This window comes from Papaver somniferum, unplaced genomic scaffold (genome assembly GCF_003573695.1).
Source record: "Papaver somniferum cultivar HN1 unplaced genomic scaffold, ASM357369v1 unplaced-scaffold_81, whole genome shotgun sequence".
Taxonomy (NCBI): Eukaryota; Viridiplantae; Streptophyta; class Magnoliopsida; order Ranunculales; family Papaveraceae; genus Papaver; species Papaver somniferum.
The window spans coordinates 4,227,321-4,299,409 of NW_020651082.1; the positions used below are offsets into that span (position 1 = coordinate 4,227,321).

Below are 72,089 nucleotides of genomic sequence, written 5' to 3' on the forward strand. Positions count from 1 at the left end.
GAAGCTCTGGCTGGTATCAACAAATGAGAGGCAATAATTCTTGGTAGCAGATGTAATCAGAAGAGACTACATTGTCGTGGTAATAAAGTAGGTTGGCTGGAATTGTATGGGCATCCGTGGAAGTAAAAGGATTGGCTGGAGTGGTACGGGCATCCGTGGAAGTAAAAGGATTAGCTGGATGCGTAAGCGAGCAAACTATCCATGACTACGAAGATTGGTTGGCTATGATCATGATCCTTGACATGGGGAGCGTGGTGGTACGACCCTTTGAAGGAAGAAGCGTCGTTGAAGCAGCTTCGGCTCTTGGAGAAGATGTTGAAACTTAAGAAGCCGAACGCTGAAGCCTTGTCTTCTGATCCTGGAGAAGCTTATGGAGAGAAAGCTGACACGGAGCGGCTTCTGGAGCGAGCGTTGAAGCGGAGCGGCTGTCGGAGTGATCGTTGAAGTGGAGTCGCTGCTGTAGGATGTTGAAGCAGAGCGGCTGCGTTAATCAATGTGTTGTCAAACTGGACACCCTTTAAGCGAACAATGGTTAGGAGTCCCCAGTTCCATCTATTAATCGTGCTTTCCAGGAGAGGTTGGGGTTTGGGAACGCTTCTCTGGTTGGAAACAGATGCTTCCCTGATGCAGTGCGGTTGAGGGCTGCAAATATGTCTTGACGTTGCGCCTTGGGGAAATATAGAATCTCACATAAATGTTTCATTGTAGACTGCACGATTTTGCGGGCGAAGTCCCCAGAAATCATGCATCTCCTGACAGGGAAAAGAGTCTTTGTGAACTCAGAGGGGTTGCTGATTTTTCTTTACTTCGATTTTAGAGAAGTCGTTCATGATCATTTCGTGTAATGAAATTAGATTTTTGATTCCCTTCTACTGGTAGTTCAAGAGCAACTCTAGAAGGATGCAAGCTGCTGGCGCAGGGAAGATACAAGCTGCTGTAAAGATGCAAGCTGTTAGCGCTGCCTGGAAAGGATGCAAGCTGCTGGCGCTGGAAAGATGCAAGCTGCTGTAAAGATGCAAGCTGTTAGCGTTGGAAGGATGCAAGCTGCTGGCGATGGAAAGATGCAAGTTGTTAGCGCTGGATTGGCTTGGAATGGGCGCTGGCTTGGCGTGGACGCTGGATTGGCATGGACGCTGGCTTGGATTTGGTATGGCGCGGACTGTCGGTTGGGCATGGTGCGGACTGTTGGCTTGGATCGACGCTGGCTTGGCTTGGCGCGGACTTGTTCTTGCGGGCCCAGTTGCCTCTTTCCATACGTAGCTCAAATAGGAAATCATTTCCTTATTCAAATTCCAAAAGTGTTATGCGTATGAAATGGGTTGGCTCTCCTTTTTATCTCGTATCTTTGTTCTCACGTCCTGGTGTTAGCGGTAGCGCGGTAGCAATAAAGTGGGAAAGAATATTCCAGCTATGTACTCCAGCGTTTCTCTTTCAATTTGTTTTCTTGTTTTCTTGTGTTGGTGCAAACCCTAGCCATAGGTATGCCTTCCATAAATCTGTAGAAATAATGTTCTTCTGAATTGGTGTAAACCCTAGCCGTGGGCATGCCTTTCATAAACTTGTAGAAACACTTCGTCATAAACAATTCTTCTTAGAATATCATCGTGGTAACGTCGGCTACCTCATGAATAGTGACGGGTAATCATTATTATGCAAAGTAGGCACGTACGGGTAGGTGACTGTTTTTTTTTTTTTTGAAAGGCAAACAAAGCGCTTGGTTTATGGTTTTGATTTTCTGGATTTTTGGGTTGATAGACAAGTATTAACCCTGAGGGTTTTGGATTATTATTTGGAATGAACTGTTTTAGGATATTGATGTTTTTGGTTATAAATATCAGTGGCATGAGTACCCCAGGGAAGTCACGGAATTGTGAATATTGTGCGATAGTAGAAAGCATGAAACACGGGAAAAATATGGCTATCGGCTTTTTATCTCCCCTGTGAAGATTTGAAGTAGTAGACCATGTATTTTTTTCTAGCAAGACTTACTCGGTTTTTCGGATCTCTTGATCAAAAGGAATCTCCCGGGTGTAAGACCGAGTTTTGTGGGAATCACCGCCGTGACTGTGGAAAGTCCCCAGTCATCCCTTGTCGTGTCATGACTGGTAACCAGACCGTCTGGTAACTGAGCCGTCGATCCCTGGGAGGGTCATTTGGATTCTACCGTCCTGACGTCTGGGTTGAAATATGAGATCGAGGATTGAAAGTTGACATTGTAGCCGAAAGATCAATCTCCCACTGTGGTCGCCAATTGTTTGAGGGTGAAAACGATTTCTGCTGATTTTGGTAATTTCGGGTGTGTGGGTGAGAAACGAGTTTAAACCCTAAACAATGTACTGCAAGGGAGTACTTTAGATTCGAGAGATCAATCTATACAAATCCGTCATAAACCAAGAAATGGTCGTTCCAGACTTGCTTCGGTCACAAAGTGAAGGAGAAGGGTTAGTTTTGGGAAGGGAAGCGAAGAGAGTGTTGAGACCAGAATAGTTGATTCTGGAAGGGTAGTTGTTTCACGACTTGTATCAGAAAGTGGGAAGCTAACATATGGAAAGCTAGAAAATATTTTCTGAGTGTTGTATCCTCCTGACCTGAACTTGTTGTTCAGTGGAAATAGGTAAGACCTATTTATACAAGTCGAAGTGAAACGTACTCTGGTCTCGTAATAAATGGAAAACGGATGAGTAAATGGGAGGAGGTGGTAACCGGTAAAGCCTGGAATTGATGTTCCATAAAATAAAGCGTTTCACCATTACTCCCTGTATTTACTAACCGCCTCATCCTTATGACACTGTCTTATAACGGGCGTAGTGCCCGCCTCATGTGGTAAACCGCCAAACCAATACCCAATGAGCATCCCCCAGTTTGTGACATGTGTTGATGTCTCGAGTGTTTTCGTGGAAAACATGTAGCATGTTGTTGTTCGACAAGTTGAGCTTGGGAGACTTGCCGGCTCGGTGGTGACCTTCGACGGTCAAGATTTTGCATCTTGAGAGGAAGGGTAGCCGTTGATTATTGCAACCCTTCGTTTGGTAACCAGTAGCATGAAAGCAGGGACGGTACGGCTTTAATATGGCCTAGTTTAGGCGCGACCAAAAGTTATGGTTTTGGCTTTGTTTGGGCGCGACCAAACTAGGGCTTGGCGTAGGGCCAAAGGTTTTCATGCGTTAGTTGGTAACCTTGGATGGCTAAGATATTCATCATAGATGGAAAAGTGGTCGTTGATCTTCTTAAACCTTTGTTTTTGTAGCCACATAGGTAAGGCCGACATGGTATGGCACGGCAAGGTGGTTGGCATGCCATTGGCACATGTGGCATGGCTGGCACGCCTTGGCGTGGCCAAAACAAAGGTTTTGGCGTTGGGCCAAAGGTTACCATGCGTTGGTTGGCGACCTTGGACGGCTAAGATTTGCATCTTAGATGGAAGGATGGCCATTGATCGTCGCCAACCTTTGTTTTGGTAACCACATAGGGAAGGCCGGCATGGTATAGTGTGGCAAGGTGGTTGGCATGCCATTGGAACATGTGGCATGGCCGGCATGCCTTTGCGCGGTTTGGGAGTGACCAAAACTAGGGTTTTAGGCCAAAGGTTACCATGCGTTGGTTGGCGACCTTGGACGGCTAAGATTTGCATCTTAAATAGAAGGATGGCCATTGATCGTCGCAAGCATTTGTTTTGGTAACCGCATAGGGAAGGCCGGCATGGTATGGCGCGGAAAGGTGGCTGGCATGCTATTGGCACATGTGGCATAGACAACATGCCTTGGCGCGGTTTGGGCATGACCAAAACTAGGGTTTTGGCGTTGGGCCAAAGGTTACCATGTGTTGGTTGGTGACCTTGGACGTCTAAGATTTGCATCTAAGATGGAAGGGTGGTCGTTGATTATCGCACGCCTTCGTTTTGGCAGCCGTTATGGGAAGGCCGGCATGGTATGGTTTAGGCGCGGAAAGGTGGCTGGCATGGCATGCCATTGGCACATGTGGCATGGTCGGCATGCCTTGGCACGGTTTAGGCGTGGCCAAAACTAGGGTTTTAGCGTTGGGCCAAAGGTTACTATGCGTTGGTTGGTGACCTTGGACGGTTAAGATTTGCATCTAATATGGAAGGGTGGTCGTTGATTGTCGCACGCCTTCGTTTTGACATCCGTGAGGGGAAGGCCGACATGGTATAGTTTAGGCGCAGCAACGTGGGTGGTACGACATTCCACTGGCACATGTCGCATGGTCGGCATGCCTTGACGCGGTTTAGGCGTGGCCAAAACTAGGGTTTTGCCGTTGGGCCAAAGGTTACCATGTATTGTCTGGAGACCTTGGACGGCTAAGATTTGCATCTAAGATGGAAGGGTGGTCGTTGATTGTCGCACGCCTTCGTTTTGGCATCCGTAAAGGGAAGGCCGGAATGGTATGGTTTAGGCACGGCAAGGTGGCTTGCACAGCATGTCATTGGCACATGTGGCATGGTCGCATGCCTTGGCGCGGTTTAGGCGTGGCCAAAACTAGGGTTTTGGCGTTGGGCCAAAGGTTTCCATGCGTTGGCTGGCGATCTTGGACGGCTAAGATATGCATCTCAAATGGAAGGGTGGCCGTTGATTGTTGGAACCCTTCGTTTTGGCAGCCAGTGGCATGTAGCGGGGCCGGCATGGCTTTGGCGTGGAATCGTGGTTGGTATGGTTTTCCATTGGCACGGTGGCGCGGCTGGCATGTTTGGCATGCCTTGGCGCGGAGGTGTGGCTGGCACGACATGCCATTGGAACATGTGGTACGGCTGGCATGGTTGGAATACCTTGGCGCGGAGACGTGGCTGGCATGGTTTTCCATTAGCACGGTGGCGCGGCTGGCATGGTTGGCATGCTTTGGCGTGGAGACGTGGCTGGCATGGTTTTCCATTGGCATGGTGGTGCGGCTGGCATGGTTGGCATGCCTTGGTGCGGAGACGTGGCTGGAATGTTTTGCCATTGGCACGGTGGTGCGGCTGGCATGGTTGACATGCCTTGGCGGGGAGATGTGGCTGGCACGGCTTGCCATTGGCACAGTGGCGCGGCTGGCATGGTTGGCATGCTTTGGCGCGGAGACGTGGATGGCATGGTTTGCCATTGGCACGGTGGTGCGGCTGGCATGCCTTGGCACGGTGGTGCGGCTGGCATGCCTTGGCGCGGAGACGTGGCTGGCATGGTTTCGCATGCCATTGGCACATGCGGCTGGCATGCCTTGGCCCGGAGACGTGGCTGGCATGGTTTGTCATTGGAACGGTGGTGCGGATGGCATGGTTGGCATGCCTTGGCGCGGAGACGTGGCTGGCATGGTTTTCCATTGGCACGGTGGTGTAAGAATTTAAGGTTTGGTGTACGAAAGTGATGTCGGTCAATAATAAGGGTTCTACCGTGGAACATGACATATATATATGTAAAAAAAGAGGTACCCTGGTAATTCTTACGTATGCGTGTTGAATGATTCAATAAATGCGCTAGTGGTCTTAGTGACGTCATGTCAGATGTAAGGTTTTACGATTTTAACCCTAAGCTAAAAACCATCATCAACACCCGCTTTTTCAATTGGTATCCGCGCAGGCAAACACGTTTAAGACCTTACAAGTATGTGTTTATAGCGATCTGACTCTATGGACAAGAGTATTATCTCTGATAAACACGTAACAATAAATAAAAAGTCTATCTCGTCTAATTCTATTAAAGAGAAATATTCTTCAATCTCGAATATAGACGAACCTTGCGTTCTGACGAGACAGGATAACACTGACATGTGTGATCCTGATTACCTTTCAAAAGAGAGTGAATTGATTATGAATCTTGTAAGAATCCAAGCTGACAGATTCAATCGGTTGAAGCACCATGTCAATGTTCTACTTGGTGTAATTAGAGACTGCAAACCCAAAGGTAATACTGAAGTTCATTCTTCGTGTACATCTCTTGAAGCCAGTCTCAAAAGAGATGCCTTGGAAATTGAACATCACTTGAGTAAGCTCTCTATTCAAGAATGCTCAAATCAATCTAATATACCAAGTACTTCTGACACAATGAAAGATGGTTCATGGTCAGAAGAAAAAACGGAAGCCCCTTCTACTAAAAAGGATGTGCCTGAAGTCACCATCACTCAAGGATGTTGCACATCAAATGAAGGGAAGAAATCTTCTAACAATGATATTAATAATGTACTATCTAATCATTCTAATGATCAGAAAGTATGTCTTGTCTCTGAGACAAAGAGTTCTGTTAAGCGAAAGGGAACCTCTAGGTTAAAGAAAAACTCCTTGGTTTATCTTCAACACACCTTAGATTTAATTCTTAAAGGTGTAACTGACATTCGTATGACTAAACCAATTGGTTTCCGTACCTACCCTGTGTATACTACCAGGAAAGTCAGTTCAATGAGTTCCTCGAACACTCAAGAACAAAACAGACGTCTTAAAAAACATCGTCTAAAGGAAGATCAAGTCATGGTCTCTGGAAATAACGCTTCCCCTGATGAGAAAGGAAGTTCAGAAGAAAGAAGAAAAAAATGATAAAATGAGAGATAATCTGAAAGAGATAATTGAAGGGTATAAAGAATTCGTCAACAGGTTGTCTTCCTCCTCAAACCAAAATTGTTCTGGTAAGAACTCAAACTATGTCTCGTATTTTGATGACAGTAAGTTTTATGATAATTTCTCACAAAAAAAGGAATCCCTCTCTAGATTCAGGAGGAAAAAGAGACTTGACCATAGACACAAATCTCTTGATGAGCATGTAGCTCATACTTGTGCCAATTAATCACAAGGTTTGAAGAGCTTACTCATAAAAACCATGTTGAGTAAGATGTGTTAATAATCAGGTATACTTTTGGAATTTGCGTCCGTGGTGTTGAGATATCTTCATATCGTCCATATCTAAGCTTCTTGATTGCAGACCTGCTTAAAGTATTCTTTGTGTCTAAGGTGTCTTCTCATTATTTTTAGTAAGTCTTCTTTTGAATCTTGTTTCTTGCTACTACTATGCACAAAAGTGCTTTTCTGTGCTACAGAGTTTTTTTTTTATTTTAAAACCTTGTTTTTTAGTAAAAGTTTTGTTTATGGGCCTTTCTTTTCTGGGTAATGTTGCACTCGAATGGGTATCCTTGTTCTGGCACGAGTCAACTGTTTAAACCCTAAAATCCCTTCCTCAGGAAACCCTTATATACTTACCTATTGAGTTGCAAAAGTCACGTACGCATACTCTAGGTTGTTTTCTGGGTTGTCAAGAATGTCTTCTTCTTCATCTTGATATAGTGGTTTTGCAAGAGGATTTCTTGACAAAGGCGTTGTTGAGTCCAAGAAGAAAAGAACCCTTGTAGATGAAGATCATCCTAATGCTTAATGTTATTTTGTCTATATTCATGAGGATGCTGAAAAGGATGATATGATTTTTGCTGAAGTTGTTCATGACTTTCTTAAGTACTTTGGGGAAGCAAAACAAGAGCTCATTGTCACTCTGAAAAATCTTGATGCATTGAAAATTGAGTTGGAAAATGTTACTGCTGACCTTGGTCTCATAAAGTCTTACATCAATGATCTTCGCAAAGAGAATCACCTATCTAATGCTGCAATGAATGTTGTTTTTCACAAGCTCAAAGACTCGTTGTCTCATGAGGATTCTGAACCGTTCATATGATCTTAGTTCGTGTTCAGAATAGCACTGGAGTCTGTTTTCCTTAATCTTGTGTTATTTGTTGCCTAGTATGTCTTCTTTTTGGTTTAGTTGGAAGAATAACTAGTTCTTGAATAGCAATGATTGTGACTACACATAGCTATTATGTTTCATCTTCTTGTTCTTTTAGGTTTATTTAATTTAAATTCAAAAAATATTTGGAGGATGATGTTTTTGCAGTATTAATCTTTATGATTTGATATATTGCAATTTGTTATGAGATATTGGTGTTTACGTACGTGAACTATGTTTGTCCCATATTCTGTCAAAAGTAAAGTCGTTTATGATCGGTATTCACATACTGGTAAAAGAATGAATAGACTTTTGACAGATACAAAAGTTAATCCTATATTGTCAAACATTTGATGGAAGATAGGTTAAAATCTTTTGTTTTCAAGGATTATGTCTATTAATTTCCATTATGCAAATAGTGATTGAAAATAGAATGAATCCTTGTGTTTTCCGTAGTATTGATCATCCCTGATCAATGTTTTTATGTATTACTATGAGGCTCCGTAATGCATCTTATGTTGAGCACTATACAACCAAGTTGATTTATTATCTTAGTTGGTGTTCCGTGAGAATGTTATGTCGAGCATATATAACTAAATTAATCATCTTGTTTGGTTATTTAGTTATTGCTCCGTAAGTTTTCTTATGTCAATAAAAAAAATGACAATTAAATTGATTACTTTTGTGATTAGTTTGGTTGTGTATTCCAATTAGATTAATTATGGGTTCTTGTAATTAATCTAGTTGAATATTTTCGTGTCTCCATAAGTTCTGTTATGTTCAGCATAATCAATTGAATTGATCATCTCTTGTGTTTAATTTGATTGCATATTCAGATTAAATTAATCATGGGTTTACTTGTGATTAATTTGATTGATTTTTTTTGATATAGAAAATCATTCTCATGGTTTTTGGTGTCCAATAAAATCCTTATTTTCTTTTGAAATTAAGGTTGCTCTTGTTGTTCTTTCGGGAATGACATCAAATGGGGGAGAGTTCTTTTAAACTTGTGCTTAATGGTCATATCTTGAGGGGTGTGCGTCTGTGGAATTTTAGAGAGGTTATCTTGTATCTTTAAACTCCTTGATGAATGCATTTAGCTTCGGCTATGATTGCATCTAACTTAAGTTGGTATGTATTCTACTTTTGGTAATGAAATGTCTCTTACGGAAATTTCATTATGATCCCGTTCTTGTACCTTTGATAATTTTATTGACAAAAAGGGGGAGAATTAATATGTAGTTCATACTATAAATACACATGATTTTCGAATCATTATGTAAGGGGGAGTGGTTTCCATGTGAGATGGATTATTGACTAAGGGAGAGTGATACATATCACCATAGTATTATTGTTGAAGTTGTGATACAATTGAACTTTGACGATGTGTAAAATACTATGACATTGTAGAACAATAATCGAGAACTATGTTTTCTAATTGTTATAGCTACGGATCTTCAACAACGGTGATGCTAAACTTACAACCTTTGGGATCATTGGAGTACTTGAAAGTGACGAAGATTTCAAGGAATGTTGAAGATTAGACATGTGGAATAAGAGCTACTAAAGTTTCTTTATCATTTTTGTATTCCATATGTATTGATAGGTTTGTCACTAAAATTGACAAAGGGGGAGATTATTAGAGCATTGCTCGGTCGAACTCGCATGCGTTGTTATATCAAGAATGTTTGTCAATGTTAGTGATCAAAACTATAAGTCTTGATTTCTAGTCTATTATAGCTAAGTCTCGGACTAGGATAAAAAGTGTAGTTGAGCTCAAGGACTTCATGGAGATTCATCATACAAGTAGAAGAACTACTCAAGGAACCGGAGGAACTTCTCGACAAAAAGGTATGTGAAGACTTGAACTTATCTATCACTCAAAGGTATATCTACTCTATCTCCTACTCTTTGAGACAAGAAGTCGTATGCTATATATATAGACTTGGATTATACACATTTGGTATTTTCATCCGAGTATACCTCGCCTATCTATATCTCAAAATATGTATTGGTAATATTTTTGCTTCGATCAAGTTTATCTTTACCATGTGACGAAAGTCATGATATGTTTCAATCATCTTCAAAATTGCTTTGACGAGAAATGGTGTAACAACTATATAGCGTCCTCTAAGAATATTTCAATGATTGAAATCAGAGTTTAGATTACATAACCAATGGAGAACATAAGCATTATTGTGGAAACACATTTATGTATAAGTCCTATTCTTTGAACCAAAGTTTGTGAACTTTGTTGATCAAGAGAACCGGAAGAATGGCGTGAGCCAAGTCCGCGAAATCAGTCCGCGAACTGCCGAAGTTCTCAAACCCGAGAATTTCTGCTGGAGTTAACAAACTACTTGCGCGAAGCTAAGTCCGCAAACCCAGTCCACGAACCGGCGAAGTTCTCATACCCGAGAATTTCTGCTGGAGTTTGTAAACTCTACCCAGCAACTTAAGTGCACGAACCTAGTCTGCGAACTTGAGAAGGTTATATATCTGAAGATGATTTCTGAACTTAAACTTAAAAAAAACTAAGGAATGCAGTTTGCAAACCGTGACTATAAAAGTTCATGAACAGATTCAAGTGAATCAAATCATCTTTACTTCAATTGTGTCTTGTGTAGTACATAAGATTTCCTTGCAATTGAACAAATATCTAACTAGTTCATTTGAATTCATTTGAACTAGTTATGGTGAAGAAGAACACATTTGATATGCAATGCTCATATGGCTAACCTTTTGGTTAACTATTGTTGAACCAACAAGAGCATACGTTTGGGTACGGTTAACAAACCTACAAGCGTGCATTGTCAAGTGTGTGTAACAATCTAAGTTTTCGATCTAACGGTTGTGAAATATTAGCTTGAATCTAAATCAGGTTTTCATCTAACGGTGAAAATTGAATGTTTTTTTACTAAGATAACATTGATTGCAAATCCTGATTTGAAAGACTATATATTGGAGACGTCTAGTATTGTGCAAAACTAATCCCCACACCTTACGTGTGATACTAGTTTGCGTGATAGAGTCGATTCTCCTTTAACCTTTAGTTTTCTTCTTCTAAAACAAGATTAACGACTTAAAGACTTCATTGGTATTGTGAAGCCAGACCGATACTACTTTTATCATAGTTGTGTGATCTGATCTTGCATCTTATATCGTACGAGTACAATCAGATTGATTACCTTGAGATTGATATCTTTGATAGGTAAGATATAAAAAGTAATCACAAGACGGAACATCTCATTGTTTGTGATTCCGCAACATCTTGTTTCTCTACCATACGATTAAGATTGTTGTGAGGTGATTGATAACTCTAGGCTATTCTTCGGGAATATAAGACCGCATTATCAATTGGTTCCTGTTCACCTTGATTATTATCAAAAGACGGAAAAAAACCTTTAGGGTTTATCTGTGGGAGACAGATTGATCCTTTGATAGACTTGTCTGTGTGGGACAAATTTGTTTATTGTCAAAGCCTGCGATTTTGGGTCGTAGCAACTCTTAGTTGTGGGTGAGATCGGCTAAGGGAATCAAGTGCGCAGTATCCTGCTGGGATCAGAGGCGTAGGAGCATCACTGTACCTTGGATCAGTGGGAGATTGATTGGGGTTCAACTACAGTCCAGTCCGAAGTTAGCTTGGAGTAGGCTAGTGTCTGTAGCGGCTTAATACAGTGTGTATTCAATCTGGACTAGGTCCCGGGGCTTTTCTGCATTTGCGGTTTCCTCGTTAACAAAATTTCTGGTGTATGTGTTATTTCAATTTCCGCATTATATTGTTTTATCTTTATAATTGAAATAATACAGGTTGTGCGTTTGAATCAATAAATTGGAAATCCGACATTTGGTTGTTGATTGATATTGATTGATCCTTGGATATTGGTCTTTGGTACCATCCAAGTTATTCCTTGGATTTGATTATAACTCGCAGTTCCTACTTGAGTAAATAAAATCAAGAGAGAGATATAAACTCATCGATATACTTTTAATTGATTGAGTCTTGTTGATTCTCTTAAAAGTACATTCGAGTTTGTCCATACAGATTGCTAAGTGAAATATTGGGTGGTGTTGCTAGACCCCCGCTTTTTCAACAATTACCAAATTACTGATTCAAGCATATATATTGTACCGGAAACAAGCCCATTTTTACAAGTCAAACAAACCGAAATAAAACCCCATAGACAAACACAACCACCTACAAACCGCAATCAAAAGAAACAAAAAAACTTTTCAACTGACGCGTTACACTATCATACTCAAAATTGACGACACTTCCAGGATTGTACGGTTCTATGTCATCTTTATACCAAACAAAGTATGAATAGGACTTGACGTCGACATCCCAAAGAAATTGCTTAGTGAATTGTAAACCATGGTATGCCTGACTATATGTGAGGTCAACTCCATATTCCATTTGGAGTAAATCTATAACATCAAAAGCAGTCGTCTTCTTCTTCGATGCTCGTAAATCATCTAACAAGATATTCTTCATAAACGATTTCCTCATTCTAACTTTTGATGGATCTGAACAAGCTAAGTCACATGAATACTCAGCAATATATCTCTTGTATTTTTTCACCATTTGATTTGGCAAGGAGAGAGGCATGAAACCTCCAGCGACAATTTTGCTCAACCTTGAACTTGCATTCCATAGTTTATCGTTCTAGGTCACTCTTAACTAGTTTATATTTGTAACCACTACATATTTCATACTTTGTAAAAGCATCACGAACTTGTTTAATACCTCTTTCAAACAACTTCCATACTCTCGTTAAGACATTGACCCAAGCATCAGACTTCTTCGGGACCATTTTGATCAAACACGCATCATCAATGACTTCTTCTACAACAACTACCTCATCATTTGAAATACAAATTGATGATGACGAATAAGAAGAAGAAGAAGCATAAGAATAAGAAGAAGAAGAAATAGAACCAACACAAGTCCTTAACTGGATGTTAAACTTCAACAAGTCAATCCCTTCTGAGCTGCAGTAGTGAATGAAAAACCTCAAATCCAAATCGTGATTGATGACATTTGAAATCCCATCTATAGTGCAACCAAAAAGTATGAGGACTTCAGAAACATAAGGCCAATTTTGTTTCACCACACTTATCATCTCCCTAACAGTAGTTGATCCCGAAACATGATGCGAGACGGTCTGATTACAAAATCTGAACTCTGCAAAAACCATAACATATAGTGGTGTTCATAAATTTGGATCAACAACCAAAGTTGACATAGATGTTCTGAAAAATAATCACAATTTTTTGAGTCAACAATCACAGTTGATCCAATAAATTTGTGTAAACAATCACAGTTGATCCAATAAGAGATAGTTAAAGCATGAATTTCACTGCAAACCAAAAAGAAAGCAATATAAACTACCCTAAGCAACATATAGTATTACATCGCAGGTGTTCATAAATTTGGATCAACAACCAAAGTTGACACAAATGTTCTGAAAATAATCACATTTTTTGAGTCATCAATCACAGTTAATCCAATAAATATGTGTAAACAATCACAGTTGATCCAATAAGAGATAGTTAAAGCATGAATTTCACTGCAAACCAAAAAGAAAGCATCCTAAAACTACCTTAAGCCACATATAGTATTATGTCGCACCTCAAATTCAATGTAGAATGTGAGAAACCTAAAACAAAAGCTACATCATCAAAAAAAAATGAATGCATAATGATTACCTGCAATCTACCATATAATAAAGAAATAAAAACATATTGTGTTCAGAAATTTGGATCAACAATAACAGTTGACACAAATAATTTACAAATCAGTCCAATTTTTTTGTATCAATAATCAAAGTTGATCCAAAAGAATATCTACATTTCATCACAAACAAAAACATAATTCATATCAGTAGTTCGTCAAATTTAACATTCACCATTATCATATGTTCTATATTCATCAAAAGAAAAACATAAACCTGTTTTTTGATTGATGAGCAGATCTAAAAAAACATAAATAACAAATCAAAAAATTAAAACGTACCTGTTTAATTAATGAATCACAATCTCAAGATCAAATTATATCAAGATCAACCAATCAATGTAAGAGAATAATCACGACATCAAGCTTCCCACAAAAATCACGATCTCCGCAACAACAAAAAATAAAAAAACAAAAACTGAAAACAAATGTTGAACATAAAATAAAATAGATGAATCGAACATGCAATCATCAAAAACAACTCTATGAATCTTCAAAGAAGCATCAACACTACCAACTTGTTTTAGCAAAACATATCTAGCAGATTTTGTTGATTAATAATAATTGAAAAACACTGCTAACATCGACGATTCTGTTGATTAAGATGAAGAAGAAGAAGGGGGTGAAGAAGAATTCACGATCAGAAACCGTAGATTAACAGAAAAAAGATTCAATTTTTTTCTTCACGATCTCATCTCTCTGCAGCTGGAATCTCTCTCTCTCTTTCAGTTTTAAAATCCTTTTAATAACTGTAATTTGATTTAGATACTTGAATATATATACTGGGTATATTTTGAAGTCCCTAATTTGTTAATGGACCCCTGATGAGCTTATAGATAGAGAGGGATATATTTATTGTGTGATAACGATATTTGTAAAGCCTATCAAAAGTAGGATATGTATTCAAATTGAGGTTGGGTTTGGTAATGCTTTTATTTTTCGAAAAGCACTTTCAAAACCTATATATGTCAATAATTTTTGATATTGGTGTTTGGTAAAAAAAAAAATCAAAGTGCTTTTTACCCAAAGCACTTCCCAAATTCCTCAATTTTCAAAAGCTGGGGAGGAGGAGCTTTTAAAAGCTAGAAAAGCAGAAGCTTTGGTCCCACCAAAATTTAATGCTTGATTTATCTTTTTTGGCCCTATTTTTTTTGTAAATGACAAAAATTACCCTTTAATATATGTATAATCAATTTTTTATTTAATATATTTTATTCTTTAAATATTATTTTTTATTTTATTTTTAAACCCAATAAAACTGAATAGAACTATTTTCAGAAATATGTGTTTTTGTCATTTGACACAAAAACAATGGTTGAATCTCATATTTTACCAAACATACTTTGATTACTTTTTTAATCAGCTTTAACTTTAATTAATATTTTACCAAACGTCTAACTTTTTTTCCCCACAGCACAGCACAACAACGCACCTCAGAAAACTGCTTTTATAAAAGCCACAACAATACCAAACTAAGCCTCAACTCCCACTCGACACTCGTTATAAACATGCTGGCAAGGCATACTAGAAAATTACCAAATCACCCATTCAAGCATATACTGTACCGGAAACAAGCCCATTTGTACGAGTCAAACGAACCGAAACAAAAGAACCATCATTTGGGGCATACATGATAATTTTGGGGCATATATAATAATACAAAAAACAGGGTGGGAAATAGTGTTTCAAGGGTACCCCTTATCCCACCTTTTTCAAAAATGCGAAAATACCCTTGACTGATTAGTGTTAAATTAGTGTTAATTAGATTGATTAGTTGTTAATGATTGTAGTTAGTTTAGCGTTAATTTAGGATAATAGTTTTGTTTTTAAAGAGAGTTAGTGAGTTATTTTAGAAGAAGAAGAAGAAGAAGAAGAAGAGGGAAAAAAAATCTTTGACATCTTTGTGATTATTGAGAGATTTGTGATCCAAATTCGAGTGAGGAAGGTGAATCTTCATCACGTAAATCTAAGAAAATACATATCAATTACGATGGAGATCCGAAATGGCTTATTTGTTGGATTATGAAAATGATTTTACCCAAACTCAACTTTTTTCTCAAGCTCAAGATGATGACTTTATGGAGCCAAATCCCGAAGATGAGTACATGGATGAGGAACCCAATGCTAATAATACACAAGTATGGTTGTAGACGTTGTTTAATGTCCGTTTTGTAGATTGCTTTCACCAAAAGTTATGATTTTTGCATATAGTTCGGCTCAACAGAGTTAGGTTCGGAAGATATAATGTATGCCGAACCTTGATAAATAAGAACAGTTCGGTTTGTGTGATTGAAATATTTATACGCCGAAATTTCATTCAATTATTTTCGCGCCAAATAAATTTCATGGTTCGGCTTCAATAGGATGTGCTAATATCAGCCGAACCTTGTATAAAAACCCTAGATTGAGTTACAGTGTAATGTTCGGGTCACACGTGATTCAGTCGAACATTTTTTTTTCATAATTTTCAAGTCTTGTTGTTCGGCTTACAGTATTAGTGCCCAACAAGCCGAATCCATGTATGACAAGTAGTTCGTCTTTATAAGTCAAACACGAATGAGCCAAACTTCTGAGTTCGGCTTTCAAATAGTACTGCGAGTGAGTCGAACCTAACCCAAAACCTGTGTGATATTGTTGTAGATTGTTCCTGAAATGGAAACTATGGAGGATCAACCACCGTCTGTTGATGTCATTCATGAAGATACTAAAGATCACTTCCAAACTGACTTGGTAGGTAACATAATTTATGTTTTTATTAATTTTCAAGTATGTTGTATTCAAAATCATTAATAAGACTTAATTTTTGTACTTGTGGATATGTAGACGTGGAAAACTAAAGAAGAAGCTGTTAAATGAGCTGAGGAACATGGTTGGAAAATCAATTGCGTCCTAGTTAAAGGTAGACAAAGCCGAAAGGAGCGGGTTGAGATGGTTTTTGAGAGAGGCGGGAAGAAAGTAAGCAAGAAGAAAAAAGGTGCGGTGTATATTGGGAAGACCGGGAAAAAATATAAGACTAAAACAAGGAAGATAAATTGTCCCTTCAAGATCGTCTTCAATTGGAACATAAATGAAAAAAATTTCACAATGAATAAAGATATGGATTTCCGTCATAACCACCCACGTCCAAAGGATATTCATGGACATTATAGAGCCGGAAGACTCAAAGTTCATGAATATGCGGAGGTAGATAAAATGACACGAGCACGTATGCCACCCTCTAAAATTATTAGCAAGTTGAAGGCGGATGATAAGAATAACAAGACTACGTTGCGACAAATCTATAACGCGAGAAGTACTTTGAGAAGAAAGGATTTGCAAGGTAGTTTGGTGATGCAACAATTATTGTGGTTGGCGCAAAAGAAGAACTATGCTTTCCAAAAGAAATTGGATGAATTCGGGCATGTGACACACATTTTTATTTCCCATCCGGAATGCGTAAAGTTGGCGTTATGCTTCCCACAAGTTCTCATATTGGATTGCACTTACAAGACCAATAAGTATGAGATTCCCTTGATGAACGTTGTTGGTCATACGTCAACCAAGTCACCTTTCAACGTTGCTTTTTGTTTTTTGCATGATGAGTTGAAAGAAAGCTATGTTTGGGCATTGGAACAAATGAAGTTAATCTTCCGGGAGGATGCTCTGCCAAAGGTCATGGTAACCGACCAAGAGGAGGAATTGATGTTTGCTGTAAGGAAGGTATTTCCGAAAGCACAAAACTTTCTTTTTACCTTTCATGTATGGAATAATGTTAGGAAGAAATGCCAAGGTATAATTCAGCAACTCAAGTTGAAAGAGCTAGAGAATATTGCTAAATTACCGGATGAAGAACGAAAAGTGAAGAAGAAATAATTTAAGAAAGCATGTAAGGCTAATGAAAGGACGTGGGCATGTTTATCCAATGAATGGGATGCTTTGACTTGGTCAATCACCGAAGAAGTGTATGAAGAAAATGTTGCAAAACTCATTGCGAATTGGGGCGTCAAATGACTGGAAATCATTATATATTTACTCAAGCAATTCTTGGATACCAATAAACATAGATTTTTTAGTGCATTTAAAAACCACCACAAGCACTTCGACAACCAAGCTACAAGTATGGTAGAGTCGGCTCACTATCGTTTGAAGAGGAATCTATTTGGGTGCATGGACACGTTCGTCACGGTGTTTGACGCAATGAAATACTATTTCATGAGTGATGTTATAAGAATTAAAAAGTTATTTGAGAAAAGTCTAATGATGAAGCATGATGATTTCCCGGATGAAAAGTAGCTCCGGGGACTAACCCATAGGGTATCTCATTTGTTCATTGAACTTATAATGAAGGAAGTGGATTTGATGGAAAAAATGGATACTAACTCCCAAGAAGAATGTGTTTGTAAAATGAGGGAAAGTATGGGACTTCCGTGTAGGCATGATCTACTTCGGTACAAGGATTGTCTTATACCTTTCGAGGATATTGATCCTCATTGGAAACAATTGAGTTGTGATCCTATGCCCGACGAGGACGATGACGTAGAGATTTGGGACACACCTTATGGGAAAAGGTTGGCCGAAATGTATCGTGTGATGTTACGACCTGAAAAACAAATCTTATGAGACAACATGATGCCAATCATCTATCCTCACACCCAACAAGGTATACTAGAACCGGAAAAGGGGCCATAAAAAGGTAGGACACCGTCGAAAGAAACCCGAAAAGTGCAAAGAGCAAAAGCCTATGCTCTTTCGAAAACAAGGGGTCCTACCACAAGGCATCCATCCGGGGTTTAGTACCATGATGCAAAGTATGAAGATGAGAAGAAGGCAATAGACAAGTTAGACAAGATGGATGAAGTGAAACTCTCAAAGAAACGTGGTCGACCGAGCAAGGATAAAGGTGAAACAAGTAACAAAGAAGTTAAGAATAGTGGGTCTCTATGTCCCCCCCCTCCCCATTGGAAGGAGACGTCAAGCTTAAGGGTAAGATGTTTCCATCTCAACAAAAAGAAACAACAAAGACAACTCCGACGCCAAGCAAAAGGAGAAAAAAACCATATATACGGAAGGGAAAATGAAGGGTCCTAAAAGAGATAGTTTGAGAAAGTATTTGAGACCTTCTAATATGATTTACAAGAATTACTTGGAGAACTTACCCGAAGCTATTCATGAGTATATTATATCCATGGACGATATCGAAAGGGATGGCAATTGTGGCTTCCATGTCACCGTGGAACAACTAGGACCTTTTAAAGATGGGAACAATCCGGTTGTCCCAGGGGACGAAGTAAATTATATTCGGCAAAGATTGTTACAAACACTACGCCGAAACAAGGACTTCTACAAGTCAATGATGAGAGGTGGCGGAGACCATGGGCTCGCACAAGAGTTCATTAGTTTTGAACGGCGTTTACATGGGAATATTGTCGTCACAAGTGACCATTGGATGCAAATGACGATATGTGGGTTTTTAATCGCGAAGACCTTCAATTGTGTTGTTCATTCTTTTGCGAGGGATGGAAGTTGTTACACCTACGCGCCGCCAACAAAACCTTTCCATGAGAATGTGAAAGATAAAAGACTTATTTTCGTATTCGTTCAAGGCTGCAATTATATCGGTCTTAAGCTAAGACCCGGTTACCCAATACCTCCATTGTTTCCTTTAGCATTTTGGACTATTTTTCATGAAAATTACTCGATGGATTGGTGTGCAAATTAAGCTACGGAGATGGAGGTTTGGATAATTTTGCATCCACCGGTTCAATGCAGACTAATTAGTCTAACGGGTGATGAGGATGAAGATGATGAAGAAGATGTTGTAAGGTTAGGATCACCCTAATACTTAATATAATACATTGGTGAATATATATTATTTTTTTGCATTTTGTTTTCGTTAGATGCCTAGTAGGATGCTATGAGATTATGAATGCTATATAATGTATCCTCAAGCGCATCTTATGAATTGAATATATTTTTTGTGGTTTGTCAAATTGTGAATTGGTGCAAAGTTTAAACAAAATATTTATCAAGTGTCATGGTTCGGCTTAATGATGAAGATATTTGTGCGTCGAACCAGAATGATTCAAAGTTCCGCAACATACAGTGTAATGTTCGGATGATAATGGAATATAACTAATAAGTCGATCCTGTGTTGGTTTCCCAAGTGTCATGGTTCGGCTTAAAGATGATGATTGTTGTGAGCCGAACTATCATGATGCACATTCTCGCAGCATACAGAGTAATGTTCGGCTAATTCGTAATATTCTATAATAAGCCGATCCTGAGAAGATTTCAGAAGTTTTATAGTTCGGCTTAAAATTAAATTATTTATACATCTGAACCATATTAGCGGAGCTTAAAACTTTCATAGTAATCAGCTTCGGATGATTTAGTGTATTTCTTATAATAGCCGAACCACAAACTGAGATTAAATTATCTAATTTGTTTGAAATCATAAAATCACCATTACAAATTAGCCATTAAAAATCACTAACCATTACAAGATTCTAATAACCAAAACGAGTTATGAGAAACTTCCTAAAGATGGTGTAGTGAGCTTGGTATTTGAAATTTTTTCCTTTCCATTTTCGCCATTCCTCTAGAGCTCGAACAACAATATCATCATTTGTTTCACCTTTAAGACGATATCGATTGACAATCCGAAACATAGCTATGAAGTCCCTAACTTTATTTTTAATTATTTCGATTCGACAAAACAATGATGCCCCATCCCGGTTGTTAGGATTACTCATTTCGTTGGTGAAGGCTTCATGAATTCTGACCAAGTAGTACATACTCATTAGACCATTTACCCTTCGCTCGGCACCCTTCTCCGGATAGTACGTTACGTAATGTTTGCAAATAGACAAATCTTCTTTTAGAGTATACTTAGGAATAGAGGCTGCCATTTTGTTCTTTGTTAATGAGATACCATGTGTGGATATATATATGTTTCAAGGATTTTACTATTTGTAACGGATATATTTTCAAATGATGTTTAAATCTATCTGGTTCGGCTAATACGTCATTTATATTACAAGCCGATCTATACTTAACATACCAACCCCAACGGCTAGTTTTTTAGATTTGAAAAACATTACAAGGTTCGGCAGACATACATTTTCATTTAAAAGCCGAACCTGTAAATTTTTCGTCCATCTAGTGTATCTCGGCGCAAAGGTCTCTAATAAATATCGGAATTCTTCTCTTCAGCCATCTGTAACATATTCCGAGCTCGTATCTTCTTCCTCCATGGCGTATAGCCCAAAGGATTTGAATTCTAGCTTCCTAAATAAAAAGGAATAAAGAGTTAGTTTTATAAAAAGAAAACTAAACACCTCTATAATGCAACATTAAGCTTTTGGATTACTCACCTTTTCTTCATCAGTTTCGCTGGGATGATATTGATTAACCCATCCTAATATTATGATGTAATCTTTCATCGTATAACGGATTTATCGGAATCTTTCGGCTAATTCTGAACGCGTACGATGTTTAGGATTACCATCTAACCGAAAATTGAATTTTTTTACTTTTTTCCAAAACATCGAATAATGCACATCAGGATGTTCACCATAAATACAATAAGTCCGAATGAAAGCTCTAACAAGCAACTTATCATCTTCTACGGTGAATGGTTCCATGAATTAGTATAGAATGAATCAATGAGTTAAGCAGACCCAATGCTATGAATAAAATACTATATATAGAAAAAACCACAACGGATCTATTTTTTGGAAAAAGAAAAAAATAGCCGTTGTATTTTACAGAAATTAGTGTAATGTTCGGCTCATATTAACGATTTCCTTATGAACCGAACTTGTTGAATTAAGGGTTCGGCTGATTCGAGTATAGCATAATCAGCCGAATCAGATGCGCAGAAACCTAAATATTGTTAAAGGCAACAGGTTTGACAACTACGAAAATAGTAATTTGAGCCGAACTAATATCCTTTATGTTGTTTCAAAGACCAGCAAACATTCGAATCAAACATATAAAAGCATTGAAAAATACATTAAAATATATTATTCAAGGTACTCAACGAAATATAACAAACTAAGTGTATTTAACAAAACATAACAAACTAAGTGTGCTTCACGACTCATAACAAAGAAATTGTACTTAAGAAAGAAAATCCAGAAATTCAAGGCAGTTAACACATCCAAACTTATAGTTCACTTACCACGACCTCTTTTCCCTTTAGGACGTACATTCTCGTCCTCTTCACCAGTTGACCCGCTCCTAGCAACTCAACTTGAGCCTTCACCTTCTTGTCGTGGCCTCTTGCTCGTCGGCCTTTTTTCTGGTTTATTCGGTCCTTTTCCTTTGTTTATGACTGCATCCCACTGGTTGTACCAATCCTCTTGCTCCTTCATTGTCATCTTAGTTTTTCAAGAAATTCTTTTCTTCAAATTTCTTAACAACTCCTTACCCGCCACAACCTGGTTCCATTTAAAGGTCGAAGAACTTTAATATTTAAGAAGTAACAATTAAACAAGTAAAAATTGAAGACATCACTTACCATTGTGTTATATTCCTTTTGAATGTCAATGGCCTTGGACTTCTTTTTGGCAACCTTTGCCTTCCCCCTGTCAGCTATAACTTGACTTTCTCAATTGATAATAAGCGGATGTGAAATTTCATTATACCAATCCATATAGCCGGGATCAACTTGTGGAGGACCGTCACCCAAAATATGCAAGTGGTTCTGTTAGAGCATTGCTCGGTCGACCTTGCCTGCGTTGCTATCTCAAGCATGTTTGTCAATGTTAGTGATCAAAACTATAAGTCTTGATTTCTAGTCTATTATAGCTAAGTCTCGGACTAGGATAGAAAAGTGTAGTTGAGATCAAGGACTTCATGGCGATTCATCATACAAGAAGAAGAACTACTCAAGGAACCGGTGGAACTTCTCGACAAAAAGGTATGTGAAGACTTGAACTTATCTGTCACTCAAAAGTCTATCTACTCTATCTCCTACTCTTTGAGACAAGAAGTCGTATGCTATATATATAGACTTGGATTATAAACATTTGGTATTTCGATCCGAGTATACCTCGCCTATCTATATCTCGAAATATGTGTTGGTAAGCGTTTCGCTTCGATCAAGTTTATCTTTACCTAGTGATGAAAGTCATGATATGTTTCAATCACTTTGAAAATTGCTTTGACAAGAAATGGTGTAACAACTATATAACGTCTTCTAAGAATGTTTCAATGATTGAAATGGGAGTTTAGATTACATAACCAATGGTGGACATAAACATTGTTCTGGAAACACATTTATGTATGAGTCCTATTCCTTGAACCAAAGTTTGCGAACTTTGTTGATCAAGAGAAACCGGAGAATGGCGTGATCCAAGTCCGCGAACTGTCGAAATTCTCATCCCGAGAAATTCTGTTGGAGTTGACGAACTAGCTGCGTCCGCGAACCCAGTCCGCGAACCGACGGAAAGTCTTTCACGAGATTTTCTGCTGGAGTTTGTAAACTCTACCGCTTGCTTAAGTCCGCGAACCTAGTCTGCGAACTTGAGAAAGGTTATATATCTGAAGATGATTTTTGAACTTAAATTTATAAATACTAAGGAATGCAGTTTGCAAACCGTGGCTATAAAAGTTCATGAACTGATTCGGGTGAACCAAATCATCTTCGCTTCAATTGTGTCTTGTGTATTACATTAGATTTCCTTGTAATTGAACAACTCTCTTAACTAGTTCATATGAGTCATTTGAACTAGTAATGGTGAATAAGAACATGGATGGTATAAAATGCTCATATGGCTAACCTTTTAGTTGACTATTTTTGAACCAACAATACACACGTTTGTGTACGGTTAACAAACCTAAAGGCGTGTAGTTCAAGTGTGTATGACAAGCTAATTTTTCTACCTAACGGTTGAGAAATATTAGCTTGAATCTAAATCAGGTTTTCATCTAACGGTGGATATTGTTTGCTTTGTAACCAAGGCAAAACCCTGATTTGAAAGACTATATATATGAGACATCTAGTATTGTGCAAAACTAATCCCCACACCTTACGTGTGATACTAGTTTGCATACTAGAGTCGATTCTCCTTAAACCCTCTGGTTTTCTTTTCTCAAACCGGGTTAAACGACTTAAAGACTTCATTGGGATTGTGAAGCCAGACCGATACTACTTTTACCGTAGTTGTGTGATCTGATCTTGCATCTTCTATCGTACGAGTACAATCATATTGATTGGATTGAGATTTGATATCTCCGATACGCAAGATATAAAAAGTAATCACAAACACCTTCGTCTCATCGTTTGTGATTCCACAACATCTTGTTTTGCTACCATATGATTAGGATTATTGTGAGGTGATTGATTAATCTAGGCTGTTCTTCGGGAATATAAGACCGGATTATCAATTGGTTCCTGTTCACCTTGATTATTATCAAAAGACGGAACAAAAACTTTAGGGTTTATCCGTGGGAGACATATTGAACCTTCGATAGACTTGTTTATGGGAGACAGATTTGTTTATTGTCAAAGCCTGCGATTTTGGGTCGTAGAAACTCTTAGTTGTGGGTGAGATCAGATAAGGGAATCAAGTGCGCAGTATCCTGCTGGGATCAGAGGCGTAGGATCATAACTGTACCTTGGATCAGTGGGAGATTGATTGTGGTTCAACTACAGTCCAGTCCGAAGTTAGCTTGGAGTAGGCTAGTGTCTGTAACGGCTTAATACATTATGTGTTAAATCTGGACTAGGTCCCGGGGTTTTTCTGCATATGCGGTTTCCTCGTTAACAAAATTTCTGGTGTCTGTGTTATTTAAATTTCCGCATTATATTGTTTTATCTTTATAATTGAAATAATACAGGTTGTTCATTAGATCAATCAATTGGAGAGTCCGACCTGACGGTTGTTGATTGATCCTTGGATATTGGTCTTTGGTACCATCCAAGTTATCTCTCTTTAATTAAGACTCGCAGTTTGCTTGAGTAAGATTAAATCGAGAGATTGAGATATTAAATCCTTGATATAATTTTACCTAGATTGAGTCTGACTGTCTAGTTGATTCTCTAGAAAGTGTTTCGGAGTTTGTCCATATAGATTGCTAAGTGAAATATTGGGTGGTGTTGTTATACCCCACTTTTTCATTGGTATCAGAGCAGGAAAACACGTTCAAGACCTTACAAGTATGTGTTTGTAGAGATCTGACTCTATGGAAAAGAGTAATATCTCTGATAAACGCGTCACTAGAAATAAAAGCTTTGTCTCGTCTAAGTCTAATAAAGAGAAAGATACTTCAATCTCGAATATAGACGAACCTTGTGTTCTGACGAGACAGACAAACACTGACATATGTGATTCCGATTACCCTTCAAAAGAGACCATCTCTATTAATGAACGGGAAACAACTGAAGAGAGTGAATTGAATCTAAATATTGCTAGAATCCAAGCTGATAGATTTAATCGGTTGAAACGCCATGTCAATGTTCTTCTTGGTGTAATACGAGACTGCAAATTCAAGGAAAATATTGAAGATCATTCTTCATGTATGACTCTTGTGGCTAGCCTGAAAAAGGATGCCTTGGAAATTGAACATCACTTGAGTAAACTCTCTATTCAAGGATGCTCTAAGCAGTATAATAAACCAAGTACTTCTGCTACCACTGAAAACGTTCCTAAACCGGAAGTAATATCATAATCCCTTCCTGTAAGAAATGATGTGATTGTGTCTTCCTCTAATCAAGGAATCTTTACACCACAAGAAAGGAAGAAGTCTCCTAACAATGGTTGTAAAACTGTTTCTCCTGATCACCTCCTTGATCAGAAAGTATGCCTCTTTTGTAATTCAAAAGGACATGATGAACGAGAGAGAAAATCCAGGTTGAATGACAAATATTTTGATCGTCTTTAACACACCTTAGATTTGATTCTTGAAGGTGTAAATGACATTCACATGTTTAAACCAATTGGGTTTAGTACTCACCCTGTGTTCTATACCAAGAAGGTCAGTTCAAGATGTTCCTCAAATGTTCAAAGGAGAGACAATCTTCCTAAATTAGTTCATCAAAGAAGAGTTCATAAATCTTCTTATGATAGAAAGGGAAATGATGTTGTTTTCGATGTGAAAAAGGAACCAGAAGAAAAAAGCAAAGATGGCGAAGACAATCTAAAAATTATAATTGAAGGTTATAAAGAGATCATCAACAGGTTGTCAAATTGCCCTGGTCGAGCTACTTCATTTAAAAATAAAAACTATGCATCTTATTTTGATGACAGCAAATTTTATGATAACTTTTCACATCATAATCGTTTTTCCTCAAGACTTTTGAAAAAGAGAGTCAATCGTAATCTACGGTCGTTTGATGAGCTCAAGGCTCATACTTATGCTAATTAATCACAAGGTGGAATCTCATTCACAAAAATCCTGGTTGAGTGAGATATAGTCAGGTATACTTGATGGCAAAATGTTTTTTGATTCTCTAAGCTATTTTCTTATCGTCTTTAGCTGGAGTATCAATCACAAACATTTTTGCATAATTATTTTTTGTGCTTCGTTTTATTCTTTTGGCTAATGTTATACTCGAACGGATACCTGTTCTGGCCCGAGTCAACGGTTCTAAGAAACCCTAAAAACCCTTCCTCAAGAATAAATATCCGACCTCTTCGTTACAAGTCACGTACGTGTACTCCGGGTTGGATTTTGGGTTTTCAAGAATGTCTTCTTCCTCATCTTGCTACGATGGTTTTGAAAAAGGATTCCTTGACAAAGAGATTGTTGTTGAATCTAAGAGGAAGAGAACAATTGTAGATGAAGGTCATCCTAATGTTTCATGTTTCTTTGTCTATGATCATGAAGATGCTGAAAAGTATGATATGATTTCTGCTGAAGTTGTTCATGACTTTCTTAATTACTTTGGGGAGGCAAAACAACAACTCGTTGATACTCTAAAAGTTCTTGATAAGTTTAAAACTGAGTTGGAAAAGGTTGTCTCTGACCTTGGTCTCATAAAACATCAAATCAATGATCTTCGCAAAGAGAGTCATCTCTCCGATGATACAATGGTAGTTGTTGATCACAAGCTCAAAGACCCTATCACTCGTGGGGATCCTGAACCGTCCATATGATCTTAGTTCGTGTTCGGGCATAGCAATGAAGTTTTTTTTTCTTTAGCTTGTTGCCTAGTATGTCTTCTTTTTGGTTTAGTTGGAAGAATAACTAGTGCTTGAATAGCAATGATTGTGACTACACATAGCTATTATTTTTTTCATCTTTTTGTTATTTTTTAGGGTTTTTTGGTTTAAAATTCTAAAAATATTTTGAGGATGATATTTTTGCAGTATTAATCTTTGTGATTTGTTATATTGAAATTTTTTATGGGATATGTATGGTTGCGTCCGTGAACTTGAAGGTCCCATATATTGTCAAAAGTAAAGTCGTTCAGGAATTGGTGTTCACTATTGATTAAAGGATGAATAGACTTTTGACAAATACAAAATTTAAGCCTATATTGTCAATTCTTTGATGGAATATAGGTTAAAATCTTTTGTTTTCAAGGATTATGTCTATTAATGTTGTTATGAATATAATGATGGAAGATAGAATGAATCCTTGTGTATTTCACAGTAAAGATCTTTATTGATCCATATCCTATGTATTATTGTGAGGATCCGTAATATGTCTTATGTTGAGCACGATACAACGAAGTTGATTATTTTATGATTGACTTTGTTGGTTGTTCCGTGAGGTATGTTATGTCGAGCATTTTGAACTAAATTAATCATCTCGTTTGGTTAGTCATTGCTCCGTAAGTTCTCTTATATCGAGCAAAGCAATTTACAATTAAATTGATTACTTTTATGATTAGTTTGATTGTGTATTCCAATTATATTAATTACGAGTTCTCTTGTGATTAGTCTAGTTGAGTATTCATACATTCCATAATCCTTTGTGTTGAGTATATGAACGACTATCCTAATCATTGTCTAATGGTTAAGTTAGTCATATGTTCCGTAAGTTTTCTTATGTTGAGCATAATCAATTAAGTTGATCACCTTGTGTGTTTAATTTGTTTGCGTATTCCGATTAAATTAATCATGGATTTACTTGTGATTAATTTAATTGAGTTTTTGGATATAGGAAATCATTCTCATGGTTTTTGGCGTCCAATAAAATCATTCTTTTCTTTTGAAATTAAGGTCGCTCTAGTTGTTCTTTCGGGAATGACATCAAATGAGGGAGAGTTCATTTGAACTTGTGCTTAATTTCCATATCTTTGTGGGGAGTGCGGCTGTGGAATATTAGAGGGGTTATCTTGTATCTTTAAACTCCTTGATGAATGCTATTAGCTTCGGCTATATGATTGCATCAAAATTAAGTTGGTATGTATTCTACTTTTGGTCATGAAATGTGTCTTACAAAAATTTCATTATGATCCCCTTCTGGTACCTTTGCCAATTTTATTGACAAAAAGGGGGAGAATTAATATGTAGTTCAGACTACAAATACATATGGTTTTCGGATCATTGTATAAGGGGGAGTGGTTTCCATGTGAGATGGAGTATTGACTAAGGGGGAGTGATACATATCACCATAGTATTATTGTTGAAGCTGTGATACAATTGGACTTTGACATTGTGTAATAATACTATGACATTGTATAACAATGATCGATACCGATGCTTTCTCATTGTTATAGCTACGGATCTTCAACAACGGTGATACTAAACTTACAACCTTTGGGATCATTGGAGTACTTGGAAGTGACGAAGATTTCGAGGAATGTTGAAGATTAGACTATGGAATAGGAGCCACTAAAGTTTCTTTATCTTTTTTGTATTCCATATGTATTGATAGTTTTGTCACTAAAATTGCAAAAGGGGGAGATTGTTAGAGCATTGCTTGGTCGACCTCGCATGCGTTGCTATCTCAAGCATGTTTGTCAATGTTAGTGATCAAAACTATAAGTCTTGATTTCTAGTCTATTATAGCTAAGTCTCGGACTGGGATATAAAAGTGTAGTTGAGCTCAAGGGATTCATGGCGATTCATCATAAAGAAGAAGAACTACTCAAGGAACCGGTGGAACTTCTCGACAAAAAGGTATGTGAAGACTTGAACTTATCTGTCACTCAAAAGTCTATCTACTCTATCTCCTACTATTTGAGACAAGAAGTCGTATGCTATATATATATAGACTTGGATTATACACATTTGGTATTTCGAGCCGAGTATACCTCGCCTATCTATATCTCGAAATATGTGTTGGTAAGCGTTTCACTTAAATCAAGTTTATCTTTACCTAGTGACGAAATTCATGATATGTTTCAATCACTTTGAAAATTTCTTTGATGAGAAATTGTGTAACAACTACATAACGTCCTCTAAGAATGTTTCAATGATTGAAATGAGAGTTTAGATTACATAACCAATGGTGGACATAAACATTGTTGTGGAAACACATTTATGTATGAGTCTTATTCCCTGAACCAAAGTTTGCGAACTTTGTTGATCAAGAGAAACCAGAGAATGGCGTGAGCCAAGTCCGCGAACTCAGTCCGCGAACTGCCGAACTTCTCATCCCGAGAAATTCTGCTGGAGTTGATGAACTAGCTGCGTCCACGAACCCAGTCCACGAACCGACGGAAAGTCTTTGCCGAGATTGTCTGCTGGAGTTTGTAAACTCTACCGGTTGCTTAAGTCCGCGAGCCTAGTCTGCGAACTTGAGAAAGGTTATATATCTGAAGATGATTTTTGAACTTAAATTTATAAATACTAAGGAATGCAGTTTGCAAACCGTGGCTATAAAAGTTCATGAACCGATTCGGGTGAATCAAATCATCTTTGCTTCAATTGTGTCTTGCGTATTACATGAGATTTCCTTGCAATTGAACAACTCTCTTAACTGGTTCATCTGAGTCATTTGAACTAGTTATGGTGAAGAAGAACATGGTTGGTATTAAATGCTCATATGGATATCCTTTTGGTTGACTATTATTGAACCAACAATACACACGTTTGGGTACGGTTAACAAACCTTAAGGCGTAAAGTTCAAGTGTGTATAACAAGCTAAGTTTTCGATCTTACGGTTGAGAAATATTATCTTGAATCTAAATCAGGTTTTCATCTAACGGTGGATATTGTTTGCTTTGTAACCAAGGCAAAACCCTGATTTGAAAGACTATATATAGGAGACATCTAGTATTGCGCAAAATTAATCCCCACATCTTACGTGTGATACTAGTTTGCATACTAGAGGCGATTCTCCTTTAACCCTATGGTTTTCTTTTCTCAAACCAGGTTAAACGACTTAAAGACTTCATTGGAATTGTGAAGCCAGACCGATACTACTTTTATCGTAGTTGTGTGATCTGATCTTGCATCTTCTATTGTACGAGTACAATCATATTGATTGGCTTGAGATTTGATATCTCCGATAGGCAAGATATAAGAAGTAATCACAAACACCTTCGTCTCATCGTTTGTGATTCCACGACATCTTGTTCCGCTACCATACGATTAAGATTGTTGTGAGGTGATTGATTAATATAGGATGTTCTTCGGGAATATAAGACCGGATTATCAATTGGTTCCTGTTCACCTTGATTATTATCAAAAGAAGGAACAAAACCTTTAGGGTTTATCTGTGGGAGACAGATTGATTCTTTGATAGACTTGTCTGTGGGAGATAGATTTGTTTATTGTCAAAGCCTGCGATTTTGGGTCGTAGCAACTCTTAGTTGTGGGTGAGATCAACTAAGCGAATCAAGTACGCAGTATCCTGCTGGGATCAGAGGCACAGGAGCATAACTGTACCTCGGACCAGTGGGAGATTGATTGGGGTTCAACTACAGTCCAGTCAGAAGTTAGCTTGGAGTAGGCTAGTCTATGTAGCGGCTTAATACAGTGTGTGTTCAATCTGGACTAGGTCCCGAGGTTTTTTCTGCATTTGCGGTTTCCTCGTTAACAAAATTTCTGGTGTCTGTGTTATTTCAATTTCCGCATTATATTGTTTGATCTTTATAATTGAAATAATATAGGTTGTGCATTAGATCAATCAATTGGAGAGTCCGACCTAACATTTGTTGATTAATCCTTGGATATTGGTCTTTGGTACCATCCAAGTTATCTCTCTTTAATTAAGACTCGCAGTTTGCTTGAGTAAGATTAAATCTAGAGATTGAGATATTAACTCCTAGAGATACTTTTACCTAGATTGAGTCTGACTGTCTAGTTGATTCTCTAGAAAGTGTTTCGGAGTTTGTCCATACAGATTTCTAAGCGAAATATTTGGTGGTGTTGTTAGACCCCCGCTTTTTCAGGTTCATATTTAACTTGTTGGCTTCCAACCTTCTCTAGTACTCTAAGGTTGGCTTTGGATCATATTTGGGGGACCACGAAGAGGTGGTTCTCTTGAAAAGTAGGTTCGGCATAAACAAAAACGATAATTTTAAGCCGAATTTTGTCTTGATAATGGAACTACAATGTGTAAACTTACCTGAAGCATTGTGAAATAACCTCCAATGTTTCTACTTGTTAACCTAGAGGCAGTTCCAAGTTGCTCGAATAGGAAAGAAATGGCCGGGGTTCCCCAAGAGTACTTGTGGCAGCTTTTCAAATCCCTTAACAATTGAAGATATTGAGCATTAAACTTGTTTCCACTGTTATCGGAAAATATAGCACTTCCTAAAGTATACAACAAATAGGCAGTAACAGTGCGCCTAGATGTGACCTCGTCCATAACCAAGTCTCCGTTTGAAATCTTCTCTTTTGTGTCTCCAAAATATTTTTTCAAAGCGGTGAAATTGATTTTCTTCAACTTCTTTGTGCTATAATCCACAAGCTTCACCTCTTTAGCGGCGCACGCAAACTCCAATTCTGTCTTGTCTATTGGACAACCAAGAGTTTCCTCAGCCAGTATATACAACTCATCCCAAGTCATTTCATAAACCGCTGAGTTCACATTTTTCCCCTTCATTCTAAGACCACTGATCTTCTGTGCACCATCAGGAGTAATTGACATCTCGCCAAAGGGGAGATGAAATGTGTAAGTCTCCGGAAAAAATCTCTCACAAAATGCTGAGTTTGTAACTGCATCAAATTCCTGTTGTGCATAGAAAATAGCAGGCCATAAACCAGATCCTTGTACTAAAGCCACCACCTCATGAGCCTCTTTGAAAATATCCCAATGTGCGGCTCTTTGGTGTCTAAGTACGCGGACTGCATCCCTGTGATCCGGAGTCTCGTAAATTATCTTCGCCCATGACTCCTTGTAGCCAATCAACACTCTTACACCATCTTCCGGGAAACCATGGGGTAAACCATCCCTGCGAGGACGTAGCACATTATCCGGATGAGGAATGTGCTTACCTGTCTCCCTTGATGTAACAACTTTCTCTTGTTCTTGTTCTAGTTCTTCTTCTTCTTGACCTTCCTCACCAACATCTTCATCATTGTCATCCTCTTGTTCTACATGCATAGAGCAAGTCGTGTAAATTCCCCTTTTCCCTGCATGTAAGTTCTTTGTGCCACCACCTCGAGTTTTGAGAGTTTTTGAGTTAGAAGGAGTCACTTCCATTGTTCTCCTTTTAAGCTTGGCTTTGAATTTTCCCTGTTGGGTGCTAAAACAAATAACAAATCTTAATTAGTTTTCCAAATTAAATAAATATGATTCTACTACACAATGTGATAAGTCACCTATAAGTGGACAAGTTTACAGGAAGCTATTGGTCATACACAGTGTAAAGTTCAGCACATTCGATATATATCAATATGAGCCGAACCATGTGCCCAACAGAGTAAGATGGATTATTAGCCATACACAGAGTGAAGTTTGACACATTATATATTTATCAAAATGAGCAGAACAATGTGCTCAACAGTGTTAGCCATGGTTAGAGCAAAGTTCTGCACATTAGACATTTATCACAATGAGCCGAACAATGTACCCAACAATATTAGGTCGGTTATTGAATAATGGTATTCAAGTTCGGCTGATTAGAATAAAAATCGTATAAGCCGAACATAATGGTTCAGCTCATTCGATATTCAAAATATAACAAGTTTTCAGCCGAACTTTTCTTCGTTTGTGGAAGAAAAAAAAGTTCGGCTGCTAAATGTCAGCCGAACACTACTCTGAAACTACCAAAAACAAGCAATGGGAGACATGGTCTATTTCTCGCTCTCCAACACCAATCGATCCACTATCCTCTTCATCTCCATCTTTTCCAAAAATCCTAGATTGAGATGCTACTGAAGCAACATCAGGATTCAGCACCGTATTTCTAGGACATCGCTTAACACGAGGTGCCATGTATGTGTTTAATCGAGAACTTAATCGAACAAAGAAATTTTAAGAATTTTCAGAAATTTTGGAGAAGAAGAGGGAGAGAGAAGCGTTTTTGGTTTTTAAAACTTTTTTTTTCTTTAAAGTAACTATTTTAGGATTAATGAGTGAGTTAATTAGTGGGTAACGGTTAATTGGTGGGAGGGAAGTTAATTAGGAGATGGATTAATTAATGGGAAAATTTTAGGATTAGAATTTAATTAAGTGGAAGGGTAGTAATGTAATTTATGTAAGGGTATTACAATAACTTTAGCACCACTAGGACACCCCTTAGCATTTTGCATTGGATGGCATATCAAGTCTGTATGCCCCAAAATTATCCCGTATGCCCCAAATGATGGTTCAAACAAAACCCCGTAGCCAAACACGGCCACCTACAAACCACAATCAAACAAACCAAACACGGCCACCCACCTACAGACCACAATCAAACAAATCCAAGTCTTCTATATCCCCCCTTTTAAGGTTTTAGGGTTTAAACCCCGATTCCAGTTCTCATTTGGGGAGTTGCAGGAGTTTTTCTGTTTCTGAAGAAGAAACCCTAAAAACTATCAAGAGGATGAAGCCAGTAATAGGTGTAGTGGTATCGAATAAGATGCAGAAATCAGTAGTAGTTGCTGTAGATCGTCTCTTTCATCATAAACTCTACAATCGGTATATCAAAAGAACCAGTAAATTTATGGCTCATGATGAAAAAGACGAATGCAACATTGGTGATAGGGTAATCCCACTTTTCTCATCTCTTCATTTCTGTATTTTCAATTTCATTTTTCTGGTTAGATTTTGAGAAATAATTAGGGTTCATTGGAAATGCAGTGATTTCTTATTTTCTTTTGGGGCGTATGAACTAGGGTTTGATTTGTGGATTTTGAATTCCATTTGCAGGTGAGGTTGGATCCATCAAGACCAATTAGCAAAAGAAAGTGTTGGACTGTTGCTGAAATTTTGAAGAAAGCACAAATCTATGTTGCACCACCAGTGGACCCTAGCACTAAGAATGTTAAACCTACTGCTGATTCTGTAGTTTCTAAAGGTATGAGGATTAACACTCTCTCGAGTTATATTTGTTTCTTCATAGGCTAGGTTTCACAAGTTGTCAATTTAAGAGTAACTAGAAATAATCTAGAGTAAATTTGAATGAAAACAACCACACGACTTAAGGCGATAAAAAATGCGAAACCTAACTTATGTATCAAACTAAGAAGACTGGTAGCAAACCTAGCTGTGCGAATGCGGAGCTCCCTTAGATCAATGTCATGGAGTGAAGAGATGACCTTCTAGCAATTACTCCATTGGTGTATTTTCTATTTCCTGCATGCATACATACTCCATCTATATTGTAATGGCTGCAATGCAAGTGGATCCTGCCGATTTTTATTGTTTGTTTGGCATGTTTAACATATGATTAGATGCCTAAAAACACTCAAAATTAAAAATCCCTGAGCCTCCTTTTACATGTGTAAATACTCCATTTTTTTTTGTAACAGTAGCCATGCTAGTAGACCCTGATTTTTTCCATTATTTCAGAAGCCTAAAAGAAAATCTTACTATTGGAAGTCCTTGATATCCTCTTACACGTGCACTTACTCCATGAAAATAATACAAGTAGATTGTGACTTTTGTTTGTTTGTTTGCCATGTTAACTTACAGTTAGAAGCCTTAAAACAACTCACAACTAGAAATCCTTGAATATCCTCTTACATTTGCCTTCATGTTGTTTTTCAGGTTAGCAGGTCTGATATCCTTAAAATTTCTTGAATGGTTTGACACCAGGAAACAGTTTAAATACTTCCAGAGCCTACTATCAGAAAATTGTTTCTCATCCAGGTTAGCATAAATTAGAAAAAGGATATATACTTTAGTATTTTGGGGTTTGCTGAAATTGTGACATGTTCTTTAGAGGCAAGGAGTTAAAAACTCGGTTCTTTTTGCTTTTCTCGAAAAAGACAAATGTTTTGACTGTTATGTGATTAGCATTTTCCTAGAATAAAGTTTCTCTTTTTATTTCCATTCTTCGTTTATTGCTGAGTATAAACTTGCAATCACATGATGATTTAAACTTCGTCCAAAACCTCTTTGTTTTCATAGTTTCTCAAAGAAAATAAGAAAAAACAGAAAAACAGAAAAATCCTTCATAATTCAAGGTTCTGTATTTCTGTTAAAAATGCAGTCAGCATTGTGGTAACTGCAGATATGACGCGTGAGAAATTTAATGTGGGCCATTCCCATTTGAGAGTTTAATCTTTTCTAAGGTAAACTGAACATTGGCCAGACTCTTATATGGGGAATATCCCATTAAAAATGAGTTTCTTAAGCCTTTCACACAGTCCCTATTCTTGACTTTGGTCTACAAGCTTCCCCCATCCTCAAGATATTCTTCAGATTAGGAGCTTCACATGTTCTTAGATAAATGATCCAGGTTAGAAATTTCCCCGTTGAGAAAAGTTTATCCAGGTTAGAAGATTCTCCCCTACTTGATTAAAGGCTACAAAGTACTCTTTTCATGAAAATTATCTGAGTAGAAGAATGGATGCCTAGTAGCTCTGCAATAGGATGACTATCATGTTAGTGGCCAACTGCTTATCCATGAGATGTTATTAAGTGCAATTATTATGAGTACAAATCATCTAGGAGAACAAGGATCACAAGCATTGCTGTGTAGCAAAATACGGCACCAGGCGGCTGAAGGGTGCCTAAAAATTTGGCGTTTCCCCATTAGGCGGGAAAGCACCTAGGCAGCAATTTTGGGTGCCTTATTATTAGGCAGCATGGGCCTGGGCACCGCCTTAGTTTCAGTGAGTAAAAACAGGAAGAAGAGAGAGATTATTGTAAAGAAATCCTTTAAATCTTGATTCTTCTTCTGCTTCTTTTTACTTATAGCTCTGAACTAACTAATGTTATAATGATAAGATGTGGTGTTGATGAGAAGTGTCGGTGTTGCTTAAAATTCTACTCGTTTGTTTGGTGCTGGTAGTTTTGGAATTGTGAGAGAGGGGAGATTGATAAGATACTTTTTCTTTTCTTTTCTTTCGGTGATTTATTGAAAGCAGAAAAAGGAAAGCAAGTTCTAGTATGAGAGAGACAGAGGCAAAAGAGGAGGAGGCGTAAAAACATAAGGGGACCCGATGACTCTAGGGTTCAGTTAGAATAAAAAAGAAATGTCTTGAAAAGATGACTACAACTTATAAAGTAAGATTTTTTACATGAGAAAAGCTAATTACCAATAACATGTACATTTCTATCTGTATTTATATATACCAACCTACTCTCGGCTAATTCCCTAGTAGTCCATCTAGGCGCCAGTCCACCCACCTAACGACTTTTGCTACACAGAAGCATAGGCACATTAAGTTGCAACAGAGTAAAGGCTAGAGTGTACTATTTTCTTGAAAATGATCCTGTCAGTAGAATAGATACCTAATAGCTCTTCAATAGGATATATATCTTTCATGTTAGTGGCGTAAACCTTAACCTGCTTAACCGTGAGATGTAATTATTTGTCATTAGTACGAGTATAAATCAACTAGGAAAACAAGTATTACAAGCAAAGGAACGTCAACTCTGTTAAATATATAAGGTGGAAAATTTATTATAAATATTCTTTTTTCCTTTATATATTGCTGAGAGTGAATTTAGTAGAATTACCATATATAAAATACATATAGCATCATTTAAGAGAGGAGTTTGTGTTTCATTAAGGATTGTACAAGCGTCAAGAGTATTTGATTCGTGGCTCTCTATTTACTGCTCCGCGTTATCGGAGATCCATGTCAGGGCTGAGGATTCTAGATGATGTATATTGCATTTATATTTGCTGGCCACAACACACTATGAGACAATGTCGCCATTGCCACATGCGGTTCTATTTATCACATTCAATGCTCAAGTCATCTCCACGTGCAGATCTCTTGTCACGTGATCCACATTACTTATCCATCCACATCAGAAGAACTTACCCTAATTTGCCATTAAATACCCTTCCCTATTCAACCTTCCCTTTCACCAACTCTCCACTCTCTCTAATTCTCAGAGTAATAGAAGTGTGCTTTCAATGGCTACAACATCAGACAAGAGCGAAACTGGTAAGATTTGTAAGAAAAGAGTTAGAGGACAGTTCAAGGGTGTAAGGATGAGAAAATGGGGGCGATGGGTATCTGAAATAAGGATCCCACAGACCAAATATCGTATTTGGTTAGGCTCATATGAAACTCCAGAGAAGGCGGCCCGTGCTTATGATGCAGCACTTTACTGTATTCATGGCTCAAAAGGAAAATTTAATTTTCCTAATGAGTTACGTCCAGAATTTCCTGATGGATTGTCAACCTCCTTCTTTAAAAGTGAGATTAAAGCAGTTGCTTCAAGATTCGCATCGCTCAATTCTCCATCAGATTTGTCATCAACATCATCCTTTATGAACACCACAAGCTCACTGAACCTTGAGGGCGATGCATTGGTTTTGGGTGGTGGTGAAACAGGAAGCGCATGTGAGGCTGGTGATATGCACTTTGCACATGATGGTCAGTCAGAATCCAACTATTTTTCACCGGAAAATTTTCTGCTGGATGAGCCGATAATGATGGAGCCTGACTTCATCTGGGATATATTAGATAGAAACTAATAAATTCTGCTGGTGTAAAGTTTCGAAATATATTTATATACTAGTATATATGGAAAAAATGTGTATGAACAGCTGGATAGAGGAACCTATGCCAGCATTCATGTTTACTGTAGTAAGTATGCAATATATGTATAGATGTTCATGTTGATTTCGGATAATGCGTTCCGGAGTTGTCTTACCTGGACTGTAGAGTTAGTCAGTTACATTTCTCTCTCAAAGCGAGATTTCCTATGTTGGTGTGTTTAGGTGACAGTTCAGGGCTATGTAGAATCGCAATACGTGTCATATAATTTGTCAGAGTAGTTTAAGTTCTGTTGAAAGAAGTCGGCCAACGTGGCCAAAAAGTTGACTATACATGCATGCATACTGAATGCAGTTCTAAACTTCCAGTATGTAAAGGTTTGAAGTTTCCCCTCAAACTCTTAATCAGATTGAAGGTTATCTTCTTGAAGGACATTGACATGATTATTTAGATGAAAGCTTAGGGCAATTAAGTAAAATATTCGTTACGGTTAGGATGTTATACTGTCTACTGTATATCATAATCTTTGATCTGCTTAAATTTTAAGCAAGAAACATTAGTAATCTTCGATCTGATTGATGGACCTATGAGTAGTAAAAATGATCTGTGCAGTTGCAGTGATGAATTATGGTTTGCAGAAAGTACATTTTAGGGCCTGACAATATTATGAAGTGATGCTATTTTTATGCTTACTTTTCCAATATGCTGTGATGAGTTACGAAAGATGCTGGCGTAAATTCTTCTACAGTATATCTTAGTTTTACCTTTTGATATTCATATGCGTCGGTTTTTTGAAGGACGTTAGTAGGGCAGATGAGTTCAGTAGCACGTCGACAGGGTATAATGAAGCAAAGAATGATCAAATAGGACAGATTAGTATCCTTTAGACCTCCATTTGCAGGTATGGAGAATGAAAATCTGTTTATTACTGATCCTTCAGAGTTGGGTCATTATCAGTTTTCTAGTATGTCCGTAGTTGATTGTTGAAAAGAAAAATCAAGGGGTTATGCGTAAACTTAAGAGAGAACCATTGCCTGATAGTTGGAATAAAGTGGAAGCTCAGCTGTTGTTTTGTTCACTATATTATTATAATAAGACACAGTGGGTTTTCTTTAATACCCAATGTCACAGTAGTGTAACATGGGTATAAGACAACTGTGGCGTTTGCTTCAGTTTTGAGATGAGATGGGAAACGGTATGAATGGGGAATACTCTGGTTCAAACTCAATACGTTCTTAACTGATTCTTGCTAGTAGCGGCTCTTCGAGATTATCTGGTTTTGTCATACATGAATTGCTTGCCTTTGGCGTTAGCCCTAGCCTATTTGTGCTTCCCTGAAAAAAAGAAGAAGCAAGAACAACATAAGAGTATTTCAGCTGAGATCCACTGGAATTTATGTTAAACAAGGAGTTGGAATGAGATTAGATTGAGCAGAATTTTGAAGTATTTTTACTTACAGCTCCCTTGTGACCAACAAATCTTCTAAATGATGGAGTTCTTGCGATTGATGCAGCAGCCGCAACAACACGTATCCTACAAAAGAAAACTCAAGTTTATGAATAAAAATAGACACCTCTCCTGCTACAGAAATTCATACTTGGATGTTATTCACCTTTTATGTACATCGACAAACTCGTCAGTCTCGTCTACAATTTCCTCCTGCCATGGTAAAATAATAGAATGAAAATACTGTAATTGTTGGATTGTCGAAATGAAAGTTCATAAAAGAGCTGGAAGGTGCAAGGTAAATGTAGGTTACTTGCAAAAGTTCTTCGAAAACATCCTCAAGGGTTATAATGCCAATGACTTCTCCATCTTCAACATCTTCTGAGAAAACGGATGCCGGATCTTTTTTAAAGGAGATTTGTCTGTTTACTTTGATTGGTTTCGGAACTTTTTCAATGTCAATAGCAACAGTTTCTGAGTAAACCTCGTTTTTTGAAATTAATGTAGTTGTCGACCTCGATTCCGTTAAAACCGCCTTGGTTTCTTCAGGTTTTGCTCCATCAGTACTGGGTGGAGGATTCGTTCGTTTCCATTTAGGCTTCACCACAGCTGCCATATGACTACTTCCATTCTGAAATTCGTTCAGAATGTCATATAAAGGCATGTCTGCAGGAACCCTTGTAAAAGAACCCAACCAATGAACACCATAAACCAATGATTATAAATTTTCAGGATCGATAAAACTGCTGAATGAGCATACCTTGGAATTCTCCGAATGGAAACAGCACTTACTGGTGTTTCTTCTTCAGGGCGTACTGTCAGAAGACTTTTCACCTAAGGACCCCAAGTTTACAACAAAAAGAAGTCATGGTATGAGTAATGGGATGTGTAAATCATTCAAGTTGTACTGAAACAATTGAAATATAAACAAACCAGTAAAAGTCCTATAATGTTTTTCGGATTTCCAGAATAGACAGGTACTCGACTGTGCCCGCGTGCAAGAATTTTGCCAATTGCTTCCCTGAGGCATCAAAAAGATTAGCCATATCTAGTTACGCATAGATGTGGTGGTGCGAGGGAAACTACTCTCACCAGTTCAATTTCGAGTCTACATCTAACGAAAATGTTGACTCGATTGGAGTCATAGCCTCTTCTGCCGTCTGATGATAAGAACCAGAAGAGTAATCTTAGTTCCAAAGCTGCCCTCTGCAAACAGCTGATTCCGACAAGTTAATGAAACTCAACTCTACTAGAATGAATACCTTTTCAGTTAAATCCAGTGCACCGCTTATAATTGTTGTCTCATCGTGCGTGAGTTCGCCTCCTTTACCAGCCTAAAGTGCAAGAAAAAAAGATTCAGGCATGACTTGAGAAATTTCATGTCTTGACAGGGTACAACTCCTAGAAAGCCACTCATAACCTTAAGTTTGTACCTCTTTGCTGTGTATGGATACAAGTGCTTTCAACTGAGCTCGCCGAAATAGTCCTTCATTATTGTGTCCTAGCACCAAATCTAGAATCTGAAATGAGATTAAAATTTGCATTTGAACAAGTTAACCGAATCTTCCTGGTGAATGGAAGTTTTTTACTGAAATGTAAGAGATCATTCTTTACCTTCCCAATGGGATACGCAATCGGATAGCAAACTATCATCAAAATACGGACAAGCCACACAAAATTTGCCCCAACGGCTAGTCCATATCTTGTACATATTGCTTGAGGAATAACCTGATACAACAACATGATAAATGAAGGATCAAGAACCCCAAGTTTCCTTACTTGAACTGTAATTAGATACAGAAATAAAACACTACCTCTCCGAATGCTAGAACGAAGGTTACAGATAGCACAATGGCTAGGAATGGATTGAAAACCCTGTCCAAGTACAAAGGAAGGGCCTGCAGTGCCCGCAAAAAAAAAAAAAAAAAAAAAATTCAAAGGAAAATGAGGCAATCTCAAGCATGAATGTGAATGAAAAAGTTCAGGAAAGTTCCTTACTTCCATGGCACAGGCATTACAAAGAAGCAAAGTCACGAGAAGTTGATGTTGTTTCTGAACAACCGGAAGAATAGCAGCTGCATAATAATAAGATCTAACACATTGTTAAGATTATAGGCATCTAATGCAAAACCAGTTGGCACCATTAAGATCCATTATGTTTTCATGGATTTTCAATGGAAATGAATAACAAAGAGAGATTTTTTTCTTGAGGGGGAAAACCCGAACCTGCTTGTTTCTTTTCGGAAGGAGTACCACTTGATTGTAAGATTTGAAGATCAACAAGGCCTAATGACATTAATCCAAGAGTAAGACCAGACATAATACCTGCAAAGAAAACAAGTAAACATGATATACCAATGTATGTATACCATTTTATGGTTCCGATTGGTTCTGTCTCATGTAAAAATCCATGTGTCATTAGGGCTAACACATTATTATCGACCAACATTTCTTCTTCTTCTTCCTTTCTCTTTCTTCAAACTCAAAGAGAGAAAGAGAGCAACAAATGTTTCGTCCCAATTTTTCTTATTTACTTTCTCTCCATCCCACTGACCTACGCTCTTGGACCCAGTTAGTTTTGGATTTATAAAATATCGTGCCAGATGTATAATACTGGTTGGTTACATAAAACATGTTGGTTTTCAGGTATTCCAAACATGTTCCAAACTTCTTGGAGAAATTTTCTGAAATGATTCTGGACTGGGCCATAGAATCAAGCCCAATTGCAATTTAGGAAACTTTAGGAGCCACCATCTCCCGCTCCTCCATGTCCTCATCCTCCACTGTCATAAGGAAGTAGGAAACCATCATTTAGATTTAGTGGTAAGCAACACCCATTCAATTGCTAATGAATGTTTCTCTGACTTACTTCTTCACATAGTGTCGATTAGCTGGTGTGCAATGATAATGTTATCATTCATAAATCTTCCAGGTACAAATGCAGACTGAGCATAATTATCCTGTTCAATATATGTTTTAATCTATTCGCCATTAGTTTGGATATAATCTTGTATAATATAATATTACATAGACAAATAGGACGATAGTCTACAAGGGATTGAGGACAATCGTTCTTGGGCATGAGAAACATATGGTTTAACTGTTTCAACAAGTGTTTAGTCTTGAAAAAACCCTGTATCATGTCTACTAATTCTGGCGCTATCATTTTCCAACTATGCTGGTAAAAACCAGCCTGAAATCCGTCTAGACCTTGCGCTTTCTATGCAGGCATTTCGAAGACAATACTCTTGATCTCATCTTCAATGGGTACTTGAAGAAGAAGTTTATCATCTTCATCTGTTATACATGGTTGGATTAATTGCGGTGGTTCAAGATCTTGTTACAGATGTTGTGATGTACTGATTTTCGTGAAATGAGTAACCAGACACATTAAATTCAAGAATTGGATATTCATAAGACTTATCGTATTTGAGGTTGAGGATAATTCTTATTGTTAACAAACTATGTTTACAAAAGAAGATCATAATAACATCAAGTTGCATTAATGTTTACGAACTGACTTTTCTAGTTCGCACACTACGCACTATTATGTTCCTGGACACTCCGAGTTTGCTCTTATTCACGAACTGATTTATTGAGCGCGCGAACTAGGTAATTTTGGGTATGTTCATGAACATTTCGAATTTGCTCTTATTCACGACCTGATTTTTTGAGTTCGCGAACTACAAAATTTTGAGGTGATTCATGTACACTTCAATGTTTACACGCCTAACTTTTTTGTTCGCCAACTGGTATGTTTTTGGGGTGTTACTGAACTCGAATATTGCTTGATGGTTCATGGACTTACTTTGTTTATTATGAGTTAACTTTTATACACGGTTTTTTATCCACATATACGCGGATGCACATTCTTATTTGTAACTCAAGGCATACTTCTCACATGTTTACATAGTGAAATAACGAGGGTACCAAGTACACCACAATCCTTTTGAATCTAATGGCCTTCAAGCATATGAGTAGGAGAAATGGTTTTAGAATTAAATAACTTTAATGCGGGGAATGCACGCGAATCCTAAGATAGATTCCATTATATTAAGTTGTTTCATATGTTGTGAAGACTTCAAGCAGTCAACTCCATTGGATCGTCTTCTGAAACAGTAAAGTACTAACATGTTCGGTAACTGCTGTATCAGTCTCAGGAAGTAAATCAGAGATTATTGTTGAGCTCAACAAAGGTTCTTCCGTTTAATCTAATAAACTTCTTTGTCCGGTTTAGATCAACCAAGATCTTGATTATCAAGATAACCATATCTAGGTTTATAACTATCAGATTCAGATATTAAAGAACACCAATAAACGATAATTTTCTGATCTATAGTAATCAATTGTCTATCAAAGATAAACAAAATCTAGAAGGATCCCTACCGATCAAGTATGTGCACGAAGTAAACCACAAAGATCGGAAACCAATAAGAAATCTTTTTGTCTTCAAATCTTCAATGTCTTTAAAGTACATACACAAACAAACTTGATTCCCTAGTGATCGATCATGCCCAAAACGAAGTACATTAAAAATGGAATATTGACATATCTAAAATAAGATTTGAACCATAGTTAATCCTTGATCTAGTTCGAATGACCTTATATCAGAAGAGAAAGTTCTCATAATAAACAAACTAGGTGCAATCAAGGTTTAACAATCGTTAGTCAATCAAATCAATAATTGAAAACTAAAACAACAATGCATACTCTAGTTTCCCATCAACTGTACTATCCAGACGCTTCTCGATCCCACATAAATCTTTAAATTAGCGGACCTAAAAGATATCTCGTAATTAGGTTACTCTCATCTCCAATATAATATTACAAGTAATACTATTTGTCGGCTACAACAATGATTACAAAATGAAATGCCTGCCTCAGAATAAGTTTGTAAGAAGAACAAACTTCACTATTTATAGACCTAAGTAGTTTGGACACCAAGGAATTTCCGTAACCGAAAATATTCTCAAGATATGCTACATAATAACATTTTTCATTTTCTAATTCAAGTCTTGTATTGCTAACCTCAAGTAGCAGGATGATGTCTTCGTTGATGTCGATACTTCTTCAAAATCTTCAGGTCTTCAGAGTAATACTTGTATGTCTCATTATTTCTAGACCTCTTAGTCTAACCTAATGAAGTTGGCTCTAATAATATAATCAAGTGACTTTGAGTTTTAAAAACTAAAATATGACAACCAACCTTTGGCGGGTTCAACCTAGCAATGCTCTGACAATCTCCCTCTTTATCAATTTTTGCGACAAAACTCTTATATATATGGAGAATACACGAATTAAAATATAAAGATATTACATTACATAAACGTCTCTTAACCCATTCTTCATACACTTGATTCCAATTTTCAACAACACAATAACTGATAGGGTGTAGAATACATCCTATTTATTATCTATTGTTTATGCTTTCTCTGCTATTTTTCTTGTAAATTATGTATTTTACGCATGTTTTTGAGTTATTAGGTATTTGGAGTCGCACGGAGGAAAAGAAGAAGAAATCACCCACTTTGTGCGAAATGGGCAATATTTTCATTTCATAGGCGGCTCAATTAATGAAGAATTTTCTAGACTCATCTAGACTCATGGGTTTGAAGAATCGGGCTTGGATTTGGAAAGAGAAAATGGAAGATTTGAGAAAGACTTAAAATTGGAATTAGGCTCAAATTGGGAAAGTGGTGTTATTATGGAATGAGGATTCTATTCCTAAGAGGATTGATAGGAAATTGAAGCCTATAAATAGAGAAGTTCTCTACACAATTTTTACACACCTTTTACACACACAAAACTTCTCTTTTCTTTATTCTTTGTGTGAACTTCTTAGCATGAGTAGCTAATTTTATTGATTGAGGATGAATTCCTAGTTCTTGATATGTTTTGAGTTTTTTTTTAAATCTACTTTGAAGTTTTCACATGATTATCGTTTGTTTTTACTAATAGGAATGTTTATACATTCATGGTTGATTGATAGGTTGTTTAGGATGCATACTAAATTGATTTGTTAATTGATCTATATCTAGTGAAAGTTAGGGGATAAGTAATCGTTTCTTGACTCTTTACATAAGTAGCAAACACGAGACCTTGAGGAGAGATTCCGTGGAGCAATTGTGTGTGGAAACAACGTTAGCAAGTATACCTTGAGCTAAGAGTCTAACTACTAATATCAACCTAATAAATTCATAAATCTTAATGCGTTTAACTAAATTACATCTTGAGTGAGCTACTACTAGGTGGTTTGGTGAATAGAATCCGGTAGTCGAGAACTTCCGTATCCGGTGATACTAGGGATTTAGCACTGAGCTAGATGCTTTACCTACGATTGGTGATAATCTGTGACTAATAAAAAGTGGAAAAGAACATAACTTGAATCATTGTTTTGCAACGAAGAAGGATTCCCTGATATAATCTCTCTTATTGATTTCAACTTTATCTTTTTAATTGTTTTGTTTATTCTTTTACTTTATAAAATCTAAAACCCCCCTTTTTTATGACATTATAAGAAAACTAAAACCTCTTGCTCCTCGCGGGAACGATCCTCACTATCGCTGTATTACTTGTTAATTAGTGAGAAAAATATTAATTAATTTATTGTGGTTACGACACGCATCAAATTTTAGCGCCGCTGCCGGGGAGCAGCGGAGCAGCTTTAGTTGTTTTTATTTTCGTTTTATTTTTGTTTTTAACTTTTTTTTCTAGATTTTTAATTTCAGGTACCAGTTTTCCATGTGCGGTGGACAAGAGCAAGCATATTACAACAATCAATACGGTTTTCAACCTCAACATTATGGAAACTTCCAACCATCTTTAGGATACAATCAAAACCAATCTTTTCGCTATGATCAATTTCCTACAAATTTATGGATATTGTCATACATATCAACAACCTTGTAGTAGGTATGTAAGTCAAGTACCAAGGTGGGATAAGTCTACTTCTAATTGACTTCATTCGAGTTGTATGCAGATTATGAAAGAATTGCAAGATATGCGACAAATACTAGACCAACTTGACCGTGATAAAAAGAACGTCGCACAAACCAATTTCTGCAACATCTTTTCTTATCTGACTCTGGATCGTAGTTATGATCATTCATCCATTCAAAGGGAAGAGTCTTGGGAAAGAGAGTCTGAAAGTGAAGATGATTGTCTTGAAAAGGACCAACCTTTGGAGACTTTTGATGACGCTAGTGCAGCCTACTCGAGCCTTGATCTTAATAATGATCAATCACCTATTCAAAAGGTAGAGCTTGAGGAAGATGCAATTAGTGCTTTTAAAAAATTCCTTAGGGAAAGAAATGAGTCCGCGATAGTGTATGAGCGTTGAAACAATGAGGAAGTTATTCCAACTCCGGATCATAATAAAGATCTTTCACTTATTCAAAAAGAGGATATTGGTGTGACTTACCTATTTTTATTAACGGTGTAACACCCTCACAAGATCTTACAATTTATACCGATGAAAATCATTTTAGTGAATGACCCAATTCCGATGATGAGAATGTTGAAGAGATGATGCTAGAGGATGAAACCAAATTCATTGATTTTGTGGAAGACCCAATTGAACCTGCCAATGATTTTAATGATGCCAAGACTTTGGTTAAGGAAGAAAATGACGAAGAATGGTTGCAAGGTTTGATAGAGGACCATGATATACAAGAGGTAAGTAATTCGCTTGAATTTTTTAAGGATGAAGAGGATTCCGTAATACAAGAGATTGTGCAAGGTTTGTCTAACTCTTTGCATATTGATTCTTCTCCTTTACCTCTTATTGGTTTGAATGTATGTGCTTCGAAAGTATTTTTGGATGATTTTGTTTCTAGATATCCACCATTGGAAACACTTGATGCTAACACTATGCAGGTTTGCCAAGAGAAATACATGGAAGTTACCAAATTCTATGTTCTTTATACATTTCCGAGTGTGGACAAGAATAAGTGTGGGGGAAGTTTCTATCGAGCGATAATTTCACTATTGTTTTCTTGTGCTAATATTTGTATGAAGCTATTGTTTGCAAAACAGGTACTATGGGAGGATCCCCAAATTTTCTGATTGTTAGTATATGGGGAGTGAATCTTACAAGAGCCAAGTCGGGCCGTCGACTTTAAAAAAAGCGCTTAATGGGAGGCAACCCGTAGGTTTTGTATTTCTTATTCTTTTGTTTTTTGTTTTATTTATTTATTTTTTCTTGTTCCATATCGTGTTAGGATTTCCCACCTTTACTTTACTTGGACGATTCAATTACATTGAGGACAATGTAAGGTTTAAGTGTGAGGGAGTGGTTAAGCATTTATTTAAAAAAAAAAAATTGCATAAAACCTCCAACTTGTAGAGATTTTAGAGTCACTAGCATACTTATACGTATGTTTACATAGAGAATTCTGACCGACATAACTGAACTTGGAAGTGTTAGGGAACTACGTTCGGATTTCTTGCTTGTTAGAGTGTTAAATAATGGATTTAATCATGCCGGTGATGCAGATTAGGAGCAGGGACAAATGCATTATTAGAGTTGCTGATCAATCATTAGTGGAGACTACCCTATTTATATCATGCGAGGCACCGAACAGATTTCATTATAAATAACTAAAGAGATTTCTTTTGAGTGTGTGTCACCGTACGTTAATTCAGGGTAGAATGGTAAGCTACCGAACCTCCCACCAATAGAAGCACTACTCTTTGATCTCTTGAGTGCTAATTTTGTAAATCATGAGGGTGACGTCTATAGATGAAAGCTTCATTTTTGTAGTTCGATTTGCAGTTAGCACCATTCTCTCTCTCGACAACAACGGATCCATAGAAACACCATCATCATCAACAAGGGAGCGACATAAAAATCTACAAGGAAAGTTGAAAACGTTCAAGGTTTACAAGCAATGGAACAAGAAAAGAGTAAATTTCATATCCAAGTAAAGCAACATATAATGAGCGGATTTTTATATATACATTATGAAGACTTACATATAAGGAGCGTAATTTTATATCCAAGTTGAAGACTTATTTACAAGAGCAAAGAAAAGCAAAAAGTGAGAATTATTGAAGTTTATGATTTCGAGACGATACAAGTTATGAAGAATCAAGCGGTAAAGTACTTTTCCCAAGGCCATGGCTTGTTTTGTATTTTATCTCTCTAAAAAAAATGATGGCAAGAGAAATTTTTGTTTTTATTTATTTAATAAGCCGTGGGGAAGGAAAATCTATAAGGAAGTTTCAAGCGACAAGGATTTTGAGGAAGAAAGTTACAAATTGTCAAGGAATTACGAAGTTCGAGCATTTATCATCAATAGTTGAAGCTGAAGACGAAGACCAAGAAGATGAAGACGAGGAGTGGAAGACGTTTCTATTGGATGCCGTGAGAGTGGTGTAATCATAATTTGTGATCGGATGTGAAGGTGAGTAAGTAATCTCATCCTCGATAATAGTGGTTGATTTCTTTTCTTAGAGATCGTCAGAAAAATGGTTTTTCAAAATGTTAAAAGATGTGGGTTTTTAAAATATTTCGGAAGTTTTCCTTCCCACCATTCAACGTGTTGCAGGATTTCTCTCTTCATTCCAACCTGCACACATGTGAGAACCATAAAAGTACGTCCTTTGAGTGCAATTTCATAAAACCCTTTTTGGTGAGGCAGAAGTCGAGGCGAAATGCTTATTGATCGCTCTCAAACATGCGTTCTCTCATTATGGTGTGGTTATTTCTCACTCATCATTTAAGAATGAGAATATGTTCTTTAGTATTTCTAACTTCTTATTACTAGCATGCAGAAACTCTATGTCTTCATATCTCTTTGGATGCTTGGGACGCTGGAAAGCTTTGAAGTTGTAAGTTTTAGTTTGATTTGCTCGAGGACTAGAAAAGTCTAAGTGTGGGGGAATTTGATAGGGTGTAGAATACATCCTATTTATTATCTATTGTTTATGCTTTCTCTGCTATTTTTCTTGTAAATTATGTATTTTACGCATGTTTTTGAGTTATTAGGTATTTGGAGTCGCACGGAGGAAAAGAAGAAGAAATCACCCAATTTGTGCGAAATTGGGAATATTGTCATTTCATAGGCGACTCAATTAATGAAGAATTTTCTAGACTCATCTAGACTCATGGGTTTGAAGAATTGGGCTTGGATTTGGAAAGAGAAAATGGAAGATTTGAGAAAGACTTAAAATTGGAATTAGGCTCAAATTGGGAAAGTGGTGTTATTATGGAATGAGGATTCTATTCCTAAGAGGATTGATAGGAAATTGAAGCCTATAAATAGAGAAGTTCTCTACACAATTTTTACACACCTTTTACACACACAACACTTCTCTTTTCTTTATTCTTTGTGTGAACTTCTTAGCATGAGTAACTAATTTTATTGATTGAGGATGAATTCCTAGTTCTTGATATGTTTTGAGTTTTGTTTTAAATCTGCTTTGAAGTTTTCACATGATTATCGTTTGTTTTTACTAATAGGAATGTTTATACATTCATGGTTGATTGATAGGTTGTTTAGGATGCATACTAAATTGATTTGTTAATTGATCTATATCTAGTGAAAGTTAGGGGATAAGTAATCGTTTCTTGACTCTTTACATAAGTAGCAAACACGAGACCTTGAGGAGGGATTCCGTGGAGCAATTGTGTGTGGAAACAACGTTAGCAAGTAGACCTTGAGCTAAGAGTCTAACTACTAATATCAACCTAATAAATTCATAAATCTTAATGCGTTTAACTAAATTACATCTTGAGTGAGCTACTACTAGGTGGTTTGGTGAATAAAATCCGGTAGTCGAGAACTTCCGTATCTGGTGATACTAGGGATTTAGGGGTTTAGCACTGAGATAGCTGCTTTACCTACGGTTGGTGATAATCTGTGACTAATAAAAAGTGGAAAAGAACATAACTTGAATCATTGTTTTGCAACGAAGAAGGATTCCCTGATATAATCTCTGTTATTGATTTCAACTTTATCTTTTTAATTGTTTTGTTTATTCTTTTACTTTATAAAATCTAAAACCCCCCTTTTTTTATGACATTATAAGACAACTAAAACATCTTGCTCCTCGCGGGAACGATCCTTACTATCGCTATATTACTTGTTAATTAGTGAGAAAAATATTAATTAATTTGTTGTGGTTACGACACGTATCAATAACCAGCACTTATTCAACATTAAATGCCGTTGTTGAAGCATTTGAATAAAAAAAAAGCTTTACCCCCTAAAGGAAAGCTAGGTAATTGTTCAATCCAAACATATTTGATATTCCCTTTTGTAGTATGAAATACTACATAACATAATGATATTTTTCTCGCCCTTAGTAAATGGTTTACTCTTTTGTTAGATATGTACTTTTCAGCACATATATCCTTTTCTCAGTGTTTGCAAATCACCCTTATACTCTATATATTTCCCCCATTTTTGTCATGAAAACAACAGAGAAATTGTTAGAGCATAGCTCGGTTGAACCCACCAAGCGTTGGTATGTCAAGTTTGGTTGTCATATTTTAATGAACCAACACTCATTTAAAGAGTCATTTTATTATTTAGTAGAGTCAACTTCGTATAGGTTAGCTAGAAAGTTACTAGGATATGAGACTTACAAGTATTACATGAAGACTTGAAGAATGTGAAGAAGTAAAGAGCTACAACGACGACATCATCCTTCCACTTGAGGTTAGTAATATTTGACTGGAACTATTTCATTCCTAACGTATCTTTCAAGTCATGTATATTGAAAACATAACTACGAAGCTGTGAGTGATTATACTCTATTTAGACATAGTATTAAGAAATTACAATACAAAGTATAACGTCTATCTTTTGAACTTCGTATATAAGACATCGACATAATCATATGAATGTTATTGTGATTATGTGTATGGGTATGGGTGAAGATTGCATCCTAGAAAACAATGTATTACATTCGTTTGAAGGAAGTACAATTCATAAACTTGTTTTATGAATCGAAAGTGAAATCGCTAGGCTTATTGGTATTGTTATTCATTGCAAATATTTGGATTACCAATATGTGTGTTTAGTATAACCGCTCATAACTTGTTTATGTATCTTGGTAAAACTATTCACAATGCCTGAATTTTGTATTGGTATGACTTTTATTAGTGAAACCGATCTTAAGTAATCCCCTGAGATAGTATGATCGATATTTCTAATTGGTGTGACCATTGCTAGTCATTGGACGACCGATCCTAGAACTTGGTTGGGACTAATCACAAGATGTGTAATCGATCCTTGTAGTATGTTAACAAGTTTTAGTAATTGGTGTGACCGATCCTATAACTTGTGCAACTGAATACAAGTTTATACCATATATATGTGGTAACCGATCCTAGTACCTACTCAACCAAATTTTGGTAACTAGTGTGACTGATCCTAGTACCCACATGGAGGTAGAACCGAAACTTGTTTTGGTAGAACCGTTAAACCCATGAATGATGATTGAATGTTTTTGATCAATCACATAGTTCTTGGAAATCAGATGAACTAATTCTAAACTCGTTTGGAAGTGTGGAAAATCGGTTCCAAGATTGTAAATATGAAAAAGGATTTACAAAGTAAAGATGTCGACATTCTTTGAACATGTGCATTAACTCTTATATTTTACTGTTCAAAGATATTCCTTAATAGATAAAGGAAATAATCCCTGATCGAAATAAATTGAGAATCTTTTAATTAAGGTTTTTAGTTTTATATGCTTTTAATTTCTAGCAATTAAAATGCATATCTTTGAAAATAAAATTGGTGATGTGCATTTACTAATTGGAGATTTTCTACTGAGATTTCGGTCAATATTTGGACAGAGCATTTCCAAGAATTACGAAAACCGAATTTGGAAATATATTGCATATCTTGAGAATATTTTCGGTTTTGGAAATTCCTTGGTGTCCAAACTTCCTTGGTCTATAAATATTGAAGTTTGCATTTCAAGCAAACTAATCCTCAGAGCCAGCAAAACTACCTAGTTCTGTTGTTACTAGTGGAGCCGTCTATTCGGAGAGGAAAGTAACCTAATTAGGCGAAATCTCTTATGACCGCTCGTTTTAAAGGCTTCTTTGAAATTGGGAAGATCTATGAGTACCGTTGGTAGGAAACTAGATAATTGTAGTTTATTATTAGTTTTTGATTGATTTGATTGACTAACGGTTGTTGAAATTTGATTGCACCTAGTTTGTTTATGCTTGAGAATCTTCTCTTCTGATATAAGATTCACTCAAACTAGATCGAAGTTTCGACGGGGATCTTTAGAATGTTTTTAGATCTAAAGACGTCTTGCGATAATCCATTGTTAACATACTCGTTCTGTGTGTGATTGATCACAAGAGATTCAAGTTGACTGTGTGCAGGTGTTTATGGAAGATCTAAGAAGATTTGAAGACAAAGAAGATTTGAAGACAAAGAAGATTGCTTGTTTGAGTTCATAATCTTTGGTGTGCACAAAACTTGATCGGCTGGGGATCCAACTATAATCGGTTTATCTTTGTGATAACCTTGACTGATTAGTTGAATAGATTGACATCAATATATTGTATTTGTGACTAAGAGTATTGATTGCAAAATCTAGACAATTACTTTGGTAGTTGTTGAGTAGATAGATCTAAGAACCTGACAAAGGATTTTATTGGGATAAACGGAAGAGCCTTGTATCAAACTCATATCACTTGTTTGAAAAGAGTTGTTATCGAACAAATTTGTTGTTCCTTTACTGTTTGGAATATGAACCAAAGGAATTGTTCCAAGTGCGTGACTTATTACAAGTTGGAGGCACATGGATACAAACGGAACTATGTGAACTATGTGTTTAGTTGCTTGGTCTCAATTATAAGAAGTTGGTTTAGATTTTGTATATCAGCTTAATCCTGAGAGTATTTAATTCTGGACAAGGTCCCGGGGTTTTTATGCATTTGCGGTTTCCTCGTTAACAAAATCTTGTTATGTCTTTTATTTTTCTATTTCCGCAATTATAATTGTTTTTATTATAATTAGAAGTAAAATACACAAACGTTAGTTCCTAATTACTTGATAGGAATCCTATTGTGTTTGGTTAAGTCCGAACCTATTATCAAGTAATCATACTTCTTTGTTGTATTGTCTCGATCTTGAATCCATAGTCGATCACACAAGTTATCTTGTTGTCATATTGTCTTGATCTCGTATCCATAGACGATCACACGAAGTGTGTACCTATTAGTTGTATTATCTCGACTCAGTCCAGAGACAATCACTTACGGAGAAAGGACTTATATGTGGAAAATTTTTAGATTGAGGTATATTTGGGTACCCTCATCTTTTCAGAAATGAAAAAAAATACATAATCAAACCGAAAAGATCTTACAAGTTCATAAGAACTTGTTAGAGCACTGCTAAGTCTAACTCGCAAGCGTTGCTATCTCAATCTTGTTTGTCAAATTCAGTTGCCAAAACTATAAGTCTTGATTTCTAGTCTACTTATAGCTATGTCTCTGATTAGGATAAAATGTGTAGTTGAGCTTTAGAATTCACGATGTTCATCGATTGAAGACGAAGAAATACTAAGGGGAGCTTGTGAAACTACATCAACAAGAGGTATGTGTAGACTTGAACTCATCTATCACTCGGAAGTCTATTTATATTCTATCTCCTATTGAGACAAAAGTGGTATAGCTATATAGACTTTACTTTATACACATTTGATATTTCGAGCTGAGTTTAACTCGCTTACATATTTATCGAAATATGTGTTGGTAAGCTTTCGCTTTAGCCAAGTTCATCTTTTATTATTGACGAAAGTCAAAATATGATCATGTGAAAATATCCTGGTAACATCTTACATGATTTGTGTGAGACAGTCATTTGATGTAGACTCAGAATGTTTCGTATTGATATATTGATCCTTTGAAGCTAATAGTTATGTGTGAGACAGCTATTCCCGTCTTCTAAGAATGTTTCAATGATTAAAACGGAGTTTAGAACAATTAACCATTGATTGGGTATAACACAGTATGCGTACTTGTATGCTAACTGTTGCAAGTTACTCCAAGTCCGGTAACCATAGTATGCATACCTGTATGCGTACTGGTTTAACAGGTGAAGTCCGGGAACTTAGTATGTATACCCGTATGCGTACTGGCTTAACAGTTCAAGTCTGAGAATTTAGTATGCGTACACATTTGCATACTAATTCAACTAAGTTTGGTCATGAACGACAGTATGCGTACCCGTTCGCATATTGGCGGACATACCAAGTCCGGAACTCTAAGTATGCGCAACCGTTTGCATACTTGAGTGGGTTAAGTTCTAAAATCGGTTTGTTCATGAACAAATACATTTATATAATAAGGAATGCAATCTTTTGCAAACCGTGGCTATAATGTTCATATATTGATTCGAGTGAATCAAAATCGATTTTGCTTCAATTGTTTCTTGTATACTTCTATGAGAATATAAACAATTGAAAAACTATATAACTAGTTTCATTTGAGTCATTTGAACTAGTTGTGATAAAGATGAACAAGGTTGATACGAAAGTGTTCATATGGCTAACTTCGGTTAACTATTGTTGAGACAAATAAGTGTACTTGTTTAGGTACGGTTACCCATATTTAAATGGAGGCACATTTCATTTGTGTATAACAAACTAAGTTCAATCTAACGGTTGAAATATATTAGATTGAATCTAATCAGGTTTTCATCGAACAATGAATATTGAATGCTTTGTTACTAAGGTAGCATTGATTGCAAACCCTGATTTGAAGACTATATAAGGGAGAACTCTAGCAACTGGGAAACCTAATCCCCACACCTCCTGTGTGATACTAGTTGCGACTAGAGTCGATTCTTCTTTAGCCTAGGCTTTTCTAAAACCATTATAGGCGAACGACTTAAAGACTTCATTGGGATTATGAAGCCAGACCCAAATATTTTCTCTATAGTTGCTTGTTCTGATCTTAGTTTGTTCTATCGTATTGAGTACTATCTTATCTAAGATTTTCTCGAGATTCAATCTCCGATAGGTAAGATAAAAAGTAGTCGCAAATATCTTCGTCTCATCGTTTGTGATTCCAGAATATCTTGTTCCGCTACCATACAATTAAGATCATTGTGAGGTGATTGATATTACTAGGCTGTTCTCCGGGAATATAATTCCGGTGTATCAATTGGTTCATGTTCACCTTGATTTATCAAAAGAGGGAACAAAAACTCGTAGGTATTTCTGTGGTAGACAGATTTATCAATTCAATAGACGTTTCTGTGTGAGACAAATTTGTTTATCAAGTCTTAGACTTTGGGTAGTATCAACTCTTAGTTGTGGGTGAGATCAGCTAAGAGAATCAAGTGCGTAGACTCTTGCTGGGATTCAGAGGCGCAAGGAACACGACTGTACCTTAGTCAGTGTGAAATTGTTTAGGGCTCAACTATATTCCAGTCCGAAGTTAACTTGTAGTAGGATAGAGTATGTAGCGGCATAATACAATGTGGTTTTCAAGTCTGTACTAGGTCCCTGGGTTTTTCTGCATTTCCTGCTTCCTCGTTAACAAAATTTCTGGTGTCTGTGTTATTTATTTTCTGTATTATATTTTCTATATAATTGACGTATCACAAGTTGTGCGTAGTTCAATCAATTGGTGAATCCAACCTTTGGTAGTTGATTGAAATTGATTGACGCTCGGATTTTGGTCTTTGGTACCATCCAAGTTATTTCTCATATTAATCCGGCTCACGGATTTCTATCTGTTCGATTGCAGATTGATTAGAGAAATTGAGATATAACTCTTGGATGTATTTTCCTTGATTGATTCTGACTGTCTAGTTGATTCTCTTGGAAATATATTGGAGTTAGTCCATACAGATTGACTAAACGAAATATTGGGTGTGGTTGTTAGACCCCAGCCTTTTCAATAGGTATCAGAGCAGAAAAACACATTTCAGACCTTATAAGTCTCTGCTTATAGAAATCTGAAATTGTGGACAGAATATTATCTCATTCTTACGCATACAAAAATGTCTTCCATAATTTTTGATTATGCCAAATGTCTTGGGCTTACCTCAAAGGATAACTCCTTAGCTGATTCTTCCAAATCCCGAGGTAGAAAATTGTTGCTATCAGATTCTGATAACATTCCCTCTGATGTGACACTTGATACTATGTTAGAAGCTGAAATGGAACTCACCATACTCTAAAAATATATGATGAGATTATTGATTTTCAAGGTTCTAATGTAAAGTCTCTTGAGGAAAAACATGCTCAACTCATTGATGAACTTGAGAAATCTCTTGATCGAGAACGGGAACTCTACAGTATCGTTGAGTCCTTCTCTAACAATATCGAAAATCTTGTTCAAGAAACTACTCTACAGCGTGAAAAGATTGGTGTTCTTGAAGATATAGTTAAAGAAGATTCAGTTAGAGAAAATTGTTTGATCGAGACTCAATCATCAGATCTAAACAACATTCGTGTTGAAAAAGAGAAACTGGTTGCATCACTTCTTCTTGTCCAGGAGTAGTGAAAATCCTTGAAAAAGGAAAACTCTATTTTAATGAGTAAACCATCTTCTGTGTCATTCGCTAATTCTCATATGGGATTAGAGTACGCAAAGAAAATTACTCCAAAGGAAGCATCTGCTAAGAAATGTTCACATGACTTGCAGTCTTCTAATAGAGCTACTAGTTTGAAACAGGTTCCTTATGATGTTTCTCTTCCACGAACCTGTTCCTTTTGTGGGAAAAGAAATCATTATGGTTCACATTGTTTTGCTAGAAAGAAACAGATTTCTGATCTTCAAAATCTACTTCTTTTTGCTGTCGACAGAGTGAATTGTCTGAAGACATCTACAATGGATTTCATGCCTGCAAAAAACCAGAATTCTCATGCACAAGGTTTCTAAAGTCACTTTTCTAGAAATATTTACAAGAATCGTGTCCCGCTTAATGGTGCTAATATTTACACTACAAATGTACACATTCCAAGTGCTAATGAGAAGAAGTCTGGTAGACCTAAATATAGAAGAAGGAATTTTCTCAATTCTGATCCTCTGGAACTAATCTCTAGAGGTCTTAGATTTAATCCTCAGAAAAAATCCTTCTGATGGATGCTCAAAAAGGTTTATGTCTTATTTCTCTGGAATAAGAAATAACCGAAGGAAGGTAAGGAATACCATACTCAAACATTTAGATGGTATTTACAACTCATCTCTCAATGTTCATGGTGGAATTACATCTCACTTTTCTACCTAGATCAAGGTAACTTCATCCTTGTATCTAACTTGAGAGTTGCAAGGATGAAAATTGCGAGATGCTCAAGTCTACTGTAGGTTACCATATGTCTTGTGTTTGATTTAGCTGTTTTCTTCTTTCGTGAATGTTGAGTCATATCTTGACTCCTAGTAACTAGTATATCGTTTTCATATGCTCTTATTAATTCTTTTAATTATTGAGCTTTGAAGGTAAAGGATATCTGAAAACAGAGAGTATTTCCTTATTCTTAGATCCTTTTTGATCCATTAACCTTTCTTAACAGGTCCACGAACGTCCATGTCTTTCTTTGGAGTTTTAGGGTTTCCTTAACAAGAGCGTCCTTCTCTTGTTCGTAAACATTTATATGCTTTATATTTTTTTTCCTTTCCTATTTTTTTTTTTTGGAGAACTCCTCAAGACCTCATGAAGTGGTGAATCTTGATATGGAAGAAGACATTAAAGAATGCGATTCATTTCAAGAACTTGTCTTGAAAAATGTGATTCAAAGGAAAGAGTACAACACCTGGATTGGAGAATCTGTCAAGGATTTAATTCTTTTTCAGAATGACTCTATGGTCGAATTTGCAAATCTTCAACTGAAAATGAATCAGCTTATTGATGGTCAGACCAAAATCCTTGAAATTCAAAAGATCTTGATAAGGAATCAGAAAAAACTCATCGTGGACTGTGTCAAATCTTGGCAGCTTGCCCGCATTGTTGATCGAAAAGTTAATGTTTTAACCCATGAACATGGAATTTCTATGGTCAAAAGAAGCAAGGATATCAGTGATACCTTTTATGATGGAGCTTTTCAAAGGTATGAAGTTATCAAAGAAGCTTGATATTGTCTAGGAAACTTCTTATGAAAATTTATTTTTGTGTGTTCAGAAGGATAACTAGGGTTTGGAATAGGCTATATTGTGATTACACATTTCTATTGCCAACGATTTTCATCTTGCAATGTTTTTAGATTTATTTATTTGAATTCTAAAGTTTATTTGGAAGATGATTTTGCAGTATTAATCTTTATTGGTTTTATATATTGCAAATAATATTATGGGATATGTGTGTTTGCATCCGTGAACTATGATTGTCCCATATTTGTCAAAAGTTAAGTTTATTGTGTCATTATGCAAATATTGATATAGAATAGAATGAACTTTTGAAGATTAATTCTATGGTATCATTATGAAAATATTGATGAAAAATAGAATGAATCTTTGTATATTCAGCAATATTGATCTTTCCCTGATCCACTTCTATGTGAAAGTATTGTATGGCTCCGTAAGTTTCTTATGTTGAGCATTTCCGATTAAATTAATCACGGGATCTCTTGTGGTTAATTTAATTGAGTTTTCTGGATACAAATTCATGTTTCATGTAATTTGTTAATGTCCAAAGAAATCCTTCTTTTCTTGTAAAAGTAAGGTCGCTCTTGTTGTTCTTTCGAGAATGACATTTTATGGGGGAGAGTTCTTAATTGAACTTGTGCTTAATTACCAAATCTTTGTGGGGAGTGCCGCTGTGGAATATTGTAGGAGTTTTCTTGTATCTTTATAAAATCCTTGATGAATACACTAATTTTTGACTATGTGAAATCATCGAAACAAAATTGATATGTTTTCTTTTAGTCATGAAGTATTTTTATGGGAATTTCATTATGATCCCGCTAGTTTTCGTACCTTTGCCAATTTATATTGACAAAAAGGGGTAGAATTATTGTGTAGTTCACACTACAAATACATATGGTTTACTGATCATTATGTAAGGGGGAGTTGTTTTCATTGTGAAATGAAGTATTGATTAAGGGGGAGTGATACATATCACCATAATATTATTGTCAAAGTTGTGATGCAATTGAACTTTGATGCTGTGTAATAATACTATGACACTTTATAACAATAATTAAGAACAATGGTTTTCTTATTGTTATGGCTACGGATCGTCAACAACTAAGATACTGAGTTGAACACGTTCAGAATCACTGGAGTACTTGGAAGTGACGAATATTTCGAGAAATGTTGAAGAACCAAGGAAATCAAGCATTTGGATGAGAAGCTAAAAGTTTATTTATATTGTAATCCATATGTATTGATAGTTTTGTCTCTAAAATTGACAAAGGGGGAGATATTTAGAGCACTTCTCGGTTGAACTCTCAAGCGTTGCTATCTCAAGCTTGTTTTTCAAGTTTAGTTGTCAAAACTATAAGTCTTGATTTCTAGTCTACTTATAGCCATTTCTCAGATTAGGATAGAATGTGTAGTTGAGCTTTAGACTTCACGGCGTTCATCGATTGACGACGAAGAACTACTAAGGGGAGCTTGTGAAACTTCATCAACAAGAGGCATGTGGAGACTTGAATTCATCTATCACTCAGAAGTCTATTTCTATTCTATCTCCTATTGAGACAAAATTCATATAGCTATATAGACTTTACTTTATAAACATTTGATATTTAGAGCTGAGTTTAACTTGCTTACATATTTATCAAAATATGTGTTGCTAAGATTTCGCTTTAGCCGGGTTCTTCTTTTATTCTTGATGAAAGTCAAAAGATGATCATGTGAAAATCGCCTGGTAACATCTTACAGGATTTGTGTGAGACAGTCATTTGATGTAGACTCAGAATGTTTCATATTGATCTATTGATCACTTGAAAATTTCTTTGAAGCTAATAGTTTGTATGAGACAGCTATTCACGTCTTCTAAGAATGTTTCAATAATTAAAATGGAGTTTAGAACAATTAACCATGGATTGGATATAGCACAGTATGCGTACTTGTATGCTAACTGTTGCAAGTTACTCCAAGTACGGAAACCATAGTATGCATACCCGGACGCGTACTGGTTTAACAGTTGAAGTCCGGGAACTTAGTATGCATACCCGTATGCGTACTGGCTTAACATTTCAAGCCCGGGAATTTAGTATGCGTACCCGTTTGCATACTAATTCAACTGAGTTTGGTCGTGAACGGAAGTATGCGTACCCGATTGCACACTGTCGGGCAAACCAAGTCCGGAACTTTAAGTATGCGTACCCGTTTCCATACTTGAGTGGGTTAAGTTCTAAAATCGGTTTGTTCATTAACAAATAGATTTATATAATAAGGAATGCAATCTTTTGCAAACCGTGGTGTTTGAGGGTAAAAACTGATTCTGCTGTTTTTGGTAAGTTTGGGGTGTGTTGATGAGATACGAATTTAAACCCTAAACAAATGCACTGCACGTAAGTACTTTTAGATTCGAGAGATCAATATGTAAGACTGTGGCCTAAACCAAGAAATGGTCGTTCCAGATTCAATTCTGTCACAAGGTGAAAGAGAAGAGTTGATCTAGGGAGGGAAGCGAAGAAGGTGTTTGAGATCAGAATATTGAATTAGGTATGGCTGTTTTATGACTTGTATCAGAAAAATGGTTTCTGGCTACTTGTGTTGATAAAACTTGTTCTTTTGAAATAGGTTGAAAACCTATTTATATAAGTCATCGAGAGCACCCTAATCTTATAGGAAATGGAGGGAGTTAAGGAATGAACAAAGTGGAGTTGTGCAAAAGGTGATAATCATCGTATTTCCGTTATGAGGGAAGATTGATCACGTTTTCACCCACTACTCTCGTTACTATTAACCGTCCATCTTTCCTGACACTTTCTCATAATGGGCGCGTTGCACGACGCACGTTGTAAACCGCCAGACCAATACCCCAGTGAGCATCCCCCTGTTTGTGACATGTTTGATGTCTCGAGTCGTGAGACTCGTCGTTGAAAGCAGCACACAGTGCTTTTAGGTAAAATAATAAATTATTTTTGAAACCAATATTTATAAAACATCGCTTATAATCGATATGTATGAAGCATTGATTTTAAACAAGCAGCTGAAAATAATCTATGTGCAAGAAGCATCGTTGTTTTAGAGCTCGATCGAATCAGTCACGAATTGAGCGTCTTAAAAGAAGTAGCACGACCGGCCACCTTTGGGTGATCGTTATAGAACCCTACGGGTGAACCACTACTTGGTCGATCATTCCTTGTGGAGGAGGGGTGGCCGGTGATCACGGCGTCACCCTGTTGGCCACCTAGAATCCGATCTAAACCGACCGACCAGGCTAGCGAAGTTGGACGGAAGAGATGATTTGCGGCAGTTATATGATGCCGTTTATTATTTTTTAGGGTTTGAAGCCGTGAGTCCACCCTACCATTAGGCCAAACGATTTGTGGTGTTTGTCACTGATTAGGTACATGCACAGATGGGTTGCTGGTGAGTGTGCAAGCATCTCGTTGGCCTCCTAAAATTAGATCTAGGCCGTCCGACCAGGCTGGCGATGATGGACTACCGTGATCGATTTGCGACAGTTGTGTAATGCCGCTTATTCAATTTAGGTTTTTATAAGCACGCGATCGCCCTACTTTGGTCAAGCGGTTCGACGTGTTTATGGATCACCACATGTAATTCGATCAGCTGGGGATGGAGATGAGCCGCCGGCGATCATGTTGGCGCCTCTTTGATCGTATGAAATTGGATCTAAGCCATTCAATATGGCTTGTGAAGATGGATGGTTGTGATCGATTTGCGACAGTAGTGTGTCACCGCAACGCAAACTAGGGGTTTCAAACATCGTGTTCATCCTGTTTTGGGAGAACGATTCTGTACACTCTTGGCTTTCCCTGGGCAAGTCGATCGATCATGGGTGTAGCTGGGTCACCGGTGAACACGTCAGCACTTATTTGATCGTTCGAAGGAAAATCTAAGTTGTCCAACTAGGCTAGCTAAGTTGGGCGGTCGTGATGCGTTTGAGACCGTTTTTGCCGGTTTTAGCTCGTTTGAGCTCTTTTTTAAAATAGCGCGATCACCTATGTTTTGGTGAGCGTTCAAGGGTGTAGAGGATGAGCTAAAGGTATTTTGACCGGTCGGGTTGTTAGTGGGACCGCCGATGTTTATCATGACGACCGCCTAGTTCCGCTAGGAGTAGGCTATGCTTGTTGATTTGTGTGGCCGTGATCGTTTTTTAAGACTGGTATGGACAGTCTAGATTTTCCTTAAGGAATTTAAACGCGTTCGATTGTGCTAACTTCTAATTAAAAGGTGTGTAAACACGCTAACCTCTTTGTCAGAGGGTGGTGTAACCTATGTGAGTGTTTTCATGCAGGTCTCAATACTGACACTTCGAGAGATTCATGCTACTCCGCTGCGAGTGAACATTAATCGTCATGTCATGCCAATATTGAGAGTTCGGCTGGGAACATAGCATAGGAAAATACTAGGCAGGCTCCGACATTAGTGAGGAATGCAACTAGGAGCTTAAATACTCATTAAGCTCTATATACTAGTGAACAATTCATCTAGGATCTTGAGTTTCAATATAATATGAAGAGAGACATAGTCTCTCATCAGATTCTGATATATTCTTCAAATTCCTTGCGGAATATAGACATATCAAGGTCTACTACTTCTGATGCCGGGTCAGGTAGACAGACTTTTACAGTTTTCTCCCTATGCTAAAAACCACCATGAACATTAAGTCTCCTACTTATCACGTAACAATGACATTGTTGCGGGTTAAGCACTAGATGGTGATCGACGAAAAATAAAATTGAACAGACGAAGCAAGTAGATATTACCAGGGAAATCCAAATCGACCTTCAGCAGCGGGATCGTGGACAGTGGCTTTCATAGTAGCATGTTGCTAGCTCATCTATGGGGCATGGGTGTGGTGCGCCCAGCCATCCATTCCCGTTCATGGAGCAAGAAGGAATCCATCTTCTGTTCAAACTCTAGGAACTCCGTTAGTATTAAAAGATGTCGGCTCCTCTTCGTTCTTTGTTGCTCGTCTGGCTCCGTGCTTTCGTCTGCAGCGGTCGGCTCCTCCTCGTCACTGTCAGCAGCTCGATCATAAGCGTGCCAATCGTCACCGACAGGTAAGTTCATCTTGTCTTAGTATTTTAGATGTGAGTGTAATATCCATAAGTAGTTGATCAAACTTGGATATCTATCTCGGTGTGAATGAATTTCTTTGTTAGCGGAGGTAGAGCGAGCGTCAATGGTAACAAATTAATCTCCAATAGTTATAATCAGCAGCAAGGCGATCCAGGAGAACTCGAGGTAGAAGTTCTTTGCGCATGTAGCCACCCAATAGTACCATCGATCTTCTCCAGAATGTATAATAAGGTTTTGTATCCATAAGAATGAGTATCTAACATCTCTAATGGATTTCAAAATTTACCGAACTCCATTGCACTCCTAGGATGGATGGAAGAAATATATGTTTGGCAATGATCATGTCAGAGCTAATCTTGGAGAGTTTAGCTGCGTTGTTGATCCGTCTCTGACTTTAAGTTATTTGGTGCCTGTAAGGCTTATTCTCGCCCTTCTGATTGCGATGATGATATGTTGCGGATGATTTACGGTCAAAATCTTCCGGAGCCATCTGGTGAAGTAGACGAGATAAGAGGCATCCCGCTGCCGACGTGATGCTATCAAGTCTTCAAGGACTTCGTTCGAAGCGACATCCTTTGAACCATCTTCTGAATCTTGAACTGTTGTATGGAATGGGATGCGATGATCAGTCCCCAGTTATACTTCTGTTAGATCCGATGGCGTGGCCGGATATGTTAATATATCTCTGCGGCGTACTTTTGGAGGGAAACAAATCCTTCATCAAAATTCGCGGCGCTCTGGTTATCTACCTTCTATAAGCTGGAGATATTTTTGACGGTGAGGGGAGTTTTGCAAGTCTTCAATCCCCCAAGTATGATTCACATGATTCTTCGTATACAGTTGTGCTTCATGCAGCAATCAATGCGAATTTTCTTGTTTGTTGAAGAATCTCGGGACATTCACATCATCAGGAAAGTCCCTTAATAGCAATCCTAAAGCTAAGGGGCGTCGTATCTGGCTTTTCTCAAGGATGTGGTTGTTGATACGCAGCTTCGTGCAGGCCTTGAGTAGGCGATGCTGAGTTCTGAGTAGGTGATGTGGAAGACCTAATGCGATGGGTCTGTGTGGCTCGCTGAGGCGTTGAAGCGGCTCCTGGAGCGAGCGCTGAAGCGACTTCGGGAGAGAGAGCGTTGAAACGGCTTCAGGAGAGAGCGTTGAAGCGACTTCTTCTGAAGAGAGAGTTGAAGCGGCTCCAGGAGAGAGCGTTGAAGCGTATTATTCTGGAGAAAGAATTGAAGCGTCTTCAGGAGAGAACGTTGAAGCGGCTTCTTCTGGATAGACGTTGAAGCGGCTTCTTCTGGAGAGAGCGTTGAAGCGGCTTCTTCTGTAGAAAGCATTGAAGAGGCTTCAGGAGAGAACGTCGAAGCGGCTTCTTCTGATAGAGCGTTGAAGCGTCTTCAGGATAGAGCGTTGAAGCGGCTTCTTCTGGAGAGAGCATTGAAGCGGCTTCAGGAGAGAACGTTGAAGCGGCTTCTTCTGGATAGAGCGTTGAAGCGGCTTCAGGAGAGAGCGTTGAAGAGAGCGTTGAAGCGGCTTCAGGAAAGAACTCTAGTGAGGGCGCCCTTAACCCTTGATTTCAAAAAGTGAGTTCTGCCCATTCTTCTGAGGCGATACGATATGTCATATGGAAAGTGGCACACAAATAGTGCTGGCCGGCATCATGTTTTCTCCTCATGGGAAAGAATACCGTTTCTACTGTAACATCTCAACGCATGCAACGCTGGCAACGGTGATTCAAAATAGGGGAGATAATAATAATAGTTAAGGATTCAACCAACCTTCAGTTTGATTTTCCCTTGCAAATTACCTGCTTCTTGATTGACCGTCTCTCTTGTGTTGAAGAAATCCTTGACTGACGGCGAAGGAATTTCATGCTGAGCCTCAGTCCCCAGTTTACGTGGTTCTATCCTGTACGGTCGATGGGTTGATCATGAGGGTATCACCCTGTTGCATCCATGTTGATGACTATGTACAAAACAAGTTGGCTGGAGCTTGAATGGCTACGATCACGATCCTTGACAAGGACGAGTTATGACTTCAGGCACAAACCTTGGCAGTGACGAGTGGTGACTACGGCCATGGATCTTGAAGGAGCGGCAGCTACGAGCACGAACCTTGGTTGGCCACGACCGTGAACATTGACAGACTTTGATAAATCACATATGTGAGTTTACTCTCCCTTCTTTATTTTTGGTGAAGCAGTTCCTCCTTGATTCTATGTGTATGGAAACTCGCCTATCATTGCTTGCATAAATGCTCCATCATAGTCTGTACGGTTTTGTGGACGGAGTCCCCAAAAATCATGCAACTCTTGACCGGAAGATGATCTCTATGCACTCCTTTAGTGCCTAATTTAATTTCTCCTGCATCCTCATCTCCTTGGAATTCGTTGCAGTCAGTGGTTGGGGGATTGACGAACCTAAAGTTTGGAGAGACTCTTCTGTCTCTTGTTGCTGAACAAGAGTCTTAGTCACGGATTTTCGAGGTTGAGTTGTCTGCTCTGCTGGTGCCGCACGTTTTGGTTGTTTTTCCGCCGCTGGAGATTTTATATTTTCTCCTTCACCCACTACACTTAGAAAGGGTCCATCATTGTATTGTTTGTTGATGAGACGTCTGCTTCCTCGAGTCCCACGTGCATATTCGTTTCTGGCGGGTCTGTTCCTCTCCATTAATTCCGATGATGTCGTGGCCGAGCATTTAGTGGCTTCATGAAGTTCAGAAAAAGTTTGGAAATGCAAGTTCTCCAGTAGAGCGTGATAGATGGGTACCATGCCATTAATGCATGACTCTACCAACTGTTGTTCAGTCACGCTCGGATCATGACAATCCCGCGCTTGAATCCTGAATCTCTTGAAGTAATCATTTGGATGCTAATTGTTTCATTGGAACATTCTCACCAAGTCTGAAAAGGTGATTTGCTCGGATACGAAGAAATACTTCTTGTAGAAAGCAGTTACCATCTCACACTAGTTGGATACGCTGTTCGGTGCAATGTTGTTGTACCAGGTGTACACTCTCCCGGTAAGTGACTTTGAAAACTCCTTCAGGCGGAGGACATGATTGTATTCATGTTCTCCTAATGACTCCAGAAAACGAGAGATGTGTTCACGAGCATTACCAGTTCCGTCATAAAAGGAAAATTGATGAGAAGAGTATCCTCTCGAGAGAGGGATTCTTTGCACATCAGGAGGATATGGAGGTTGGTGTTGGTGCATGTCCACCAGGTTTTCCTTGCCTCGATTTTGGAGGAGACGCTCTAGGTCCTCTCGTGTGACGAAGTTGGACAACTGATTCCTTTCCCTTGAGCGCTCAGGAGCAACATGAACTTCTTCATCTATGAAGGAACACCCTGTTGAAGCGCTTGCGCCAGGAGTGCTGAAAGTACTCCTAATTGGCTCCATGGGTTGATACGGCTCCTGTGGTATTCGCTCCGTTAGCGTCTTTAGGAAAGTGAGTACCTCTTTCTGAGTTGTAGCCATGTCTATCTGAGCCTTAGCAAGAACCTCTTGTCTTTCCATCAAATCAACAATGGTAATGGGGGGTTGGCCTCCTCAGGCTCCTCTAGTCTCTCTTCCTGATGAGGGAATGGCAGTTGCTCTAGTAACGACCGGGGACGTTATGCTCGAAGAAACATTTGGGGGTGGCGGCAGCGGATCTCACTCTGGTGATTGGAGGTGTCACGCCTAAGGGAATGTTTCCTGCGCCGCTGGTGTTGGTGGTTGAGGACGTAGTACCATGAGATGCGTTGATCATGCTGGTAGCCGGTACATTGGTGTCACCGGCAGGAATGTTGACACCAGGGGTGTTGTCAGCGCCAGTTCATCGGGATTTATCGATGATCCAGACTTAAGATCCACCATCTTGAATTTGAGAAAATGAAATGAAATTAAAAATTGATCTTGCAACCGAGAGATTAATCTCTCACTGTGGTCGTCAGTTGTTTGAGGGTAAGAACTGATTCTACTGTTTTGGTAAATTTGGGGTGTGTTGATGAGAAACAAATTCAAACCCTAAGCAAATGCACTTCACGGGAGTACTTTTAGATTCGAGAGATCAATCTGTAAGACTCTGGCCTAAACCAAGAAATGGCCGTTCCATATTCAATTCGGTCACAAGGTGAAAGAGAAGGGTTGATCTTAGGGAGGGAAGCGAAGAAGGTGTTTGGGATCAGAATGTTGAATTAGGTATGGTTGTTTTATGACTTGTATCAGAAAAATGGTTTCTGGATACTTGTGTTGATAACACTTGTTCTTTTGAAATAGGTTGAAAACCTATATATATAAGTCATTGAGCGCACCCTGATCTCATAGGAAGTGAAGGAAGTTAAGTAATGGAGAAGTGGAGTTGTGCAGAAGGTGATAATCATCGTGTTTCCGTTATGAGGGAAGATTGATCACATTTTCACCTACTACTCTCATTACAATTAACCGTCCGTCTTTCCTGACACTTTCTCATAATGGGCGCGTTGCACTCCGCACGCTATAAACCGCCAGACCAATAACCAAGTGAGCATCCCCAAGTTTGTGACATGTTTGATGTCTCGAGTAAGTGGGTCGAGTCGTGAGACTCGTCGTTGAAAGCATCACACGGTGCTTTTAGGTCAAATAATAAATTATTTGTGAAACCAATATTTATAAAACATCGCTTATAATCGATGTGTATGAAGCATCACTTTTAAACAAGCAGCTGAAAATAATCGATGTGCAAGAAGCATCGTTGTTTTAGATCTCGATCGAATCAGTCACGAATTGAGCGTCTTAAAAGAAGTAGCACGACCGGCCACCTTTGGGTGATCGTTCGAGAACCCTATGGGTGAACTACTACTTGGTCGATCACTCCTTGTGGAGGAGGGGTGTCCAGTGATCACGGCGTCACCCTGTTGGCCACCTAGAATCGGATCTAAACCGTCCGACCAGGCTAGCGAAGTTGGACTGACGAGATGATTTGCGGAAGTTGTATGCTGTCGTTGATTGTATATTAGGGTTTGAAGCCGTGCGACCACCCTACCATTAGGACAAACTATTTGTGGTGTTTGCCACTGATTTGGACAGGACGATTAGGTACATACACAGATGGGTTGCTGGTGAGTGTGCAAGCATCTCGTTGGCCTCCTGAAATTAGATCTAGGCCGTCCGACCAGGCTGGCGAAGATGGACGACCGTGATCGATTTGCGGCAGTTATGTAACGCCGTTTATTCAATTTAGGGTTTATAAGCCCGCGATCGCCCTACTTTGGGAAAGCGGTTCGACGTGCTACTGGATCACCGCATGTAATTCGATCAGCTGGGGATGAAGATGAGTCGCCGAAGATCATGTGGGCGCCTCTTTGATCGTCTGAAATTGGATCTAAGCCATTCAATGTGGCTAGCGAAGATGGATGGTTCTGATCGATTTGCGACAGTAGTGTGTCACCGCAATGCAAACTAGGGGTTTCAAACAGCGCGTTCACCCTGCTTTGGGCGAACGATTCTATACACTCTTGGCTTGCCGTGGGCAAGTCGATCGATCATGGGTGTAGCTGGGTCTCCGATGAACACGCTAGCACTTCTTTGATCGTTCGAAGGAAAATCTAAGCCGTCCAACTAGGCTAGCAAAGGTGGGCGGTCGTGATGCGTTTGAGACCGTTTTTGCCGGTTTTAGCTCATTTGAGCTCTTTCTTAAAACAACGCGATCACCTATGTTTTGGTGGGAGTTCAAGGGTGTAGCAGATGATCTAAAAGGATTTTGACAGGTCGGGTTGTTAGTGGGACCACTAGTGTTTATCATGACGGCCGCCTAGTTCCACTAGGAGTAGCCTAGGCTTGTTGAATTGTGTGGCCGTGATCGTTTTATAAGACTGGTATGGACAGTCTAGATTTTCCTTAAGGAATTTAAACGCGTTCGATTGTGCTAACTTCTAATTAAAAGGTGTGTAAACAAGCTAATATCTTTGTCAGAGGGTAGTGTAGCCTATGTGAGTGTTTTCATGCAGGTCTCAATACTGACACTTCGGGAGATTCATGCTACTCCGCTGCGAGTGAACATTAATCGTCATGTCATGCCAATATTGAGAGTTCGGCTGGGAACATAGCATGGGAAAATACTAGGCAGGCTCCGATATTAGTGAGTACTTCAACTAGGAGCTTAAATACTCATTAGGCTCTATACTAGTGAACAATTCATCTAGGAGATTGAGTTTCAATATAATGTGAAGAGAGACATATGCACTCATCAGATTATGATATATTATCCAAATTCCTTGAGGAATATAGATATATCAAGGTTTACTATTTCTGATGCCGGGTCAGGTAGACAGACTTTTACAGTTTTCGACCTATGCTAAAAACCACCATCAACACGTGGCTATAATGTTCATGAATTGATTCGAGTATCAAAATCGATTTTGCTTCAATTGTGTCTTGTATACTTCAATTAGAATATATACAATTGAAAAACTTTATAACTAGTTTCATTTGAGTCATTTGAACTAGTTGTGATAAAGATGAACAAGGTTGATATGAAAGTGTTCATATGGCTAACTTCGGTTAACTATTGTTGAGCCAACCAAGTGTACACGTTTAGGTACGGTTACTCATATCTAAATGAAGGCACATTTCATTTGTGTATAACAAGCTAAGTTCAATCTAACGGTTGAAAGATATTATCTTGAATCTAATCAGGTTTTCATATAACGGTGAATATTGAATGCTTTGTTACCAAGGTAGCATTGATTGCAAACCCTTATTTGAAGACCTATATAAGGGAGACTCTACCAACTGAGAAACCTAATCCCGACACCTCCTATGAGATACTAGTTGCGATTAGATTCGATTCTCCTTTAACCTAGGTTTTTCTAAAATACTTATAGGTTAACAACTTAAAGACTTCATTGGGATTCTGAAGCCAGACCCAACTATTTTTTAAGTAGTTGAGAGTTCTGATTTTACTTTGTTCTATTGTATTGAGTACTATCTTCTCTAAGATTTTCTCGAGATTTATCTCCGATAGGTAAGATATAAAAAATTAATCACAAAGCTCTCCGTCTCATTCTTTATAATTCCACAATAACTTGTTCTACTACCATATAGTTAAGTTATTGTGAAGTGATTGATATTTCTAGGCTGTTCTTCAGGAATATAAGACCGGATTATCAATTGGTTCCTGTTCACCTTGATTCATCAAACGATGGAACAAAACTTCGTAGCTATTTCTGTGGGAGATAAATTTATCTATTCTACTAGACTTTTTTGTGTGAGACATATTTATTTATCAAATCTTCGACTTTGGGTCATAGCAACTCTTAGTTGTGGGTGAGATCAGCTAAGGGAATCAAGTGCGTAGAGTCCTGCTGGGATTTAGAGGCGTAAGGAACGCAACTGTACCTTAATCAGTGTGAGATTGGTTAGGGCTCAACTACATTCCATCCCGAAGTTAACTTGTAGTAGGCTGGAGTCTGTAGCGGCTTAATACAGTGTGGTGTTCAAATCTGTACTAAGTCCAGGGGTTTTCCTGCATTTTCAGTTTCCTCGTTAACAAAATTTCTGGTGTCTGTGTTATTTCTTTTACGTATTATATTTTCTATATAATTGAAATATCACAGGTTGTGTGTAGTTCAATCAATTAGTGAATCCAGCCTTAGGTTGTTGATTGAAATTGATTGACCCTTGGATATTGGTTTTTGGTACCATCCAAGTTATTTCTCATATTAATCCGGCTCACTAATTTCTATATGTTTGATTGCATATTGATTTGAGAAATTGAGACATAACTCGTGGATATATTTTTCTTGATTGAGTCTCACTCTCTAGTTGATTCTCTTGGAAATATATTGGAGTTATTCCATACAGATTGCCTAAACGAAATATTGGGTGTGACTGTTAGACCCCTGCTTTTTCAGAACTCAATATAGCCTGTAAGAGTTAAACAACTGCATAATAAGATCTGACACATTGTTGAGTTTGTAGGCATCCAATGAAAAACCAGTTGGCACCATTAAGATCCGTCCGACAATGATAAAAACTATGTTTTCATGAATTTTCAATGGAAATGAACAACAATGAGATTTTTTTTTTGAGGGGAAAACCCGAACATGCTTGTTTCTTTTCGGAAGGAGTACCACTTGATTGTAAGATTTGAAGACCAACATGGCCTAATGACATTAATCCAAGAGTAAGAACCAGACATAATACCTGCAAAGAAACAAGTAAACATGATATACCAATATATGTATACCATTTTATGGTTCCAATTGGTTCTGTCTCATGTAAAAATTCATGTGTCATTAAGGCTAACACATTATTATCAGCCAACATTTCTTCTTCTTCTCTTTTTTCAAACAAAGACAGAGAGAGAAACAAAAATTACTTCCTAATTTCTCTTTTTCCTTAAATTTGGTACTCTTTTCATAAAAATTGATATGTGGGATTTATAATATACTGTGCAAAATGTATAATTTTGGTCGGTAATATACCTTATGTTGGTGTTTAGGTAATGTAGTGAAAAATCTATATTCCAAATTCTTGGAGAAATTTCCAGAAACGAGCTATATATTGGGGCATAGGATCAAGCTCAATTGCTTAGATTCATTAGGAGATAGGGGTGAGTGTGAAATAAGTGGATTTGGTACCACCTGAACCCGGTCAATCTAAATGGCGGACTCTAGATTTCCATTGACGTCTAGTATGTCATCCACAAATTCTAGTGGATAGACTAGATGCAGGTTGGTACGCGAAATATTTATTTTCTTTTTCTTCAATAGAGGAAAATAGGTAATGAAAAATTTATTTAAAAATTACTAGTTTGATTAAAAAATATTAATACGGCGTTTTCTATCAACCAAAAGTAAAGTTCTCAATAATATGAAACCCCTCTGGTCAGTCCAAAATAACCCGAATAACGATGTAGTGCACAACTACAATCTACTGTTACATTTGATAATCAAGACTTAGGTTATGAAAAACATTAAACTTATATAACACCTACTGTAGACATCTTAATTTAGGTAAAGTGGTAGAATTAATATTTATGATTTTGAGTGTGAGTTGTGAGAGGTTGAGCACGAACAATCCTCGCCTTAACCAAAAGGAATGACAATACAAGGGCTGCTCCAATCACATGAATGAAGGATTATGGTTTGTTCTAGGGAGGGAATCAGATG

At 37.7% G+C, this 72,089-nt stretch overlaps 3 protein-coding genes across 4 annotated transcripts; 2 read left to right on the forward strand and 1 right to left on the reverse strand.

The window, feature by feature from the left end:
* Positions 1-33,121: 33,121 nt before the first annotated feature.
* Positions 33,122-34,729, forward strand: LOC113345549 (30S ribosomal protein S17-like). Its single transcript, XM_026589310.1, has 3 exons — positions 33,122-33,440; positions 33,605-33,752; positions 34,445-34,729. The coding sequence occupies exons 1-3, from the start codon at positions 33,279-33,281 to the stop codon at positions 34,447-34,449; spliced, it is 315 nt and encodes a 104-aa protein (XP_026445095.1). The 5' UTR covers positions 33,122-33,278; the 3' UTR covers positions 34,450-34,729.
* Positions 34,730-36,720: 1,991 nt separating this feature from the next.
* Positions 36,721-37,388, forward strand: LOC113345306 (ethylene-responsive transcription factor ERF015-like). Its single transcript, XM_026589094.1, has one exon. The coding sequence runs from the start codon at positions 36,771-36,773 to the stop codon at positions 37,335-37,337; it is 567 nt and encodes a 188-aa protein (XP_026444879.1). The 5' UTR covers positions 36,721-36,770; the 3' UTR covers positions 37,338-37,388.
* Positions 37,389-38,238: 850 nt separating this feature from the next.
* On the reverse strand, positions 38,239-41,347 carry LOC113345305 (DUF21 domain-containing protein At4g14240-like). 2 transcript variants are annotated; one of them, XM_026589092.1, is made up of 13 exons: positions 41,032-41,347; positions 40,804-40,880; positions 40,620-40,703; positions 40,420-40,533; positions 40,239-40,325; positions 40,068-40,139; positions 39,898-39,965; positions 39,739-39,826; positions 39,566-39,639; positions 39,119-39,482; positions 38,972-39,018; positions 38,817-38,892; positions 38,239-38,693 (listed from the first exon to the last, which is right to left on the reverse strand). In XM_026589092.1, the coding sequence occupies exons 1-13, from the start codon at positions 41,252-41,254 to the stop codon at positions 38,595-38,597; spliced, it is 1,473 nt and encodes a 490-aa protein (XP_026444877.1). In that variant the 5' UTR covers positions 41,255-41,347; the 3' UTR covers positions 38,239-38,594. The 2 variants fall into 2 exon arrangements, with proteins under 2 accessions (XP_026444877.1, XP_026444878.1); XM_026589093.1 differs by lacking the exons at positions 38,239-38,693; positions 38,817-38,892; positions 38,972-39,018 and having other exon boundaries at positions 39,263-39,436.
* Between the last annotated feature and the right edge of the window lie 30,742 nt (positions 41,348-72,089).

Bases quoted from the DNA above. Each gene is read 5' to 3' on its own strand.
- LOC113345549 (XM_026589310.1), top strand. From the start codon at position 33,279: ATGAAGCCAGTAATAGGTGTAGTGGTATCGAATAAGATGCAGAAATCA. The intron at 33,441-33,604 runs GTAATCCCACTT...TTCCATTTGCAG, and splicing joins AATGCAACATTGGTGATAGG to GTGAGGTTGGATCCATCAAG.
- LOC113345306 (XM_026589094.1), top strand. From the start codon at position 36,771: ATGGCTACAACATCAGACAAGAGCGAAACTGGTAAGATTTGTAAGAAA.
- LOC113345305 (XM_026589092.1), bottom strand. From the start codon at position 41,254: ATGTTGGTCGATAATAATGTGTTAGCCCTAATGACACATGGATTTTTA. The intron at 40,534-40,619 runs GTAGTGTTTTAT...TTGTTGTATCAG, and splicing joins TCGTTCTAGCATTCGGAGAG to GTTATTCCTCAAGCAATATG. The intron at 39,827-39,897 runs GTGAGAGTAGTT...TTGATGCCTCAG, and splicing joins GTAGACTCGAAATTGAACTG to GGAAGCAATTGGCAAAATTC.